The 69,646-nt window shown below is 43.6% G+C and overlaps 25 non-coding genes across 25 annotated transcripts; 11 read left to right on the top strand and 14 right to left on the bottom strand.

The window, feature by feature from the left end:
• Window positions 1–663: 663 nt before the first annotated feature.
• trnai-aau (transfer RNA isoleucine (anticodon AAU)) lies at window positions 664–737 on the bottom strand. The gene has a single exon. It is a non-coding gene; the product is annotated as a tRNA-Ile (tRNA).
• A 545-nt stretch (window positions 738–1,282) lies between these two features.
• On the bottom strand, window positions 1,283–1,424 carry LOC148633326 (U4 spliceosomal RNA). Its single transcript, XR_015934000.1, has one exon. It is a non-coding gene; the product is annotated as a U4 spliceosomal RNA (small nuclear RNA).
• A 2,988-nt stretch (window positions 1,425–4,412) lies between these two features.
• Window positions 4,413–4,494, bottom strand: trnas-gcu (transfer RNA serine (anticodon GCU)). The gene has a single exon. It is a non-coding gene; the product is annotated as a tRNA-Ser (tRNA).
• Window positions 4,495–4,873: 379 nt separating this feature from the next.
• Window positions 4,874–4,947, top strand: trnak-cuu (transfer RNA lysine (anticodon CUU)). The gene has a single exon. It is a non-coding gene; the product is annotated as a tRNA-Lys (tRNA).
• A 1,170-nt stretch (window positions 4,948–6,117) lies between these two features.
• On the top strand, window positions 6,118–6,190 carry trnar-acg (transfer RNA arginine (anticodon ACG)). The gene has a single exon. It is a non-coding gene; the product is annotated as a tRNA-Arg (tRNA).
• Window positions 6,191–7,210: 1,020 nt separating this feature from the next.
• Window positions 7,211–7,352, bottom strand: LOC148633322 (U4 spliceosomal RNA). The gene has a single exon (XR_015933953.1). It is a non-coding gene; the product is annotated as a U4 spliceosomal RNA (small nuclear RNA).
• A 1,327-nt stretch (window positions 7,353–8,679) lies between these two features.
• Window positions 8,680–8,821, bottom strand: LOC148633321 (U4 spliceosomal RNA). Its single transcript, XR_015933999.1, has one exon. It is a non-coding gene; the product is annotated as a U4 spliceosomal RNA (small nuclear RNA).
• A 230-nt stretch (window positions 8,822–9,051) lies between these two features.
• Window positions 9,052–9,168, bottom strand: LOC148633320 (U5 spliceosomal RNA). The gene has a single exon (XR_015933984.1). It is a non-coding gene; the product is annotated as a U5 spliceosomal RNA (small nuclear RNA).
• An 11,569-nt stretch (window positions 9,169–20,737) lies between these two features.
• trnat-agu (transfer RNA threonine (anticodon AGU)) lies at window positions 20,738–20,811 on the bottom strand. Its single transcript has one exon. It is a non-coding gene; the product is annotated as a tRNA-Thr (tRNA).
• Window positions 20,812–22,900: 2,089 nt separating this feature from the next.
• On the bottom strand, window positions 22,901–22,972 carry trnae-uuc (transfer RNA glutamic acid (anticodon UUC)). Its single transcript has one exon. It is a non-coding gene; the product is annotated as a tRNA-Glu (tRNA).
• A 2,356-nt stretch (window positions 22,973–25,328) lies between these two features.
• Window positions 25,329–25,401, top strand: trnak-cuu (transfer RNA lysine (anticodon CUU)). Its single transcript has one exon. It is a non-coding gene; the product is annotated as a tRNA-Lys (tRNA).
• A 5,811-nt stretch (window positions 25,402–31,212) lies between these two features.
• LOC148633316 (U4 spliceosomal RNA) lies at window positions 31,213–31,354 on the top strand. Its single transcript, XR_015933960.1, has one exon. It is a non-coding gene; the product is annotated as a U4 spliceosomal RNA (small nuclear RNA).
• A 7,037-nt stretch (window positions 31,355–38,391) lies between these two features.
• On the bottom strand, window positions 38,392–38,465 carry trnan-guu (transfer RNA asparagine (anticodon GUU)). The gene has a single exon. It is a non-coding gene; the product is annotated as a tRNA-Asn (tRNA).
• A 1,140-nt stretch (window positions 38,466–39,605) lies between these two features.
• Window positions 39,606–39,678, top strand: trnar-ucg (transfer RNA arginine (anticodon UCG)). Its single transcript has one exon. It is a non-coding gene; the product is annotated as a tRNA-Arg (tRNA).
• A 1,560-nt stretch (window positions 39,679–41,238) lies between these two features.
• Window positions 41,239–41,320, bottom strand: trnas-uga (transfer RNA serine (anticodon UGA)). The gene has a single exon. It is a non-coding gene; the product is annotated as a tRNA-Ser (tRNA).
• Window positions 41,321–42,855: 1,535 nt separating this feature from the next.
• trnan-guu (transfer RNA asparagine (anticodon GUU)) lies at window positions 42,856–42,929 on the bottom strand. The gene has a single exon. It is a non-coding gene; the product is annotated as a tRNA-Asn (tRNA).
• Window positions 42,930–45,753: 2,824 nt separating this feature from the next.
• Window positions 45,754–45,835, bottom strand: trnas-uga (transfer RNA serine (anticodon UGA)). Its single transcript has one exon. It is a non-coding gene; the product is annotated as a tRNA-Ser (tRNA).
• A 1,530-nt stretch (window positions 45,836–47,365) lies between these two features.
• Window positions 47,366–47,439, bottom strand: trnan-guu (transfer RNA asparagine (anticodon GUU)). The gene has a single exon. It is a non-coding gene; the product is annotated as a tRNA-Asn (tRNA).
• Window positions 47,440–48,319: 880 nt separating this feature from the next.
• Window positions 48,320–48,391, bottom strand: trnag-ucc (transfer RNA glycine (anticodon UCC)). Its single transcript has one exon. It is a non-coding gene; the product is annotated as a tRNA-Gly (tRNA).
• A 653-nt stretch (window positions 48,392–49,044) lies between these two features.
• LOC148633308 (U4 spliceosomal RNA) lies at window positions 49,045–49,186 on the top strand. The gene has a single exon (XR_015934015.1). It is a non-coding gene; the product is annotated as a U4 spliceosomal RNA (small nuclear RNA).
• Window positions 49,187–52,504: 3,318 nt separating this feature from the next.
• On the top strand, window positions 52,505–52,646 carry LOC148633307 (U4 spliceosomal RNA). The gene has a single exon (XR_015934012.1). It is a non-coding gene; the product is annotated as a U4 spliceosomal RNA (small nuclear RNA).
• Window positions 52,647–55,975: 3,329 nt separating this feature from the next.
• On the top strand, window positions 55,976–56,117 carry LOC148633306 (U4 spliceosomal RNA). Its single transcript, XR_015933997.1, has one exon. It is a non-coding gene; the product is annotated as a U4 spliceosomal RNA (small nuclear RNA).
• Window positions 56,118–59,435: 3,318 nt separating this feature from the next.
• On the top strand, window positions 59,436–59,577 carry LOC148633305 (U4 spliceosomal RNA). The gene has a single exon (XR_015934011.1). It is a non-coding gene; the product is annotated as a U4 spliceosomal RNA (small nuclear RNA).
• Window positions 59,578–62,906: 3,329 nt separating this feature from the next.
• LOC148633304 (U4 spliceosomal RNA) lies at window positions 62,907–63,048 on the top strand. The gene has a single exon (XR_015933996.1). It is a non-coding gene; the product is annotated as a U4 spliceosomal RNA (small nuclear RNA).
• A 3,320-nt stretch (window positions 63,049–66,368) lies between these two features.
• LOC148633303 (U4 spliceosomal RNA) lies at window positions 66,369–66,510 on the top strand. Its single transcript, XR_015933995.1, has one exon. It is a non-coding gene; the product is annotated as a U4 spliceosomal RNA (small nuclear RNA).
• Window positions 66,511–69,646: the final 3,136 nt, after the last annotated feature.

Here is a 69,646-nt window from a genome sequence, read left to right as displayed (position 1 = left end):
AAGGAAAATAATCAGATTAGACATTACTTTGACTCATCTTTTTACGCTCAGTGCTGGATTGCTCAAACTCCAGCTAGGGTTAGGGTTAGCATTCCCACGCTACTTAGACACTTTGTTTATGCTCAGTGCTTGATTTTGGGAACTTCAGGACGAGTGGGAATTTTCTTCTATCTGTCAATTCTGTTTTGTTTTGGAGACTCTTGGCTGCCTATGTTGTACAGTGCAGCGTGAAGGAAACATTTTCCAAAACTGTGTCAGCTCAAAAGTTGTAAGAAAACCTCTCCAGCTGCTTTAACTCTCTTGATTTTTGTCATTTAACGTGACACTCGATGTATAACTGGAGCCTCACATATGCAAATGGTGAGGCTCCAGTTCGACACCCAGTTCCACACCACTTTACAGTATATGACAAAAGCATAGCAGACTGTGCCGGACCGGCAGATAACTTCTGCTTATTTTTACCATATTAAACATTGGAAATCCTCCCACTTGCATTTGTGACACTTGATTTTGGCTCCACCTAAGACACTCTTAAATCATCAAACACTTTTCTCTTCTCCCGCAACACTCTTGTCTGTCGGCACTATGTGGCAGCGTTGCATGACAACCCATCTCACCACGGAAAGGAACCTAACAGCTTTGGTAAGAGGGGAGAAAAGGACCTGGCCCGTACGGGGCTCGAACCCACGACCTTGGCGTTATTAGCACCACACTCTAACCAACTGAGCTAACCAGCCTCACGACAATGGTCCTCTCTGTGCTGACACTGCTCATGATGTTTCCCGAGCCGAAACACAGTGCGTTTTTCCAAGCCATTTGACAAAGCCCGCCCACTGAAAACTGCAGCAGATCGTGTAAAGACGTTCAACTTTGTAATTACTGCACGCACAGGAAGCAGAATAAATTCCTCTTTTCAAACTGTCAAAGGTTTGCTTTGCGAACGCTGCAGGACATCGCACAATCTCTTTTGAACGGGGACAAACGATTTCTTATGGGGCGCAGTAAGTACAGAAGATTAAAAAGCTCCACTCATGCCGACGATGCAGCATGAAGAAGCGCAACCTAACGTTTGACAGACAAAGGCCGGGCGCCGCTACGAGCAATATGAAATCAAACTGACAGCACACAGCGTTTCGCGCTTACTCAAAAGTGATCTCGACAGACGCTGTTCTCTGCATAACGCTGAAAGAGCTAAAGAGCGTTTCTGTTGAGACGTAACAAGCTCGTTTCTTTTTACCATGATGTCACCATGACAAAATCTGTCTTTAAACACCTTGCTCAGTCTCTGACGAGACTGTCAAAAATTGCTTTCGCCGATTGTATTGCAAACCGGCGGAAGCGGGGTATTGGGAAAAGTTTTCAACTAGCAATAATCGCGCCTCGGCTAAACCTCACAGGCTACGATACTGCCACTGCGCAAAGCTGATGGTTGCCAGGCAACCGCGGGGATCCTATGGAAATCGTTATCGATCGTCTCATGGCATGTCGTTGCTGTAACGCTTCATATTTGTCCTCTTCTTCATCTAGCTTGAGGTTTTGAAGAATTTCATGACAGACAAGGGCTCCGTCGGGAACAAAGGGCGTTGTGAGAAAACCGTTGCTTATTTTCAGCAGCAGAAATACAACCCTTTAAATACAAGATGACAGAACAATGACGAAGGGCATGCCGGGAGGAACTCATGCACTACAGAGGAAAGGGGGCGGGCACGTACAGTTCACATTCAAGCCACAAGTACTCTTCTCGGATGTTGCACAAACAAATCCTAACGTCTTGAAAGCATTGCAGCATGTTTGTGTCCCACTTCCCGTGGCTGCAGGACGACTGACACGAACGGACAAACACAATCTGTGGCGTTTAGCGTGACATAGTCTTGCAGGCATCGTGCTGTCTCACTGCAATACTATACCGCTGGAGGAAACAGTCCATCTGGCCATGAAACTCATTTAAACGTCTAGCTACAGCAACTAACTATATCATGATTTATTCAGGATGTGTGGAATCAGCACGTCCCGGAGACAGCTTCCGAAATCGTGAGCATTCTCTGGTGGTAGGGGCGTTCAAGATGGCGCTCAGGTGGGAGGTAAAGTTTAGTGGTTGAGGAGTTTTTTTGAGTTTTTCATGACCTGAATGTTAATTTTTGCTTTTTTTGACTACAGAAAAATAAAGACTTAACACTACTTGTTTAAACTTCAGTTATAATTGAAAGAAAAAAAAAAGATTTTTTTTAGGTTTAAGAATTTCGATATGAGTAACACTGGGAAAAGAAAAGAGAGTGCTGGGTCCTCAAAGGAGAAATCTAAGATACCTCAATCGTATATGTATAGCACTACAAGAAAATCGATGGAACTACAGGGAAAAGTGAAGCAGCTGGAGGGGACGTGGAAAGAGTGCTGGAGATGCGCTCGTACGGTAGAGCCGGAGTCCCTGCCCAGCACCCCTGTGAAAACCCCGGCGGCCAAGAGAGGAAGGGGTGACCTGACGCTGGAGGAGCTCCAAACCAACATCTTTAACATGATGGGTGAGCTGAAGGAAATGATTCGATTTAATACAGTCGCAATCGAAAGTCTTAAAAAGTCCATGGACTGTGTGTTTAAAGAGGTTGAAGACTTAAAGAGTGAAGTAAAAGTTCTTAAACAAGTAAATACCGAACAAGAAAAGCATATTAAAGAACTTGAATTGAAAGTGAACGATGTAGATAGATACTGTCGACGATGGAATTTAAAATTATTTGGAGTTAAAGAGGAACGTGATAAGGACCTTGTTGCAACAGTGAAGGGTATCTGTAAAAGGACCCTGCCGGACCAGGAGGACGTAATATCGGCCATTGACTTTGTTCACAGGCTCGGGAGAGCGAACATGTCTGGGCAAGTGCGCCCCAGATCGATTATAATACAGTTCACCAAGAGGACGGCGAGGGACATGCTGTGGCGAGCGGCGAGGGGGAATGAGTATTTGAATGGGAACAAACTGAGGTTTGCAGAGGAACTGTCTGCCGCGGGCAGGAGCACCAGGAACCAGCTGTGGCCCCAGGTTGAAGCTGCCAGAAGAGAGGGGAGGAGAGCCTACTTTGTGGGAGCGAGGGCCTTTGTGGACGGGAAGGAGATTTGCTCTCAGTGACTGCTCAGTTAATGATTATGTTTGGTTTTATTTGTTATACCAGTATATACTAGTGTTTCTTTAGTGTTAGTTTGGAATGCTGTAGTTAAGTGTTAAGGACTGTTATAGTTCTGGTTCTTTGAAAAACTCAATAGTTTAGACAGTCTTAGAGTTAGTTATTTGCTTTTGTGTATGTCTTTTTCATGAATGCCAGAGGTACTCGAAATGTTGTTAAAAGAAAAACGTTTTTTTTGTTTTGTAAAAAACTGTGCTGAGTTTTATTTTTTTACAGGAAACGCATGCATGTTGAAACTAAAGTTTATAATTGAGAAATATTAAAGCAAGGAAAATATGATACATGTAAAATATACAATTTGATCACATAATTACTTAATTACCTCTGGTAGTTAAATGTTTTTTTTTTCTGCTGCGTTTTTTTTCTCTTGTACATGACTCTGATCCTCTTGTTGTATTTGTATTTGTAAATTCTACATGTTTAATAAAAATAAAAAAAAAGCATTATAATCAAGTGCAGGAGCTGAGGGCTTTTGTTTTGTTTCGTTTTCCATGGCGTTCGTAAGCACGCAAATCAAAGGCAATTCTTGCGTCTAACACGAATGTAAATGCTTTTGAAAGTGCAGTGCAGGGAATGCGCCCTGCCCTACAAATAAAACAGGTCTACGGATCTGAAACCTGCTCCACGGAAAACAGTTCTGTTGCGCTTTTGATCAAAGGGAGATTCTCTGTTCTTACTTTTTGATGACATAACACCCAAAGGGGCTTCTTTGGAGCTGGATTCCAACCAACATCCTAAAGTTTCTTGGCGGTATCCTTTACAGTCCTCTGTTCGGTCGACAAGGAACAGAAGGGGGCAGCTTTCCTCAACATACAGCGCAATGTACTGTAGTGTTCCCCTTCATTGAATTCGCAGTTCTGCATCAGACCTCTAACTCGTTTCCTTAGCTTGGATTTAAGCCACGAAGCAGGCTTCTACTGTATAAACGTCTAGAGGAATCACAAACTATTTGAGAGGCCATCATCCCAGGGGGAACTGACAAAGTCTATCCCTAAACACCTAGCGCAGTCTCTCGAGAGACTGTCAAAAATCGCTTTCTCCGTTTGTGCTGCAAGTAAGTGAAAATGCGGTCTCAACCCAGAGCCACTTGGCAGCAGCGGCACGTAAATACTGTTACTGCCACTGCTCGATACCGACGTTAGCTTACTATACCATGTTCAGCCACCGCTAGAAAATGTAAGGCTCTAGTACTGGAGCAAACAAAGGGAGGGCCAACGTCGAACGGGCACACGTAGAGAGCAACGAAGATGGGACTCAAACCCATGCGTGCAGAGCACAATGGATTAGCAGTCCATCGCCTTAACCACTCAGCCACCTCGTCGACAAAACTGAGCTGTCCAGACATGGGTTGGCGCGCTCCAGATGATCTTTTTCTTTTTTTTCCCTCGTACTCGAGGGTCCTTTTCCTGTTCCACATGCGATTTCAACATTTTCCTTGGGAGATGTCAAGCCAGCAAGCCACTGCTGTGGTTCAGTGGCCAGTGTGGAGTTCAGTGGCCCTGTTGTACACAGAAAGCACATTGAGCTCCTTGGACATGAAAAGTTCCAGATAAAAGCCATTTGTCATCCTTTCTCTTGGTGTCGATGTTGCTATTGTATGTAAAGGTGGCAACTTGCTCAGCGAGCAGGCGGAGCACACACCGAATGCAGATGTGTCTGAGTGGTGTGTCCAAGTGGCTGCAAAAGGACAAGACTCCCGGGGCACCGTGGCTTAGTTGGTTAAAGCGCTTGTCTCTTAAACAGGAGATCCTGGGTCTGAATCCCAGTGGTGCCTTCTTTGTTCTGTCTTCTCGAACAGAACTGGTCCTTACAGACAACCGCCTATGGCTAGACTTAATTAGATGCAAGTATTCATTTCCTGTCTTTAACGCGACTTGTTTTTCTTAAAATGGATGGAACTTGCAAAACATGAAATACAAACATTGCTAATCAGCGCTAGCGGCTGGCAAAAAAAAAGAAGTCAGCAATGTTTTTTTTCTTTAACCTTAACCCTGCTAATGGAGAAGAGTTAAACGACCGAGTCTATGCAGCTTAAACGGTGCTCACGTCGGGTTCTTAGCTGAAACGGTGGTAAATCACGCTCACCGCAGTCCTTAATCTTTTAAAAGGATACAAAATTGAACCTAGTCGCCACATCACATACATCCTGTTCAACGATAAAAAGGTGACATCTATCCTCGATCCAGAGTAAATCTCACGTTGAGGGCATATTTTTTTCCACTTTACCATGAGTCAGGCTCAGCTGCACAGAGGCGAGAGCAGAGCAATGAGGTCACGGGGACAGGGGAGTCACACGCTGGCGGTTTAAACACGCGGAAGAAAACTGAGGGATCCACAGTATGTGGACCCTCCGTGCGCCATCAGTCCGCACTCCGGACTCTGAATCCTGCCATCCAAGTTAAGATCTCGGCGGAACCTGAGGCGCAGTTCCTTCTTAAAACGTAATCTGGTGAGCATTTCTAGAATCGTACTTGTATAGATGCAGCCCTTAATGTGTTGCTAGGTTAAAATTGATGACTTCTTGAACTTCAGTAGGCAACTGCCCTCTTGATTTCGGATTTAATTTCTTTATTACAGGGGCGCTTTTATGAAGACAGAGTCATGTTCAGGTACTTTGCTTGATGGAGGAAGCATATTTCGGACTCTGTGATCTGCTCACCTGGAAAGGTCTGCTGTACTACTACAAGAGAGAAGTAGAGTCTGGAAGAATGGACAATTTTATGATGCTTTGGAAGATAATGTTTTTTTTTCTTTGAAATCGAAATGAATCAGAATATCAGTGCAAAAGACAAACTCTTGGTTTGGTTTAAAGAGATATGGTTTTAAAACAGACAAAATGTAGAAAACAGGTGTTTCTCACTTTTGGAAAAGAATGGACCGGGGGTAATATTTTACTAGTTGCAGTGCTGATCTCACTGGGTTACAGTCCTGCAGTGTCACACCAGGGCCAGTGGCGCAATGGATAACGCGTCTGACTACGGCTCAGGAGATTGCAGGTTCGACTCCTGCCTGGCTCGGGTCGTTTTTAAACGCATCGGGCTACTCCCTAAGTAGTCTGTGCTACTTACTGCATTGTAATCGAACCCAGTAAGAGATTTCCTTCATGTAAATGAACTGCACCTGACAGCTTTAGAAAAACACCTGGGCTCAGTACGGTGCTGAGAGCTCAGCGTTGCTGTTCTAATTAGCACGCACTGCATCGACTATGAGCCCGAACTTTTCAATTATTCCGATCAGTAAGTCAACACGTAGTCCACATGAACGGTAGAAATATTCTCTTGTCTGTCTCTTGTTTGTATAGAACTGAATGTCCCTGACAATGTACTGTTAGTTTTAATTGAAGAACGGCATTTGTGTTCAAATATACCAGACAAGTTTATGTAACTGCTCATGCGACACTCAGTTGTAATTAGTCAAGAAATAAAGTCGAACAACAGCTGCGAGTTTGATTGTGAACGTATGAGATTGCAGCGCTTTTTACTTCCATTGACAAATGATAGATATTCGAAGAGAGATCCTTCAGACCAGCAAGCAAACCCACGGCTATTTCGGTTTTCTATCTAGGCAACGTTGGTGTCTGCAATAGCATACATGAAAGCGTGATGCAGGGTGAGCGCCCCCCCACCGGCACCATTAACACCGCTTCCAGCTGGAAACTTTGTTTTTCCCTGTAGCTCACCCTCATCCGGGTACTGACCTGGCTAACAAATGCTTTGCTTCAGTGGGTTTTCAGTTGCGAGTTGCAAGGGGATGCAAGTGATGGAGCCGCTCGCTGCAAAAGCTACTGCTTTGGCTGGGAATCGAACCAGAGCCTCCCACATGGTAAGCGAGAATTCTACCACTGAACCACCAATGCTCAGTACCCAGGCCTTCAAAAAAGACGCTTTTTTGGTGCTCTGTTAAAAAAGCGTCGACATTACCTCTTTCAAAAGGCTTCACTTTCCTAGTCACATTACAAGGCTCATTGAACCCGGGCTGTTTCCTCCAGCGGTATAGTATTGCAGTTAGACAGCACGATGCCTGCAAGACTATGTCACGCTCTGACGAGACTGTCAAAAATTGCTTTCGCCGATTGTATTGCAAACCGGCGGAAGCGGGGTATTGGGAAAAGTTTTCAACTAGCAATAATCGCGCCTCGGCTAAACCTCACAGGCTACGATACTGCCAATGCGCAAAGCTGACGGTTGCCAGGCAACCGCGGGGATCCTATGGAAATCGTCATCAATCGTCTCATGGCATGTCGTTGCTGTAACGCTTCATATTTGTCGTCTTCTTCTAGCTTGAGGTTTTGAAGAATGTCATGACAGACAAGGGCTCCGTCGGGAACAAAGGGCGTTGTGAGAAAACCGTTGCTTATTTTCAGCAGCAGAAATACAACCCTTTAAATACAAGATGACAGAACAATGACGAAGGGCATGCCGGGAGGAACTCATGCACTACAGAGGAAAGGGGGTGGGCACGTACAGTTCACATTCAAGCCACAAGTACTCTTCTCGGATGTTGCACAAACAAATCCTAACGTCCTGAAAGCATTGCAGCATGTTTGTGTCCCACTTCCAGTGGCTGCAGGACGACTGACACGAAGGGACAAACACAATCTGTGGTGTTTAGCGTGACATAGTCTTGCAGGCATCGTGCTGTCTCACTGCAATACTATACCGCTGGAGGAAACAGCCCGGGTTCGATGAGCATTGGAATGTGACTAGGAAAGTGAAGCCTTTTGAAAGAGGTAAAGCACTGCACAACGGAACTGAGGGAGAATCTTACAGGGGATTCTGAGCGGTGTCTGCATACACGCAGTCCGATACGGGTGCTGAAAGCTTGAGCTACTCTCAATGTCATGCTGCCTTTCCTCGGAGTAAATCTGTTACATTGAAAGAATGCTTCTGGCAGGTTCAAAAAGGGACCTTTGTTAATTGGAGAAATCAATGATTTCGAATGAATTCTGTATGCGTTAAAAGACAGCTATACACAGAAAACATGCAGGACACTGCTCATGATGTTTCCCGAGCCGAAACACAGTGCGTTTTTCCAAGCCATCTGACAAAGCCCGCCCACTGAAAACTGCAGCAGATCGTGTAAAGACGTTCAACTTTGTAACTACTGCACGCACAGGAAGCAGAATAAATTCCTCTTTTCAAACTGTCAAAGGTTTGCTTTGCGAACGCTGCAGGACATCGCACAATCTCTTTTGAACGGGGACAAACAATTTCTTATGGGGCGCAGTAAGTACAGACGTTTAAAAAGCTCCACTCATGCCGACGATGCAGCATGAAGAAGCGCAACCTAACGTTTGACAGACAAAGGCCGGGCGCCGCTATGAGCAATATGAAATCAAACTGACAGCACACGGCGTTTCGCGCTGACTCAAAAGTGATCTCGACAGACGCTGTTCTCTGCATAACGCTGAAAGAGCTAAAGAGCGTTTCTGTTGAGACGTAACAAGCTTGTTTCTTTCTACCATGATGTTACCATGACAAAATCTGTCTTTAAACACCTTGCTCAGTCTCTGACGAGACTGTCAAAAATTGCTTTCGCCGATTGTATTGCAAACCGGCGGAAGCGGGGTATTGGGAAAAGTTTTCAACTAGCAATAATCGCGCCTCGGCTAAACCTCACAGGCTACGATACTGCCACTGCGCAAAGCTGACGGTTGCCAGGCAACCGCGGGGATCCTATGGAAATCGTTGTCAATCGTCTCATGGCATGTCGTTGCTGTAACGCTTCATATTTGCGGCCGGACACTTCCCGCCTCCCAAAGAAAAGAGCGCCAATCAGACAGGCGGAGACCGAGGACTCGCAGAGCAGACGGCCACAGTCGCCGTAATAAGAGCGATTGTGAGCGGTTTTGTTTTCTCTCTTTGACCAGCCCAGCTGCGCCCCACCCGAAGGCAGGGAAGCACAAAAATTGTATGGAACTCATTCATGCTCCTCTCCATGGAAATCTTTAGTAAAAGGCAAAAGATTTGTACGAGATGAAGAGAAACCAGAGTGCGTGGCTGGACAGCTGCAGGAGCCCAGGCCGCCTTCAAGGCCTCTGCCCTGCCGGTCGTGGTTGGTAATGCACCTGGCCTTACAAACGAGCCAGTGGGGCCCGTTCAGCTCCGGGCTCATCGCCTGTGGCTCTCGGCTTACCTGGCAGGGGAGATACCTTGATCAGCCTGTAGTTGGAGTAGTTGGATTGTTTTCTTGTTTTGTGGAAGCAGTGTTTGTTTTGCAGTTTGAGATGGCAACCTTTGGATCCCGCAAGAATGCTGTACGTTTTGAGCTTTTGGGTGACCTCTTCATAGATAGATAGATAGATAGATACTTTATTGATCCCGTGAGGGAAATTGCAGTGCAACAGCAGCTTAACACACACAACACAGCCACAGTGTAACGAATTATATACTAATAGTACAATACATACAATACAATACAAGAGTTACTCACAGTCCGGACACACAAGAGGAAACTAGAACAGAACAGTACACAGAAAATCGTATCACACGTATGAATATAAATATAGATGTAACCATAGATATAAATATAAATATAAATGTATTGCACAGGTCCCTGGCATATATTGCACAAAAGTGGTTGTAAACGGGAAAAAGAAAAAGAAAAAGAAAGAGAACAGATGTAGCAGTATATGTGTATATGCGTTTAGTCCAGAAACAGGTCACTGTCGCTGTTGCCTCTGCCAAGACGCAAGGTGGATGCGTTGTACAGTCTTATGGCAGACGGCAAGAATGACCTCCTGTAGCGCTCCCTGTCGCACCGTGGGTGAATCAGTCTATTGCTGAACATGCTCTTCATTCCTGCAAGCCTGTCATAGAGGGGATGGGAGAAGTTGTCCATGATGGCCTCCAGTTTGGACATCATTCTCCTCTCAGCCACTACCTCCAAGGGGTCCAGGTCAGACCCAATGACAGAGCTCGCTCTCCTGATGAGCTTGTTCAGCCTTTTGGAATCTACTGCTCTAATCCCAGAGCCCCAGCACACCACTGCGTAGAAAATGGCACTCGCTACCACCGACTGATAAAACATGTGTAGCATCTTACTACACACATTGAAGGACCTGAGCCTCCTCAAGAAGTAAAGTCGGCTCTGTCCGTTCTTATAGATGGCCTCGATGTTCTTAGACCATTCCAGTCTATCGTCGATGTGCACTCCCAGGTACTTGTACGAGTCCACCATCTCCACGCCACTCCCATGGATGTAGACAGGAGTAGGTTTGACCTTTTTCCTCCTGAAATCTACCACCAGTTCCTTTGTCTTTGTAACATTCAGTTCCAAGTGGTTCACCCCACACCACTCCACAAAGCTGCTGACCAGTCCTCTGTACTCCTCCTCCTGCTCACCCTTGATACACCCCACAATCGCAGAGTCATCTGAGAACTTTTGCAGGTGGCATGACTTTGAGTTGTACTTAAAGTCCGAAGTATAGAGGGTGAAGAGGAATGGAGAAAGAACTGTCCCTTGAGGTGCCCCTGTGTTACTCACTACCAGTTCAGACACGCAGTTCTGAAGTCTCACAGACTGTGGTCTGCCCGTCAGGTAGTCAGTGATCCACGAGGTCATGGAGGCATCGACTTGCATCTCCTCCAGCTTCCTCCTTAGAAGTAAGGGCTGGATGGTATTGAAGGCACTGGAGAAGTCGAAAAACATGATCCTTACAGTGTTGCCAGCCCTGTCCAGGTGTGAGTAGGCCCTTTGCAGCATGTAGATGATCGCATCCTCCACACCAACACTGGGCTGGTAGGCAAACTGTAGGGTGTCCAGTGATGAGCTGACCATGGGTCTCAGGTGGGATAAGACCAGTCTCTCCAGTGTCTTCATGATGTGAGAAGTCAGTGCAACTGGTCTGTAGTCGTTGAGGACAGAGGGGCGCCCTTTCTTTGGTACCGGGACCAGGCATGATGTCTTCCAGAGCACCGGGACTCTCTCCAAGCGCAGGCTCAGGTTGAACAGTCGCTGGAGCACTCCGCTCAGCTGATCAGCACAGGCCCTCAGAACTCTGGGACAGATGTTATCTGGTCCTGTGGCCTTACCCCCGTGCAGCCTCTTCAGCTCCTTCTTCACCTGGTCAGCTGTGATGGTCAGCCTGGCCCGGGGGATGATGCTCATAGTGCTTTCAGTGCCGGAGGTGTTAATGGCAGAGGTGTTGGAGAGTGGCAGCTGTGGGGGATGGGTGGGTGAGCAGCCGTCGGGGGTTGTAGCTGTAGGCGGCCATGTTTGTGGGGGGATGGAGGAGGTGTTGGGCAGTTGCAGCTGTGAAGGGTTAGGGAGCGTGTGGCTGTGGGGGGATGGGTGTTGCGCCACAGAGGACCCAGAATCAAACCTGTTAAAGAACTGGTTCAACTTGTTGGCCATCTCCAGGTTCCCTTCTGTTGCAACCCCAGCCTGTTTGAAGCCAGTGATCTCTCTCATGCTGCTCCATACATCTCTCACCCTATTCCTTTGCAGCTTGTCCTCTACCTTCCTCCTGTAGGCATCCTTGCTCTCTCTTAACTTCTGCTTTAGCTCCCTCTGTACACGCTTGACCTCTTCCTTATCTCCCCTCCTAAAGGCTCTCTTCTTGTCATTCAGAAGAGCCTTCAGGTCGCTGGTGATCCAGGGTTTGTTATTTGAAAAGCAGTGTACGTCTTTGGTGGGGATGGTGTTGTCTACGCAGAAGTTAATATAGTCAGTGACACAGTCCACCATGCTGTCTATGTCCTCCCCATGTGGTTCGCACAGCACATCCCAGTTGGTGGCCTCCAAAGCACCACGTAGATCCTCCATAGCCTCCTGAGACCATCTCCTCACGGTCCTCATGGTCACAGGTTGGCGCTGGACAATAGGCTTGTATAGTGGTGTAAGCAAGACAAGGTTGTGATCTGATCTGCCAAGGGGGGGAAGGGCTGTGGAACTATATGCATCCTTAGCATTGGCATATAATAAGTCCAGTGTTTTGTTTTCCCTGGTCGGGCACTTAACAAACTGGTGGAAAGTAGGCAGAGTGGTGGAAATAGATACGTGGTTAAAGTCTCCTGAAATAGCTATAAAAGCGCTTGGGTGCTTTGTTTGTAGCCTGGCTGTGACTGTGTTTATGACGTCACACGCTACCTCTGCATTTGCCGTAGGTGGAATGTAAACAACAACAAAGATGGCGCATGTAAACTCCCGCGGCAGATAGTACGGACGCAGTCCTACGGCTACCAGTTCAATGTCCGGGTTACAGACGCGCTCCTTAACATGAATATGTCCAGGATTACACCATCTGTTGTTTACAAGCACCGCGAGCCCCCCTCCTTTCCTCTTACCGCTTTCGGTATTTCTGTCCGCCCGCACCGTCTGAAAGCCGCCGATGGTAACGTTCGAGTCCGGAATAAGTTCCTGCAGCCACGTCTCGGTGAAACACATGATACTGCATTCACGATACTCCCTCTGGCTTCTCACCAATGCTCCCAGTTCGTCCATCTTGTTCGCTAAGGACCGCACATTTCCCATGATGATCGAAGGAAGGTAGGGTTTAAATCTCCTTCTCTTCGCCTTTCGCGTCGCACCAGCCCTACAGCCTCGGCTTCTCCTCCTCAGCTCCTCCGGCACCGATGGCTTCTCTCCAGTGAGTAGAGGCGGACGCGCTAGCGCGATCAGCTGGTCCCGCGTGTAGACAATGCCTCTGTGGCTATCGGCATTGCAACTCGATAGCCACAGAGGTCCGAGTATCAGAAAAAACAAGAAAAAGTTTCTCAGCTTCCTAGTATCCATCATGTTGTGATCGCAAATCTAGTTGCCGGCAAAGGTATGAAGAAAAAACACTAACACACTAGCATTTACTAACTGAAAGAAACAAAAAGACAACAAAAAGACACGGAGCTGCTGTAGCAGGCTGCCACTAACATGGCGCCATCTTGAATTACTGGCGTATGCAGTAATTGGATCGTATGCAGTTCAGCAGAAAAGTGTTACAGAAGGAACTTGGCTTTGAACCTCGGCACTTGGATTTCATCTTCGCTCTCCCAGGTCAGAAAGCATCTGAGGTTGTTTTTGCTACCTATTCTCTGTTTGAACAATGTGTGGATGTGTTTGAGGCAAAAAGAGGGAAAGTTCCTGCCCTTGAGAAGATCATCTTGCAGCCTCTGACACGGAGAGAGAGGAAAACGGTGCATGTTGTTGTGTTCTCGGAACTGGCAAAGACGGAGGACATTCACACCTGGCTTAACCAGTACTGCATCGTCCACCATGGAACTGAGGTTAGAGATGTTGACGGTATAAAAACAGGAGCAAGGAAATTCGAGGTTTGCTTGCTACCGGACAATGTAAATGGAGGCTTAAGGCACCTGCCCTCTACAATCCGGCTGGGCGCCTGCAATGGCTATGTTTTTTATGTGGGACAACCAAAGGTGTGTCGGCGCTGTGGTGCTGTGGGACACCTGGCATCGTCCTGCACTGTGAAATGCTGCAAGACCTGTGGCAAACAGGGACATTTAGCCTCTGACTGTTCAATGCTGCCAAAGTGCAATTTATGTGGCTCGGAAGGACACGTTTTTAAGAACTGCCCTCACGCCTACGCCAATAAACTCAAAATGAGAAAGGATGAGGCAGTGCTTGTTTCAGCCAAACCGGCCCGAAAAGCCAAAGCAAACAACAAGTCAAACAAAGAACCCTTGTTGGACAAAGAGTCTCAGGCTCCAGCCAGGATCAGTCCTGCTGTGGCGCTGGGGCCGGTGGAAGAGAAATCCACTACGCCCCCACAACCGCAGACTGCACCAGACAAGCACGAGGGTTTGAAAACCCCCGAGAACAGCGAGGACCCCTCCCCCATTCCTGCTCCTCAGAACGAGGGCCAGTGTGGGGCCCCCCGGTGGAGCGGGTCCAGCGAGGAGACCCAGGATTCAGCGGAGCTGCTTTTCTCAGACTCTGCAAGTGCTACAGATGCCCTCCTCTCCTCCATCCAGTCCATCACGGAGGATCTGCAGCAGCTGGTGGGTGAGGGGGAAGAGGAGACTGGTGCATTGGCTGCACCCCTTTCCCCTCAGTGCTCCCAGGAGCTGGACTTGAGGAAAAGGAAAAATGACTCTGTTTTCTCCCCGAGCGAGGAGGAAGGAGAGCATGGCGATGGGGACAGCTGGAACCCCTCCACCCCTCCCTCTACCCCCTTCCTTGAAATGGACTCCGTGAATGCTTTTACTGCTGCCACCCTGATGAAGGCTCATTCAGAGGATGGCTGGCAGGAAATTGGTAAGAAGAAAAAGAAAAAGAAGAAGGTAACTAGTGAGACAGAAAAGACTTTAAACTCTCAGACACATATAGATGTATATATCCCACAACAGCAGGATATACATGGTCAGGGAGGAATAGCAGCTCCAGAATTGACTATTGCTTTGTCTCAGAGAGAGTGAAAGTTGTTGGGGTCACTCTTCAGCCTGTCTTCTTCTCAGATCATCAGGCTTTAGGGTGTAGAGTGGAACTCCAGGGCGGGACTGTTTTTGGCCCAGGCCTCTGGAAACTCAACACAAAGCTGCTAGAGAACGAGGGGGTAGTATCCCGCTACAAGGAGAAACTATCACAGTGGCTGTCCTTGCAGTGTCTGTACGGGTCAGTAGGAGAGTGGTGGGAGGAGGTGAAGGTGAGGACAAAGGCCTTTTTCATGGCTGAGGGAAGGAAGGCTGCTGCCAGACGGAGAGGAGTGCTAGTCAGGAAACAGAGGCAGCTGCAGCGTCTCTACACGATGCTGCACAGTGGCTTCGATGTGCTCGAGGATATCGCCCTTTTAAAAAAGGACATCCGGAGCATAGCCGAAGAAAGTAGTCGAGGAGTGCTGTTAAGAAGCAGAGTGCAGTTCTTGGAAGAAAATGAGAAGTGTACTCGCTTCTTTTTCAGGAAAGTGGTAGGCTCCAAGTCTGTCATGGAAAGTGTAGTTGATGAGGAGGGACGAGAGAGAACAGAGCCGAGTGCTATTCTCTCCTGCACCGAGGCCTTCTACTCAAGACTGTACAGCTCTACAGAGGTAAAGGATGAAGAAATTCATTTTTTTACCTCAAAGCTAGAAAACGTTTTGAGTGAAGAAGATAGGGAAGTACTTGAGAGGGATTTGACAGTAGAAGAGCTGAGACAGGCTATGGAGAGCTTACAGCAGGGGAAAACTCCGGGTGCTGACGGGCTCCCTAAAGAATTTTATTGCACCTTTTGGGATCTGCTTCAGGATCCGCTACTGCTCCTATTCGTGGAAAGCTATAAGACAGAATTGCTGCCTGACTCCTTAAGAGAAGGCACTATCTCTCTCTTGTTTAAGAAAGGAGCAAAGAATAACATAAAGAACTGGAGACCCCTCAGCCTGTTAGGCGTGGACACTAAGATCCTCTCCAAAGCCCTTTTCCTGCGCCTACAAAATGTAGTGGCCTCACTGGTAGGGAAAGAACAGACTTGTGGGATAGCAGGACGCCTGATGAGCGACAACCTGGCCTTGTTGAGGGATGTCTGTCTGTACTCAGAGGATCGCTCCCTCCCTCTGTGCATTTTAAGTGTAGACCTAGAAAAGGCCTTTGACCGGTAGGCGGTGCGTGATTGGTTGACCGACAGGGGCACTCGTGGTCCATTGGTCTGTCGTAGAAAGACTTACTGTAAACGTCTTTACTGTGCCCGTTGTAGATATTGAATTTTGCCACTGAAGGGAAATCTTAGTACCTGAGCATAAAAAGAATAGGAGCATACTGTAACGCGTGTGAAGGCCATAAACGATATTAATTTTGGAACGTAAACATACAGTATATAGCTGGTCTTGGTACTTTAAAGAAAAAAATACACACCAGTATTCCATTTCTCCCTAACCATTGTAAGCTTCGAAGTCTTTAACTAACGTGATACCGGAGTCAACAAGCATACTTTTAGAATTTGATTAAAAGGGAATATAATATGGAATCACGTATCTCAAGAAATTAATAACGATATAATTATATTCATGTTGCAAAAGAACTGCAACGGACATAAAAACTCCCTTGCTTTTAACAGAGCGTTCCATAATTTCTAACTACGAAAATGCCAGGTGAAAGGATTTGTAAACATATTTTGTTAAAGCAAGTCAGTTTTTTCCGCAACACATAAAATACATTTTTCCAAGAAAGTTTAGCCTTTGTCACTAATGAAACCACTAAATAAAGACATAAATATAGAAATCTTAAGATTTGTTTTATTTAATGTTGGTAGCAGGATGAACTGTCAGAGTGTATATTTTGTCACAAAGTTGCTGCAAGATGTTAACAGTGAAAAAGGTATTTAGAAATGAGTTATTTCAAGATGAAAAAGAAAACATACACGAAACATGGTTTCATAACGACCAGAATCGGTCTTGAGATATTTTTAACTTGATTTACAGTATTTGAGAGGTATGTCTTAACACCGATACTACAGTGCTTAAGTACTGCTCACGTATATGTTTCTAGGTTTATATTATGCATTTCATACGGTCAAATTACTTTTGAGCAACTAATAAGAAGCGCGAAACGGTATGCGTTTTAGTTTCGTTTTGTGCTGGGACCCGTGGATTGATTAGAGATATCAAGTACATACAAGTCATTTTTTAAATGTTGTAGTTCGTCTTGAAAAAATGTTACGAGTACATCATCTATCAACAATTACACAGGTTCTGTTTCCATATTGCGGATTTTGGTTAGGTATTATCAAATCCAGTGGCGCTGTGTGTTAGTTTACTGAGTCCCATGTCACATGGTCTGTGATTGAAACCTGTAAAACCGGTTTAATTCGTCACAGCCAGCACTCTTCAGGTGTGAGGGTCTTCTGCTCAGAATGAAACGCTAAAATGTTTGTGTTTATTCTAATGGTAGTGGGGGCAGGGTGTGTGGGAACAGGTTTGGTTGAAATTGCATTGGACATCTATGTTCTTCACACCTGAAACATTTTCTCTGAAAGCATTTTCTTCGCAGTTTAACCGATCTTGTTACAGCATGTTACAGTTTACTATTATTAACCATATTAATTTTAAGTGCATTAAAGTGAATGTAAAATCTTGTAAAAATATATTTTCATTGTTCAAATATACATTAAGTCTGACTATCATATAATAAGTTAAATACAAAACTAAAGATAAAATAGGGTTAAATATAATTCAAAATATTTTGCTAACAATGTTAACTGTTTATGAATAATAAAATGTATTAACTAAGGAGTAGGATGGCACAGTTGTTAGTATGTTTTTTGTTTTGTTTCTTTTTCATAAATACAACAGTAGTACCTGATGTCTCAGTGGCTTTCAAAATTAAATTATGCATGCAAACCTGTGAACTTGAAAGATAACTAAGATATCCATCCATTATATTCCATAATATCCATGAAATATATGGCGCTGAAATATGTGTGACGCAGTGGTGGCCTGACACGGTGAGGTGCCCTGGCAGCTGTGTGATGCAGTGGTGGTCGGGTATGTAGAGGTGCACTGGCAGCTGTGTGTTGTGACGCAGTGGTGGCCTGGCACGGTGAGGTGCGCTGGCAGCTGTGTGATGCAGTGGTGGTCGGGTATGTAGAGGTGCACTGGCAGCTGTGTGTTGTGACGCAGTGGTGGCCTGGCACGGTGAGGTGCGCTGGCAGCTGTGTGATGCAGTGGTGGTCGGGTATGTAGAGGTGCACTGGCAGCTGTGTGTTGTGACGCAGTGGTGGCCTGGCACGGTGAGGTGCGCTGGAGCTGTGTGATGCAGTGGTGGTCGGGTATGTAGAGGTGCACTGGCAGCTGTGTGTTGTGACGCAGTGGTGGCCTGGCACGGTGAGGTGCGCTGGAGCTGTGTGATGCAGTGGTGGTCGGGTATGTAGAGGTGCACTGGCAGCTGTGTGTTGTGACGCAGTGGTGGCCTGGCACGGTGAGGTGCGCTGGAGCTGTGTGATGCAGTGGTGGTCGGGTATGTAGAGGTGCACTGGCAGCTGTGTGTTGTGACGCAGTGGTGGCCTGGCACGGTGAGGTGCGCTGGAGCTGTGTGATGCAGTGGTGGTCGGGTATGTAGAGGTGCACTGGCAGCTGTGTGTTGTGACGCAGTGGTGGCCTGGCACGGTGAGGTGCGCTGGCAGCTGTGTGATGCAGTGGTGGTCGGGTATGTAGAGGTGCACTGGCAGCTGTGTGTTGTGACGCAGTGGTGGCCTGGCACGGTGAGGTGCGCTGGCAGCTGTGTGATGCAGTGGTGGTCGGGTATGTAGAGGTGCACTGGCAGCTGTGTGTTGTGACACAGTGGTGGCCTGGCACGGTGAGGTGCGCTGGCAGCTGTGTGATGCAGTGGTGGTCGGGTATGTAGAGGTGCACTGGCAGCTGTGTGTTGTGACGCAGTGGTGGCCTGGCACGGTGAGGTGCGCTGGCAGCTGTGTGATGCAGTGGTGGTCGGGTATGTAGAGGTGCACTGGCAGCTGTGTGTTGTGACACAGTGGTGGCCTGGCACGGTGAGGTGCGCTGGCAGCTGTGTGATGCAGTGGTGGTCGGGTATGTAGAGGTGCACTGGCAGCTGTGTGTTGTGACGCAGTGGTGGCCTGGCACGGTGAGGTGCCCTGGCAGCTGTATGATGCAGTGGTGGCCTGGCACGGTGAGGTGCGCTTGCAGCTATATGACGCAGTGGTGGCCTGGTACGGTGAGGTGCGCTGGCAGCTGTGTGATGCACAGCTCAGTTGGTTTTGTCCAACTGAGCAATCTTGCTTTCATAAAATATACCAACATTTTAATGACTGATGATTAACATGCTGTAATACACAGTTCAAAATTAAAGGCTCAAATGCTGTACATGAGAGGTTAAGCTCCCCCTGGCGGTTTTACAAGGCGACGCCGGATAGTTAGTCACGTGACACACGTGAACCGCGTGATACCCCGGTGGGCGTGTCGCGGTATGCCGCGAAATACCTCACCCATTTTGAATGGCTGCATCTGTACGTTCAGAATCAAACCCGCAGCTGTTGTTTGACTTTATTTCTTGACTAATTACAACTGAGTGTCGCACGAGCAGTTACGTAAACTTGTCTGGTATATTTGAAAACAAATGCCGTTCTTCAATTAAAACTAACAGTACATTGTCAGGGACATTCAGTTCTATAAAAACAAGAGACAGACAAGAGAATATTTCTTCCTTTCATGTGGACTACGTGTTGACTTACTGGTCGGAATAATTGAAAAGTTCGGGTTCATAGCCGATGCAGTGCGTGCTAATTAGAACAGCAACGCTGAGTTCTCAGCACCTTACTGAGCCCAGGTGTTTTTCTAAAGCTGTCAGGTGCAGTTCATTTACATGAAGGAAATCTCTTACTGGGTGCAATTACAATGCAGTAAGTAGCACAGACTACTTAGGGAGCAGCCCGGTGCGTTTAAAAATGACCTGAGCCAGACAGGAGTCGAACCTACAATCTCCTGATTCGTAATCAGACGCGTTATCCATTGCACCACTGGACCTGGTGTGACACTGCAGGACTGTAACCCAGTGAGCTCAGCCCTGCAACTAGTAAAATATTACCCCCGGTCCATTCTTTTCCAAAAGTGAGAAACACCTGTTTTCTACATGTTGTCTGTTTTAAAACCATATCTCTTTAAACCAAACCAAGAGTTTGTCTTTTGCACTGCTATTCTGATTCATTTCGATTTCAAAGAAAAAAAAAACATTACCTTCCAAAGCATCATAAAATTGTCCCTTCTTCCAGACTCTACTTCTCTCTTGTAGTAGTACAGCAGACCTTTCCAGGTGAGCAGATCACAGAGTCCGAAATGAGCTTCCTCCATCAAGCAAAGTACCTGAACATGACTCTGTCATCATAAAAGCGCCCCTGTAATAAAGAAATTAAATCCGAAATCAAGAGGGCAGTTGCCTACTGAAATACAAGAAGTCATCAATTTTAACCTAGCAACACATTAAAGGCTGCATCTATACAAGTACGATTCTAGAAATGCTCACCAGATTACGTTTTAAGAAGGAACTGTGCCTCAGGTTCCGCCGAGATCTTAACTCGGATGGCAGGATTCAGAGTCCGGAGTGCGGACTGATGGCGCACGGAGGGTCCATATACTGTGGATCCCTCAGTGATCTTCCGCGTATTCAAACCGCCAGCGTGTGACTCCCCTGTCCCCGTGACCTCATTGCTCTGCTCTCTCCTCTGTGCAGCCGAGCCCGGCTCATGGTAAAGTGAAAAAAAATATGCCCTCAACGTGAGATTTAGTCTGGAGCGAGGATAGATGTTACCTTTTTATCATTGAACAGGATGTATGTGATGTGGCGATTAGGTTCAATTTTGTATCCTCTTTAAAAGATTAAGGACTGGGGTGAGCGTGATTTACCAGCTAAGAACCCGACGTGCGCACCGTTTAAGCTGCATAGACTCGGTCGTTTAACTCTTCTCCATTAGTAGGGTTAAGGTTAAAGAAAAAAACATTGCTGACTTATTTATTTTTTTGCCAGCCGCTAGCGCTGATTAGCAAGGTTTGTATTTCATGTTTTGCAAGTTGCATCCATTTTAAGAAAAACAAGTCGCGTTAAAGACAGGAAATGAATACTTGCATTTAATTAAGTCTAGCTGTAGGCGGTTGTCCATAATGACCAGTACTGTTCAAGAAGACAGAACAAGGAAGGCACCGCTGGGATTCGAACCCAGGATCTCCTGTTTACTAGACAGGCACTTTAACCAACTAAGCCACAGCACCCCAGGAGTGTTGTCCTTTTGCAGCCACTTGGACACACCTTTAGAAAAACATTTTGTTAACAGGCATTCTGCCTCAGCCTAAACACCTATAGCTTGCAAAGCGCATGCTATTAGACAGGCACCTCTGCAAGACCTTAAGAGTCTCTTAAACTAGTGATAGTAAGGTGTTCCCAATGGGTGATGTTCGGCTTTCAAATCATCTCTCCGTGGAAGCGCCGAGATGCAGCTGTTTAAGGCTTAGAAGCAGCTGACTGTTTCACTACCTAGCTGATCACTGTCAGTCAGGGAGCTTAGAGGTGAAAAGCCTGTCTGAGAGACAATTCGCCGTCGATCAGTTCAATATGTTCCGTACCAGCTCGGCGCACCCGAGATCATCTTGGTAGCCGTGTAGCTCAGATGAGTGAGAGCTTGTGTGTATTTACCACCGTGATTGGATGCCGGCCCTTCTCAGGTCACAGTAAACCTTCTGCTCAAAAAAAGTGAGGTAAAACCTCACTCTGCACAGTAAAACCTAAAAAAGTGAGGTTTTATTTAATCTCTGACCAAGGGAAACGTTTCATTTTTTCAAAGAAATGTTTGTTAAAAAATAAAGTCATAGTTCCATGGGATTCAATCATAGACCGTGTGACATGGAAGTCAGGAACCTAACCCACTAAAGCACTACAGAAACATTATCGACAGACAATGTACAGCGTGTACTATTCTTGTGTTGTGGTACATGAATATAATTATATCGTTATTAATTTCAAATTTATAACTTTATTAACTTTATAAATTTATTAACGTTATTAATTAATTTCACGACGCACAGACAGAGCGTGGGGAGCTGCCGCCTGCAAACACGGCTCCAGGCAGGACTCCGCTCTGCAGGAGCCGCAGAGCAGAGGAGATGGGGGCAGCTTAGCTCCTGTGCAGAGACCTGAGCTGTTGTTGCTGCGGACGCTGTCTTTTCTGCACTCGGGGTAGGAGTGAATGTTGAGTTGCCCTTAGAAATGAAGCAAAGCACTTCAACGGCACGGGTGTGTGTGTGTGCGCCCTGGTGATTCTGGGAGACAGATCGAACCTGGGCTAAAAGAGAGGGGGCTTAGCCCTCTTCCATTTGCTACTTCAAAGTTGTACAACCCATTTGTATCTGCTAGGCGGCGCAGTCGTCGTGCACAAAGAACGCTTTGAAAAGCGTCAAAGGCAAGTCATTCTGAGTTGGTCGTTTGTGTTTTCCGTTCAGACGCGAAATGCTGAAATGATCTCTCGGCTCCTCGGTTGTCATTTCTGCTCCGTAAAGGAATCACAGCACGCGTCGGCTTCCAGCACGGTGGGTCAGGACACGATGCCGGGGGGTCGGAGAGAGCGATGTCTTCCTCGTTAGTATAGGACCTGTCACCTGTCCCCACCTGTCACGCGGGAGCAAGGGGTACATCAGGACGCGCATTGAAGTGAAAGCAGGATGCGCTGCGACATGCACTGTGCAGATCCTGCCACACTAAGAGGTGAGTGGGTCTGTTCGATCACAGCGCTAGGCGAATCCCCAATCCCCTTTTGTGCGTGGCGACAAAAGAAATCTGTTTGTTTTTCGCCCGGTTTCGAACTGGGGACCTTTCGCGTGTGAGGCGAACGTGATAACCACTACACTACGGAAACTGTGGTAAGACATGCCCAGCGGCCCAGTGCTGAGCTTCGCCAATGCGATTCAGCTGCTTCCAGTGCCTTTATTGGAGTGCGCTGATGGACCGTGCTCTCTCTCCAGAGACCAGCACGCCTCTCATGGACGGAGCAGGAAAGGCGGCGTCACATTCTACAGCCCTCTCCACGCAATCGACGAAATCGGGCTACTGACGTGGAGAAAATCGCCTCTCCAGAAAGTGCAAATATCATCTTGGAGAGTATAAATCCTATTGCCGAAGGTCAGCCCTGTCTACCAGAGTAACCCTCCCACCTCCTGCAGCGATGGTCAGCTGGTCTCACACGCGAGAAGTTTCGGCTGGAAACAAGCGCCCCCTCTTCTCGCACGTTTTGCACGTTCGAGTAGTTTTAATGCGGCTCCTTCGTACACGGTGCTGATCTTTTGGAAAGCAGGAGGCAAAACTGACACGTTCCCATACCAGGAGTCGAACCAGGGCCGCCTGGGTGAAAACCAGGAATCCTAACCACTAGACCATATGGCAGCGAACAACCCTGCTGTTCCCGGCATCATGCAAGCAAACTACATAAATATGAGAAAACACGCAAGAGAGTTGTCACTCAGAGTGTCGAAGGGTCGATGTATACTGGGACTCAGTTGAAATGCAACGTCAGGACTTTTCCGTTTATGTCACACGAAGAGAGCACAGCCTTTTCCGCCCTGCCACGTGTGTATCGGTAACTCGACGTGATCGTATAGTGGTCAGTACTTTGCGTTGTGGCCGCAACAACCCTGGTTCAAATCTGGGTCACGGCAGAATAGGGGTGTTTGCTTTTACTACTTGCATGAATGAAGGCAAAAAAAAGCCAATCGATGTGAACGAACGGCGCTTTACAGAGGAGTACTGCCTGACTGGATCGTTGATGAACGACAGAGGCCACTCCGACCTCTTCTCGGGGTTTCTTCAATGACTTACTAAGGATCTTCTTCACATTCGCCCATGCAGGGGAAGCCAGTTACACCATAGCAAACGCAGGAAAGTGCATTTCATGCAGAGACCAGGAGGGACCTGTTTACACCAAGAGTGGTCGGAGTATGGAACAATGCGCCCAGCCCTGTTGCTGGAGTCGATTCTTGATTAGATCTTGGGCTCACTAAGAGGCCCCCGCTGGGTACTAATCTTTCTGTTGTTCTCGCAGGTGTTGCGCTGCTTTTGAGCCGACAGAGCTCGTCTTGGTCTGTCGGGACAGCCCAATTGCAAATGATCGGCTCCAGGTACAGAAAAAACGTGCGTTTGGTACAAGAGTGCATGAAGGCACCGGAAATACATTGGGAACAAATGACTGGTGGTTCAAGACCTCTGTGAAGTGCAGGAGCGTGCAAGAAGAGGCTGTTTGCACCCGGTCTCGAACCTGGGACCTTTCACATGTTAGGCAAACGTGATAACCACTACACTACGGAAACCTGTAGGGTTTGTTGCTGGTGTATCGCTTGCGTTTCGGGCTGAGAAAGGGACGCGTCATTTTAGGCAGGGGGCGCTGGAGAGAGGAACAAAGGGAGCGATGAAACAAAATGCCGAAACCCGGGATCGAGCCAAGGACCTTTAGAACATACTCTCACGAATCGTTAGAATATGTGCGTTTGATCATCAATTGCGTAACAACCACATTCGTTCGACTTGAGCCATCAAGCTCATAGTTTTCAAATCTTGAAAGCTGTCATTGAGCACATCATAGTCTGCAGTACGCCCCGTAACTTGCGTACTTCAACAGAAAGAAGAGCAGACAGCTCCATAAATATGCGAGGCGCAGAGAGTGCAAGGCGAGCCGCACACGTTTCGGTGGCTGAGAGAGGGCAGTTTTTGCTTCTGCATTTCCCAAGTAAGGACGCATGACAACAAGCGATCGCGGTGCTCATTTACGACATAGTGGTGATGAGTTTTCAGTACGTGTTCTTTTGAACGAGCAATGAGGTTGCTGCCTTGGACAGCTGACTGCACGCTCTCATTGTGCCACGTGATGAGTATTCACCAGGCTCGTTCAGTCATTAGTCACATTCCATTGTTTGCCATAAGCAGATGCTGCAAGGTGACGTGGATATCAGTTCCCAGTCTTGTGGACGAGGACAGAAAGAGCACACAAGGGCTCAGCCGGGAGTTGAACCCGGGACCTCCCACACCCTAAGCGAGAATCATACCCCTAAACCAATGAGCCACAGCAGCACTTTCTATTTTATCCTGTCAGCGAGCTTGAGGATGGGGGAGAGGCGTCATTCGCTCGTCCAGTCAGACCTTCATCAATAAGTCAAGAAAGCCGCAATTACACGACTGCCTTGCAGACGAAGGGCAGTGAACTGCACCCGGTAAGAGGGGAACAAGCGGCACTAGGCGACACTGAGGCATGAGCCCCAGCAAGGGGGGTTAGCTTGCATGGTACAGCGCTCGCTTTGCATGCGAGAGGTAGCGGGATCGTTTCCCACGTCCTCCAGGTGTGTGCTTAGAGCTTGATGTGCCGAAAGGTGTCCTTTAGCCTGTGGTCACACCTTGCATGGAGAGCGTCATGCAGCTGTCAATCATTTCGCAGCCACGCCCCCTCTTCATCTTCTCTCTGCCTTAAGCGTCTCCGCCACTCTCTCTTGACATTTCATGTCAGCATGTCAGAAGTCCGAGTGACGTTTTTAATGGCTGAGTGAGGTCACGATGCTGAAGCAGAGAGGCCACTTCAGCCAGAGAGACTTGTGCTAGGTGAGATCTGAAAAACGGACTCGCAACAGAAACAGACCAAAAAAGTATCGGTGAGATCAAAAGGCAAATGCAACATCCAGCAGAGGGCGTCTAAAGATTAGGGAACGGGCGACTGAAATCCATATGAGGCAAACTTTCCGGCTGTGCACTGCAGCTGGCCTCGTTGGCGTAGTTGGTAGCGTGTCAGTCTCTTCATCTGAAGGTCCTGAGTTTGATCCTCACACGGGGCAGGGCTGCTTCCTCTCTTGCTCTTTTCAAACACTTGCGGCAACTGTTCGCTCATAACCACGTCTGGAATGCGTGACCTTTACACGGGGGAGAAGCAACGCCGCATCCCTTTTCTAAAGAACATTCACATTCAGAAATAAGTCAAGAAATTTGCCATTACTTTTGCTGTCAGCCTGCCCATGTTGCCAAAGAAAGATTCACTCGGCGTCAACATGACAGAACAGCGATCACTTGAAAACACTGTTCCACACTCCGTAAGCAAGAACTTCAGTGTTTGCAGTCACCCGATATGCCGATAGTCAAAGGAGCACAAAACACGAAACGTCAAAAGACAAGATGAGTTGATGGAAAGAGCGTTGAATTGATGAGCACAAAAGTTCAGCTCGTACAATAGGCAACGAAGGTCCCGGCGTCATCATCGCACTTGAAAGGACTGCCTTGCAGACTAAGGGCAGTGGGAGGTTGCTGTTTTGAGGGAGGCATTGGGATGGTGGGCCGAGATCTATTCTTCTTAAGGAATTCTTCATCGTGAAAGATCGGTCCACAGATCATCCAAAGAACTTACAAATTTTTTTGACTCAGGGAATCACGTCTTGAAAATACGGCTTGGACGCGTAACGGCATTCTATCCAACTATCCAACTGCAGGACTTGAGGGTTTTTTGTGCTTTGTTCTGTTTTCGTTGACATCGCATTCGTAAGAGCGTCAAAAAAGGCAATTCCAGCATCTAACACGAATAAAAGGGCTATTGAAACTGCAGGGCTGCGCAGCTTCTAAAATCCTTGCACACAATTCTCCGTTATTGTTACTTCCTTCTTTCTGTCTAACAAAGTTCCCTTTTCCTGACCGGACGGGGAGACTATCATTCCAACTTGAAGCCAGCCTTAAGTTCTCCGAGGCGCATTTGTCTGCTAGCATGCATTTTGTGAAATTTTTTTTTGTTGTTGTTAAACCGAAAGCGACTTTGAAAAAGGGTTCCGCCGCCGCCCGGCACTCTATGTTAGACTGTATCAAGAAGGCAGCGCGTGCTGCAGCCGTGGCCGAGTGGTTAGGGCGATGGATTAGAAAGCCGTCGGGGTCTCCCCGCGAAGCTTCAAGTCCTGCCGCCTACGGTGTCGTCGTGTGTCTGCGCAACAAAGGAAAAGCACCCGTTTCGCTTTTCCCGCGACTTTTAAAACACGAATGATCTGGATTTCTAAATGAATGGCTCTTAAAATGTGATCTGATCTTCATCTGACGCATAATAATAAATAAAGACAGTCTTGTTTAACAAACAACACACAACATTTTACATTGTCAATTCAGTTCAAATCAATGTATTTCTATATAGCGCCTTTCACAACAAGGTTGTCCCAAGGCACTTAACAATGCAAGTTGTTAAGAGCCTTGTGTCTAATATGCCGCCTAGGTTACGTGCTGTCTCTTTGAGGCAAATGTTTAAATCCTCTGAGTTAAGTGCTGAAGTTATAGTAGTCCTATCAGTATTGTTGCCTCCGATCAACAGATCCTCAGTTTTCTCAGAGTTGAGTAACAAAAAGTTTTCACACATCCAAGTCTTTCCTTCATTAATGCATTTAACTAAAGTGATAATAGAAGAGTTGTCGTTTGGTGTAAACAAAATGTTTATTTGAGTGTCATCAGCATATGAATGGAAGTTCATATTATTTTTTCGTATTATCCTACCTAGCAGCAGCATGTAGAGAGAGAGAGCAATATTGGTCCCGGCACTGATCCGTCTGGTACCCCAAATTGAACTGGTGACGTTGATGAAGCAGTACAATTATTAGATATTTGAACATAATGAAAACGATGAGTAAAATGTGAAGTAAACCACTGAAGGACGGTTCCAGATAAGCCAACCTCAAACTCAAGCCTGTGTAACAAAACAGAGAGGTCAACCGTGTCAAAGGCAGCTCTAAGATCTAGAAGCACAAGCACTGTTGCATTCCCTGCATCAGTAGCTAAGAGAATATCATTTACGACTCTCGTTAATGCAGTTTCAGAAACCAGACTGAAATTTCTCAATTATATTATTTGAATCCAGATACGATTGACGTTGGGCAACAACTATTCTCTCAAGACTTTTAGATTGAAATGGGACCTTTGAGACAGGCCTGTAGTTGTTAAGAACTTGTGGATCCAAATTTGACTTCTTAAGGAGCGGTCTAACAACTGCTACCTTAAATTGATCAGGTACAACGCCTGACGCAAGCGATGCATTCATCATACTAATTATAGGTCCTGCCAGTCCTTCGAGGGAATCTTTGACTAGCTGAGTGGGGATGGGATCTAGCGAACAGGTGGTTGACTTTGTCTTACGTCTGTGTTCATGAGTCCACCATAAGAAGAAATCTGAACAGGAGTGGTGATCATCCGAGGTCACCACGGAGGAAACCACTGATCTCCCCAACAAAAAAACCACCACTGCCCCTCTCAAGTTTGCTAAAGACCACATGGATGTTCCACAGCAACTCCTGGAACAATGTTCTGTGGACAGACGTGACAAAAGTTGAACTTGTTGGTAAATGTGCACAGCGTTATGTTTGGAGATAACAAAACACTGCATACCAACTCCAAAACCTCATCCCACCTGGGAAGCATGGCGGAGGCTGTAGGGCTTGCAATCATCGAGGGACCGATGAATTCCAAGATGTATCAGGAAATTCTACAGCAGAATTTCAGGGTGTCTGCCTGTGATCTAAAACTCGAAAGACGCTGGGTCATGCAGCATGACAAAAACAAAGGAGTACATCAACAACAGAGTGGCTGAAACAGAAGAAATTCCGTATTTTGGGATGGCCAAGTAAGAGTCCTGACCCCAATCCCATTGAAGTGCTGTGGCATGATCTGAAGCAGGCCGTTCAGCGCAAGACATCCCAAAAATATACATGAACTGAAAGTTTTGCATAGAGGAATAGGCCAAAATACCTCCTAACCGCTGCTCAGGTCTGACCAGCCGCTACAGAAAGTGGGGGTTGAGGTTTTTGTCAATAAAGGAGGTTCCACTAGCTCCTTAATATAAGGGTTCACGTACTTTTTCCATCAATGACCTTGATTGTTTAAAACATTTGTTAAAACAGCAATGTCAAATGTTGGGCGTGTGTTGTTTGTTAAATCAGACTCTCTTTATTGATTATTATGACTAAGATAAAGATAAGATCACATGTTAGGAGCCATTCATGCAGAAATCCACATCATTCCGAAGGGCTGTTTACAAAAGTTTTTCTCCCAACTGTATGTGAGAGAAAAGCAGAGACGCTCACTGAGTAAGGTGGGGTTGCAGCTTCGCAAATTGCAAGGACATTTGTACTCTCAAAAGGGGACAGGAGCAACCCAGATGGGACTCGAACCCACAATCCCTGGCTTAGAGTGCCAGTGCCTTAGCCATTAGGCCACTGCGCCACACTGGGTGAGGTTGATCACGCTGATGAAGAGCCAGTTTTTTTTTCCTTTGCTTTTTCAAAGGGATCCCCAAAAATAAGGGAAGTTAGGCAGCAGAAGGTTTACTGTGACCTGAGAAGGACCGGCATCCAATCACGGTGGTACACACACACACGCTCTCGCTCATCTGAGCTACACGGCTACCAAGATGATCTCAGGTGCGCCGAGCTGGTACGGAACATATTGAACTGATCGACGGCGAATTGTCTCTCAGACAGGCTTTTCACCTCTGAGCTCCCTGACTGACAGTGATCAGCTAGGTAGTGAAACAGTCAGCTGCTTCTAAGCCTTAAACAGCTGCATCTCGGCGCTTCCAAGGAGAGATGATTTGAAAGCCGAACATCGCCCATTGGGAACACCTTACTATCACTAGTTTAAGAGACTCTTAAGGTCTTGCAGAGGTGCCTGTCTAATAGCATGCGCTTTTCAAGCTATAGGTGTTTAGGCTGAGGCAGAATGCCTGTTAACAAAATGTTTTTCTAAAGGGGCCTCGCACTCTTTTCCAAGCAATGGTCACCATCCCCACCGAGTGTCACAATGTAGTCATGTCCTAGGACGTCACCTGTTAGTCTCCATTTGTCTGCCACCAACACTTTCGGTTACGGGGTCACAACCGCACCCCGGAGAGCAGAGGAGCCGTTGGCGTTCTGGTGGCGCAGATTGGGCTGAAGGTGGGGCGCTTGAATCTCGCTGTTGGAGGCCGTCTGAAACTGACCCAAGCCTTTCCCTTGAATTAAATGTAAATAAGAAATGAACACCAGATGCACATGGAATCAATCACGTGTTTCCTTTGAGCCGTTTCAAAGACTGCTCCAGAGTTTACCTTGCACAGATGTGCAAAGATTAATGATGGGGGTGCATGCTTCCAGGCGCCTTACAACTGTAGGGACTGATTAGAGACAATTCGTAGCGTGTGTTCGTTTCCATATACGCCCCGTGTTGCAATGGTAGGATGAAGTCAAATACGGCTTGGACGTGTAACGGCATTCTATCCAACTGCAGGGCTTGAGGGTTTTTTTGTGCTTTGTTCTGTTTTCGTTGACATCGCATTCGTAAGAGCGTCAAAAATAGGCAATTCCAGCATCTAACACGAATAAAAGGGCTATTGAAACTGCAGGGCTGCGCAGCTTCTAAAATCCTTGCACACAATTCTCCGTTATTGTTACTTCCTTCTTTCTGTCTAACAAAGTTCCCTTTTCCTAACCGGACGGGGAGACTTTATCATTCCAACTTGAAGCCAGCCTTAAGTCCTCTGAGGCGCATTTGTCTGCTAGCATGATTTTGTGAAAGTTCAAATTCGGACAAACACAATCTGTGGCGTTTAGCGTGACATAGTCTTGCAGGCATCGTGCTGTCTCACTGCAATACTATACCGCTGGAGGAAACAGTCCATCTGGCCATGAAACTCATTTGAACGTCTAGCTACAGCAACTAACAATATCATGATTTATTCAGGATGTGTGGAATCAGAACGTCCCGGAGACAGCTTCCGAAATCGTGATCATTCTCTGGTGGTGTCCTGCTGGGATCCTGTGGGCGTGTGTTGGTGGTATAGTGGTGAGCATGCAAAAGCCACTGCATTGGCCAGGAATCGAACCCGAGCCTCTTACTTGGCAGGCAAGAATTCTTCCACTGAACCACCAATGCTCAATACCTGTACCTTCAAAAAAGACGCTTTTTTGGTGCTCTGTTCAAAAAGCGTCGACATCTGTTTCCAGCTGCAAAATGCCATCCGCGGACGCTGAAGAATTTATTTATTTAGACACTGCTCAGAATCCCCTGTAAGATTCTCCCTCAGTTCCTTTGAGCAGTGTTTTACCTCTTTCAAAAGGCTTCACTTTCCAAGTCACATTCCAAGGCTCATCGAACCCGGGCTGTTTCCTCCAGCGGTATAGTATTGCAGTGAGACAGCACGATGCCTGCAAGACTATGTCACTCTAAACGCCACAGATTGTGTTTGTCCGTTCGTGTCAGTCGTCGTGCAACCACGGGAAGTGGGACACAAACATGCTGCAATGCTTTCAGGACGTTAGGATTTGTTTATGCAACATCCGAGAAGAGTACTTGTGGCTTGAATGTGAACTGTACGTGCCCGCCCCCTTTCCTCTGTAGTGCATGAGTTCCTCCCGGCATGCCCTTCGTCATTGTTCTGTCATCTTGTATTTAAAGGGTTGTATTCCTGCTGCTGAAAATAAGCAACGGTTTTCTCACAACGGCCTTTGTTTCCGACGTTGCCCTTGTCTGTCATGAAATTCTTCAAAACCTCAAGCTAGAAGAAGAAGACGACAAATATGAAGCGTTACAGCAACGACATGCCATGAGACGATTGATAACGATTTCCGTAGGATCCCCGCGGTTTCCTGGCAACCGTCAGCTTTGCGCAGTGGCAGTATCGTAGCCTGTGAGGTTTAGCCGAGGCGCGATTATTACTAGTTGAAAACTTTTCCCAATACCCCCCTTCCGCCGGTTTGCAATACAATCGGCGAAAGCAATTTTTGACAGTCTCGTCAGAGACTGAGCAAGGTGTTTAAAGACAGATTTTGTCATGGTGACATCATGATAGAAAGAAACGAGCTTGTTACGTTTCAACAGAAACGCTCTTTAGCTCTTTCAGCGTTATGCAGAGAACAGCGTCTGTCGAGATCACTTTTGAGTCAGCGCGAAACGCCGTGTGCTGTCAGTTTGATTTCATATTGCTCGTAGCGGCCCCCGGCTTTTGTCTGTCAAACGTTAGGTTGCGCTTCTTCATGCTGCATCGTCGGCATGAGTGGAGCTTTATAAACGTCTGTACTTACTGCGCCCCATAAGAAATCGTTTGTCCCCGTTCAAAAGAGATTGTGCGATGTCCTGCAGCATACCTTTGACAGTTTGAAAAGAGGAATTTATTCTGCTTCCTGTGCGTGCAGTAGTTACAAAGTTGAACGCCTTTACACGATCTGCTGCAGTTTTCAGTGGGCGGGCTTTGTCAAATGGCTTGGAAAAACGCACTGTGTTTCGGCTCGGGAAACATCATGAGCAGTGTCCTGCATGTTTTCTGTGTATAGCTGTCTTTTAACGCATACAGAATTCATTCGAAATCATTGATTTCTCCAATTAACAAGGGTCCCTTAAAGGATGAGTCAAAGTAACGTCTAATCGGATTAGTTTCCTTAGAGCTGGTTCAGAGTTTGCTCAAGAGTTTACCTTTCACAGATGCGCAAAGAAGAATGTTGGGGGTGCACGCTTCAAAGCGCCTTACAGCTGTAGGGAGTGATTCGAGACGATTCATGGCGTGTGCTCGTTCCCATATACCGTACGCCCCGGGGTGCAGTGCTAGGATGACATACAATACCGCTTGGGCACGTAACGGCGTTATATGCAAGTGCGGGACGTGAGGGTTTTCGTTTGTTCGTTTTGTTTTGCTCTGCTTTGCTTTGTTTCGTGGTCAAGAGGCGTAAGGTAAGTCGTAATCCAGGGAGAACACTGGTGGCAAACAGTCCGAGGTGAGAGGCGAGGTCCAAAGTCGAAAAGGCAGAAGGGGAGTCCAATATCCAGAATAAACGAGGTAATGGAAAAACGCCAGGTAGAGCTCTCAAGGAGTAGACTCAATACCGAGCAGCGGGAAGCAGGTAAAGATGGTAAAAATAGCACTGCATACCGCACGGTGGAGTGTGTGCAGGTGGGTTAACTCGTGCGGCGGCGTTTGTTAATAATCACCCACTGCTGGTGCTGATTAGATCGCTTATGAGTTGGTCTTAACTGCCTGGCGGTCATGACAAGCTCCTCTTTAAGCTGTGGTTTAGTTTTGCATTCATGTGTTTCTAGAGCAGTTATTTATAGGGGTGGGTGGGTCTTTCACAGAGGCTCAGGACAAATCCCCCACATGAAATTTTACTGTGTGCGTTCAGACAGTCACAGGTCAAGAGCCAGGCAGGAGGACAGTGGACAGAAGAGCCAACGAACTAAAAATAAAAGAACGAATATGCAAAAGCCACCATCTTTTTCTTTTTGACATTTTCCGACTTTCATGCAAGCCAGGACAAAGTTGCTCGTACAGATGCAGCCATTCAAAGTAAGCGGTACAGACACGTACCGCAGGTAAGATGACACGCGATACCGGGGTGCGTGATTGGTTGACCGACAGGGGCACTCGTGGTCCGTTGGTCTGTCGTAGAAAGACTTACTGTAAACGTCTTTACTGTGCCCGTTGTAGATATTGAATTTTACCACTGAAGGGAAATCTTAGTAGCTGAGCATAAAAAGAATAGGAGCATACTGTAACGCGTGTGAAGGCCATAAACGATATTAATTTTGGAACGTAAACATACAGTATATAGCTGGTCTTGGTACTTTAAAGAAAAAAATACACACCAGTATTCCATTTCTCCCTAAACATTGTAAGCTTCGAAGTCTTTAACTAACGTGATACCGGAGTCAACAAGCATACTTTTAGAATTTGATTAAAAGGGAATATAATATGGAATCGCGTATCTAAAGAATTTAATAACGGTATGATTATATCCGTGTACTGCGGCAGAGCTATGTAGGGCTGTTTCGCCTGCCTGATCATGCGAGCTTTCTTGTAGCCTACTGGTCTAGGTGCGTGACTACCAACTGGCAGGTTGTGTGTTTGAATCCAGCTGCTGCTGGACTTTTCATTTTTATTTATTTATTTTTTAATCGCGTAACATAAACATATTACCGTATGCAAACTGTACTGTATACAGTATGTATATGTATATTTAATGTCTTAACTGTGCCCGTTTAATTGAATTAAAAAAAAAATTATTTAACACGAACATTAAGCTGTTTACATCTTCCGCCTGAGAACAGTCACCCGTTGCTACCCAACGCAGAATGGTGATTGGCTGACACCATCTGACACCCCTCTGATTGGAGAAAAAAGACGTGCTGGTGTGCTATACCAGGAAGAGGATTTCTTTCTATTCAAAACGTGTATTTTAAAAGTTTAAGAAGTAAAAACCTTACAGCGTACACAGATTTCTAAACTGATCAGGATCGTTATCTTTGTCTTATGCATAATAATGTTCACCGCTCTGTCCAGCAAATTAATAATAAACTTTATTTTATATAGCTTTTTAAACGAATAAGTAATTAGATTGCTCATAAACCTAATCACTTGCTTTTTCTTTTTATTTAGGCTCAGATTTCAACTATAGATCGTATTATTAATAACCATAATAACAACCAACCAACAAAAACAACCATATAAACATAATACCAACCAAAAACATAGATAACAACCACAATACAAAATCAAATAATCAAACCATTTTACACTCGCAAAGTCCTCCAATTATCATAATCCCGCCCCTTATGCAAAACCAAACCTTCCTCCCATCCCAGTTTATCCTGTTTATCATAAACAAAATCCACCTCAATTTTCAACATAAAGCATTACACAAAATCAATACCTCAACACTCCATACTCAACAACGATAATTCACAAACAGCCAGAACATGTAACTACACATTCCCAAACATACCTACTTTCCATAGCCCCGCCCCTTATGCAAAACCAACATCCCTCCCCTGTTCTCTCTTTCCCCTGGCGGTTGTAATTGTTTTTATTTTCAAATAAATTTTAGCAAAGTCATGTATTTTAAAAATCTTAAGATTTTTCTATTTATGTCTTTATTTAGTGGTTTCATTAGTGACAAAGGCTAAACTTTCTTGGAAAAATGTCTTTTATGTAAACCATGTTTGCTATTAATTCATTCAGGGCTAAAATATGTTCATTGTCTTCTAATGAAAGAAGGGTTCCTTTCGCCGTAGTCGGGAGCCTAGCCTTTAACTAGTAAGTACTGTATTTACTGGGTTTTTGAGGGGGTGTCTTTCGCTGGAAATCTCGCCTCCTACTTTGAAAATACCCGTGAAACCGGTTCAATTCGTCACAGCCAGCACTCCTGCAGAGAGTTGGGTTGTACAGTACTTGCAGTGTATACAGTACACGCGTTATGCTCTTCGTTAATGTCTGTGAAGTTTTATTTAATCTCTGAGCCATACTGATTCTTCTGGAAGCACACCAGTATTCCACTTTCTCCCTAAACATTTTTAGGATCAGAGTCTTACATGTGGTTATTTCGAAAACGTTTGTACGTGCTCCTTCTTACCATGTTACTGTTTACCGTTACTGACCATATTAAGTTTAAGTGCCTGTGGGCACTTTTCCTGTCCGTGGGGGGTGGACCGTCTTTCATTAGAAGGTTAGTCTGTTCTACTCTGAGAATGTAGAGGGGGTGGGAAGTGCCCGCGGTCATTTAATTAGTATTAAAATCTTAGTTATCTTTCTAGTTCACAGGTTTACATGCATAATTTAATTTTGAAAGCCACTGAGACATCAGGTACTACTGTTGTATTTCTGAAAAAGAAACAAAACAAAAAACATACTAACAACTGTGCCATCCTACTCCTTAGTTAATACATTTTATTATTCATAAACAGTTAACATTGTTAGCAAAATATTTTGAATTATATTTAACCCTATTTTTTTCTTTAGTTTTGTATTTAACTTATTATATGATAGTCAGACTTAATGTATATTAATGTATATTTGAACAATGAAAATATATTTTTACAAGATTTTACATTAAGCACTTAAAATTAATATGGTTAATAATAGTAAACTGTAACATGCTGTAACAAGATCGGTTAAACTTCGAAGAAAATCCTTTCAGAGAAAATGTTTCAGGTGTGAAGAACAAACCTGTTCCCCCACACCCTGCCCCTACTACCATTAGAATATACACAAACATTTTAGCGTTTCATTCTGAGCAGAAGACCCTCACACCTGAAGAGTGCTGGCTGTGACGAATTAAACCGGTTTTACAGGTTTCAATCACAGATTGTGACTCAGTAAAGTAACACACAGCGCCACTGGATTTGATAATACTGTACCTAACCAAAATCCGCAATATGGAAACAGAACCTGTGTAATTGTTGATAGATGATGTACTCGTAACATTTTTTCAAGACGAACTACAACATTTAAAAAATGACTTGTATGTACTTGATATCTCTAATCAATCCACGGGTTCCAGCACAAAACGAAACTAAAACGCATACCGTTTCGCGCTTCTTATTAGTTGCTCAAAAGTAATTTGACCGTATGAAATGCATAATATAAACCTAGAAACATATACGTGAGCAGTACTTAAGCACTGTAGTATCGGTGTTAAGACATACCTCTCAAATACTGTAAATCAAGTTAAAAATATCTCAAGACCGATTCTGGTCGTAATGAAACCATGTTTCGTGTATGTTTTCTTTTTCATCTTCAAATAACTCATTTCTAAATACCTTTTTCACTGTTAACATCTTGTAGCAACTTTGCGACAAAATATACACTCTGACAGTTCATCCTGCTACCAACATTAAATAAAACAAATCTTAAGATTTCTATATTTATGTCTTTATTTAGTGGTTTCATTCGAAGCTTTAGGGAGAAATGGAATACTGGTGTGTATTTTTTTCTTTAAAGTACCGAGACCAGCCATATACTGTATGTTTATGTTAAGATTTCCCTTCAGTGGTAAAATTAGATATGAATATTCAATACTTAAACGGGCACAGTTAAGACATTAAATAAACATATACATATTGTATACAGTACAGTTTGCATACGGTAATATGTTTATGTTACGCGATTAAAAAATAAATAAATAAAACTGGAAGGTCCAGCACCACCATTATGTTTATATGGTTGTTTTTGTTGGTTGGTTGTTATTATGGTTATTAATAATACGATCTATAGTTGAAATCTGAGCCTAAATAAAAAGAAAAAGCAAGTGATTAGGTTTATGAGCAATCTAATTACTTATTTGTTTAAAACGCTATATAAAATAAAGTTTATTATTAATTTGCTGGACAGAGCGGTGAACATTATTATGCATAAGACAAAGATAACGATCCTGATCAGTTTAGAAATCTGTGTACGCTGTAAGGTTTTTACTTCTTAAACTTTTAAAATACACGTTTTGAATAGAAAGAAATCCTCTTCCTGGTATAGCACACCAGCACGTCTTTTTTCTCCAATCAGAGGGGTGTCAGATAGTGTCAGCCAATCATCATTCTGCGTTGGGTAGCAACGGGTGACTGTTCTCAGGCGGAAGATGTAAACAGCTTAATGTTCGTGTTAAATATTTTTTTTTTTAATTCAATTAAACGGGCACAGTTAAGACATTAAATAAACATATACATATTGTATACAGTACAGTTTGCATACGGTAATATGTTTATGTTACGCGATTAAAAAATAAATAAATAAAAATGAAAAGTCCAGCAGCAGCTGGATTCGAACACACAACCTACCAGTTGGTAGTCATGCACCTAGACCAGTAGGCTACAAGACAGCTCGCATGATCAAGCAGGCGAAACAGCCCTACACAGTTCTGCCGCAGTACACGGATATAATCATACCGTTATTAAATTCTTGAGATACGCGATTCCATATTATATTCCCTTTTAATCAAATTCTAAAAGTATGCTTGTTGACGTATCCGGTATCACGTTAGTTAAAGACTTCGAAGCTTACAATGTTTAGGGAGAAATGGAATACCGGTGTGTATTTTTCCTTGTGATATTTTAAGCTCTAGTTGAATGATAGGTGTCGCATTTTAAATCATTCTCGTAGTAGAAATTATGAAACGCCCTGTTAAAAGCAAGGAAGTTTTTATGCCCCGTTGAAGTAAAACAAAATGCCTGACAAAGTATGGCTTGGACAGATTCCAAGTGCTTGTACAAATGTGCTAAAGAAATTATACTTTGAGTATACAGCTTGTCCAAAGTCATCCATTATTAATACTATTAGTAATATCTTCAGTAAAGGCTTTGATGCATAAATATTTCTGATAAAGGTAGGTTGTGTACTTTTGTCCAACTGAGCAATCTTGCTTTCATAAAATATACCAACATTTGAATGACTGATGATTAACATGCTGTGATACACAGTTCAAAATTAAAGGCTCGAATGCTGTACATGAGAGGTTAAGCTCCCCCTGGCGGTTTTACAAGGCGACGCCGGATAGCTAGTCACGTGACACACGTGATACCGCGTGATACCCCGGTGGGCGTGTCGCGGTTTGCCGTGAAATACCTCACCCATTTTGAATGGCTGCATCTGTAGCTACTTGTGGATTCAAATACTCTATCGAGTGCTTTGATGAGTTTTTGCAATTTGATTGTCGTCCTGTCAGCCTGTTTCTGTTTTTTTTTTCAATCTAGTGATGGAAAGTAAGAGGGAAATGATGGAGCAATCCATAACCGCTCCGTAAAAATGGCAGAAAGAAATGGCCCGTCACTAAGGACATTTGTGAAGCAGAGGAGTGACATCACCACAAAGTGAATTATTCTGCTGATCGTTTTGGTGAATAATGATTGAGGCGCGTTAAGAGAAAGGTAGCTGCGTCAGCATGCTTAGGCTGCAAAGGATCAAGCAAAGGTTTACTCCATGCTGAAAAGAGAAGAAAAGAAGCACAACGTTTCGACTGTGGAGCCTTCTGCGCCATCTTCTTTAGCGGTGATGATGTTTACATTGGAAAAACTGAGACATGCGTCCCTGGGTGGGCTTGAACCACCAACCTTTCGGTTAACAGCCGAACGCGCTAACCGATTGCGCCACAGAGACTGACAGCCGCTTGTGCTCCCTACATTTGCAGGTTTATGGTCAAAGAAAACAATCACTTGCGCTTCTTGCAGCCGGCAATCTTTTTCCACTGACAACCAAGAAATGGATTTCATCTTTCACAAGCTGTATGGATTTCTTCAAAAACAAGTTATTCCAGAAAGGAAATGAATTCTTGCATTAAACTGAACCAAGCTGTACATGTTTGTCTGAAATGATACATTCGGCACAACAAGACACGGAGAGAGGCACCGCTGGTAATCAGACCCAGGATCGCCTGCTTACTAGGCGGGCACTTTAAGCCACTAGGGAACAGCGCCAGCGGAGCACCGCGCTTTTACAGACACTTGGACACATCTGCGTTCGGTGTGCACTTAACCTGCTCTCTGAGCCCGTTGCCTCCGTCCCATTTAATAGCAGAACTGACGCCAAGAGAAATGATAAGAAATGGCATTTATCGGGCACTTTTCATGTCCAAGCTGTGCATTCTTTGGCGACACCATTTTTTCTTTTGTTTAATTTCTATACTTATTGATAGAATAAAAACGATATGTCATGTACTGTAAGGGAAATGTCTCTTTTTTTTAATGGGGAAAGCTAGCACCAGCAAATGTTGTGTTTAGAAGAAGTGATTTAACATGACACGTGACCTAATTTACCGGAGCAAAAGTTCACCCAGCAAGACCTGCTTTACTTCTACAGGAGAGAAGTACTGTAGAGTCTGCAAGATGTTCAGCTGGGTAGCTACGTCAGCATGCCTCGGCTGCAAAGGAACAAGCAATAGGTTTATTGCATGCTGAAAAGAGAAGAACGGAAACAGCGTTTCGACTGTGAGGTCTTCTCACACCTGTAAAAGGCTCCATGGTTTTCTTTCTTCTCTTTTCAACATGGAATACACCTATTGTCTGCAAGATGTGACAATTTCATGGTGTTTTGGAAGAAAACCTTTTTTCTTTGAATTCAAAATCAATCGGAATTTCAGCACGACACATCAACACTTTTTCTGTTTTAAGGAGATGATATTTTAAACCTGATAAAAATAGTAGGAAACACAAGTTTCTTGCTGTGAAAATTTAGATGGGGAAGTGTACTACTAGTAGCAGTGTAGAGCTCTCTGTGGTGGAGTGCAAGCGCATGTTCTATGGGCCAGTGGCGTAATGGATAACGCGTTTGACTTCGGATCAGAAGATTGTGGGTTCGAGTCCTGCCTGGCTCGTGAGGCTTTTAAACCTCTAAGGTTCCTCGGTAACAGGTTGCCGTCATGTATATGAACTATAGAAAAGCATTTGCCACAACCCGTAAATTAGCACGCAAGTGCGGGCTAGTGAACACAGAACTGTATGGAGATCATCTCCAGCTCCGAGCTCAATTGCAATGAAAAAACATGCAGAACAAAACTGGAGAGCAGCTGAATTTGTGCTCGGTAGGGTGGGGAGGACTCAGCATTGCTATTGTTCTAATTGGCATGAACTGCAGGGGATCTGAATCAGAACATGTCAGTTAGTTCGATCATTGCGTCAATATGTAGGCCACGTTAATACAGAATTATTACTTTGTCTGTCTCGTCTTTGTATATAGCTGAATGTCCCTGACAATTTCATGTTAGTTTTTAAGAACGACATTGATGCTAATATATACATATATAGCATATAAGGAACACGTAAAAGTTTAGTCCATGCTGAAAAGATAAGAAAACCGCCACAACGTTTCATCTTGGAATAAATCTTTACTTGTTGTTTTGCAGCCTACCCATTCTGACCTAACTCCTCCCTTGAAATTCCCTAACAGATAAGGGTACGTAACGGCTCATGCGATGCTGAGTTGCAATTTGTCCCAAAACAAACAAGAACAGCAGCTGAGGGTTTGAGTTTGAACATGCACTGTATTAAAGCAGCTTTTATTTCCATTGATAAATGCTAGATATTCCTACAGAGATTCTCCAGGTGAGTAAGCGATTCCTGTTTCTGTTTCTATTTCTGTTTCATATATAAATATATACAGTATATATATATAAGTTACATGTGTCTCTGCAATAGTATAAATGTGTTATACACTATCAGGGGCTGCTTTTTTGTGCACCTCATCTACATCAAGGGTTTTTTTTTCATTTGTTTGTGGACCTTCACCATTTGAGGAAGTGAGTTAGATAAGAAAGTTACAGGTATGGTGAGCAATGACTGACAAAGGCACGTACTGCGTATTCCTTACAGAAGTGTAAGCAATTTGTTCTAAAAAACACCGGCTAAAGTCCAACATCGTTAGCAATCTTATTACTTAAACAGAATTAACATCAATAAACTGTAAGGTGCTGGTACATGCGAGTAGATTTGATCTTCTATTAAACAAAAATGCAATTACAGCTCTAAAAAGGTCAACCTAGACTTCTGTAACAGATCTGTTCAGGTCATCGCTGTTCCTCTGACCTTGTGAGTCTTTGGAATTTTAAAAGTGTATTTTGCTTGCCTTTCATGTGGTCTGTGTACAAGTCACTGTGGCATATGCGGTCCTACACAGCCTTGCTATAGACGTGACGAGCCTCCGCTATGTTGCAATGGAGAACAGGTTCAGTACGGAGCTGCCGAGAAAATTCAGCTGGAAAGCTCGTTGCAGAAAAGCATCGGTATCTGTGTCCAGCGGCAAAGCGTCCTTCGTGGGTGCTGAAGAATCGATTTCACAGGCTGCGGGTCCAGGCGATTTAGAGTGTTAAAGGTCCCAGCGAAAACGAAACGGCGCTGGTCCTTTTACACGCACGCACGCAACCAAATGCAAAGGACACCGTAGTCGGCAGGATTTGAACCTGCGCGGGGAGACCCCAACGGATTTCAAGTCCGTAACCTTAACCACTCGGCCACGACTACGGCGAGCGCCGCGGCCGCTGCCTTCTTGCTACAATCGAACAGGGAGTGCGAGGCGGCGGCGGCAGCGGAGGCAACTTTTTTCAAGTTCGCTCTCCGTTTAAGAAACCTTTTACGCCATACGTGCAAGCACACACACACACACCTCAGAGGACTTAAGGGTGGCTTCAAGTTGGAATGATAAAGTCTTCCCGTTCGGACATGAAAACAGAACGTTCTTAGACAGAAAGCAATCAACAACGGAGACATGTGGACGACGATTTTAGTCACTGCACTTTGAATAGCATTTTTGCTCCAGTTACAGGAGATGCACCAATGGCCCTTGACCTACGCTCTTACCAATGCCTTGAACATTCAAACAAAACAGCCCTCAAGTCCTGCGGTTTAATATAACGCTGTTACGTGTCGAGGCAGTATTTGACTCTGTCCTACCGTTGAGACACGGGGCGTATATGGAAACGAACACATGCTACGGATCGTCTCTAATCGGTCCCTACAGTTGGAAGGCTCCTTGAAGCGTGCACCCCCATCATTCATCTTTGCGCATCTGTGAAAGGTAGACTCTTGAGCAATGTTTGAGCCAGCTCTAAGGCAACTAGTGCTATTGGACAGAGACCTCTGGAAGATCCTAAGAGTCTCTTAACACCACTTCCAGCAGCAAGCTTAATTGTTCGCTGGAGGTCTCCCACCCAGGTACTGACCAGGCAAAGAATCACCACTACATTGAATGAGGAAGTTAATCCTGAAATCCAATTACATATCTCAAGGTAAGACAAATCCATAAGAACATGTCTTAGTATTACTTCGTTTACATTAGTATGGCACTGAGTTGGAGCTCCTCTTTAAGCTGTTGTTTAGTTTTGCATTCATGTGTTTCTAGACCAGTTATTTATGGGGGTGGGTGGGTCTTTCACAGAGGCTCAGGACAAATCCCCCGCCTGAAAGTCTAATGTGTGCGTTCAGACAGTCACAGGTCAAGAGCCAGGCAGGAGGACAATGGACAGAAGAGCCAACGAACTAAAAATAAAAGAACAGATATGGAAAAGCCACCATCTTTTTCTTTTTGACATTTTCCGACTTTCATGCAAGCCAGGACAAAGTCTCTCGTAGCTACTTGTGGATTCAAATACTCTATCGAGTGCTTTGATGAGTTTTTGCAATTTGATTGTCGTCCTGTCAGCCTGTTTCTTTTTTTTTTTTCAATCTAGGGATGGAAAGTATGAGGGAAATGATGGAGCAATCAATAACCGCTCCGGAAAAATGGCAGAAAGAAATGGTCCGTCACTAAGGACATTTGTGAAGCAGAGGAGTGACATCACCACAAAGGCGACACATTCTGCTGATGGTTTTGGTGAATAATGATTGAGGCGCGTTAAGAGAAAGGTAGCTGTGTCAGCATGCGTAGGCTGCAAAGGATCAAGCAAAGGTTTACACCATGCTGAAAAGAGAAGAAAAGAAGCACAACGTTTCGACTGTGGAGCCTTCTGTGCCATCTTCTTTAGCGGTGATGATGTTTACTTTGGAAAAACTGAGACAGGCGTCCCTGGGTGGGCTTGAACCACCAACCTTTCGGTTAACAGCCGAACGCGCTAACCGATTGCGCCACAGAGACTGACAGCCGCTTGTGCTCCCTACATTTGCAGGTTTATGGTCAAAGAAAACAATCACTTGCGCTTCTTGCAGCCGGCAATCTTTTTCCACTGACAACCAAGAAATGGATTTCATCTTTCACAAGCTGTATGGATTTATTCAAAAACAAGTTATTCCAGAAAGGAAATGAATTATTGCATTAAACTGAACCAAGCTGTACATGTTTGTCTGAAATGAGACATTCGGCACAACAAGACACGGAGAGAGGCACCGCTGGTATTCAGACCCAGGATCGCCTGCTTACTAGGCAGGCACTTTAAGCCACTAGGGAACAGCGTCAGCGGAGCACCGCGCTTTTACAGACACTTGGACACATCTGCGTTCGGTGTGCACTCTGCTCTCTGAGCCCGTTGCCTCCGTCCCATTTAATAGCAGAACTGACGCCAAGAGAAATGATGAGAAATGGCATTTATCGGGCACTTTTCATGTCCAAGGAGCTCAATGCCCTTGACACCTCCCCAGGGCGACAGAGCTGTGCATTCTTTGGCGACACCATTTTTTCTTTTGTTTAATTTCTATACTTATTGATAGAATAAAAACGATATGTCATGTACTGTAAGGGAAATGTCTCTTTTCATGGGGAAAGCTAGCACCAGCAAATGTTGTGTTTAGAAGAAGTGATTTAACATGACACGTGACCTAATTTACCGGAGCAAAAGCTCACCCAGCAAGCCCTGCTTTACTTCTACAGGAGAGAAGTACTGTAGAGTCTGCAAGATGTTCAGCTGGGTAGCTACGTCAGCATGCCTCGGCTGCAAAGGAACAAGTAATAGGTTTATTGCATGCTGAAAAGAGAAGAACGGAAACACAGCGTTTCGACTGTGAGGTCTTCTCACACCTGAAGAAGCCTCACACCTGTAAAAGGCTCCATGGTTTTCTTTCTTCTCTTTTCAACATGGAATACACCTATTGTCTGCAAGATGTGACAATTTCATGGTGTTTTGGAAGAAAACCTTTTTTCTTTGAATTCAAAATCAATCGGAATTTCAGCACGACACATCAACACTTTTTCTGTTTTAAGGAGATGATATTTTAAACCTGATAAAAATAGTAGGAAACACAAGTTTCTTGCTGTGAAAATTTAGATGGGGAAGTGTACTACTAGTAGCAGTGTAGAGCTCTCTGTGGTGGAGTGCAAGCGCATGTTCTATGGGCCAGTGGCGTAATGTATAACGCGTCTGACTTCAGATCAGAAGGTTGTAGGTTCGAGTCCTGCCTGGCTCGTGAGGCTTTTAAACCTCTCAGGTTCCTCGGTAACAGGTTGCCGTCATGTATATGAACTATAGAAAAGCATTTGCCACAACCCGTAAATTAGCACGCAAGTGCGGGCTAGTGAACACAGAACTGTATGGAGATCATTTCCAGCTCCGAGCTCAATTGCAATGAAAAAACATGCAGAACAGAACTGGAGAGCAGCTGAATTTGTGCTCGGTAGGGTGGGGAGGACTCAGCATTGCTATTGTTCTAATTGGCATGAACTGCAGGGGATCTGAATCAGAACATGTCAGTTAGTTCGATCATTGCGTCAATATGTAGGCCACGTTAATACAGAATTATTACTTTGTCTGTCTCGTCTTTGTATATAGCTGAATGTCCCTGACAATTTCATGTTAGTTTTTAAGAACGACATTGATGCTAATATATACATATATAGCATATAAGGAACACGTAAAAGTTTAGTCCATGCTGAAAAGATAAGAAAACCGCCACAACGTTTCATCTTGGAATAAATCTTTACTTGTTGTTTTGCAGCCTACCCATTCTGACCTAACTCCTCCCTTGAAATTCCCTAACAGATAAGGGTACGTAACGGCTCATGCGATGCTCAGTTGCAATTTGTCCCAAAACAAACAAGAACAGCAGCTGAGGGTTTGAGTTTGAACATGCACTGTATTAAAGCAGCTTTTATTTCCATTGATAAATGCTAGATATTCCTACAGAGATTCTCCAGGTGAGTAAGCGATTCCTGTTTCTGTTTCTATTTCTGTTTCATATATAAATATATACAGTATATATATATATGTTACATGTGTCTCTGCAATAGTACAAATGTGTTATACACTATCAGGGGCTGCTTTTTTGTGCACCTCATCTACAACAAGGGTTTTTTTTTCATTTATGTTTGTGGACCTTCACCATTTGAGGAAGTGAGTTAGATAAGAAAGTTACAGGTATGGTGAGCAATGACTGACAAAGGCACGTACTGCGTATTCCTTACAGAAGTGTAAGCAATTTGTTCTAAAAAACACCGGCTAAAGTCCAACATCGTTAGCAATCTTATTACTTAAACAGAATTAACATCAATAAACTGTAAGGTGCTGGTACATGCGAGTAGATTTGATCTTCTATTAAACAAAAATGCAATTACAGCTCTAAAAAGGTCAACCTAGACTTCTGTAACAGATCTGTTCAGGTCATCGCTGTTCCTCTGACCTTGTGAGTCTTTGGAATTTTAAAAGTGTATTTTGCTTGCCTTTCATGTGGTCTGTGTACAAGTCACTGTGGCGTATGCGGTCCTACACAGCCTTGCTATAGACGTGACGAGCCTCCGCTATGTTGCAATGGAGAACAGGTTCAGTACGGAGCTGCCGAGAAAATTCAGCTGGAAAGCTCGTTGCAGAAAAGCATCGGTATCTGTGTCCAGCGGCAAAGCGTCCTTCGTGGGTGCTGAAGAATCGATTTCACAGGCTGCGGGTCCAGGCGATTTAGAGTGTTAAAGGTCCCAGCGAAAACGAAACGGCGCTGGTCCTTTTACACGCACGCACGCAACCAAATGCAAAGGACACCGTAGTCGGCAGGATTTGAACCTGCGCGGGGAGACCCCAACGGATTTCAAGTCCGTTACCTTAACCACTCGGCCACGACTACGGCGAGCGCCGCGGCCGCTGCCTTCTTGCTAAAATCGAACAGGGAGTGCGAGGCGGCGGCGGCAGCGGAGGCAACTTTTTTCAAGTTCGCTCTCCGTTTAAGAAACCTTTTACGCCATACGTGCAAGCACACACACACACACCTCAGAGGACTTAAGGGTGGCTTCAAGTTGGAATGATAAAGTCTCCCCGTTCGGACATGAAAACAGAACGTTCTTAGACAGAAAGCAATCAACAACGGAGACATGTGGACGACGATTTTAGTCACTGCACTTTGAATAGCATTTTTGCTCCAGTTACAGGAGATGCACCAATGGCCCTTGACCTACGCTCTTACCAATGCCTTGAACATTCAAACGAAACAGCCCTCAAGTCCTGCGGTTTAATATAACGCTGTTACGTGTCGAGGCAGTATTTGACTCTGTCCTACCGTTGAGACACGGGGCGTATATGGAAACGAACACATGCTACGGATCGTCTCTAATCGGTCCCTACAGTTGGAAGGCTCCTTGAAGCGTGCACCCCCATCATTCATCTTTGCGCATCTGTGAAAGGTAGACTCTTGAGCAATGTTTGAGCCAGCTCTAAGGCAACTAGTGCTATTGGACAGAGACCTCTGGAGGATCCTAAGAGTCTCTTAACACCACTTCCAGCAGCAAGCTTAATTGTTCGCTGGAGGTCTCCCACCCAGGTACTGACCAGGCAAAGAATCACCACTACATTGAATGAGGAAGTTAATCCTGAAATCCAATTACATATCTCAAGGTAAGACAAATCCATAAGAACATGTCTTAGTATTACTTCGTTTACATTAGTATGGCACTGAGATGGTGCTCCTCTTTAAGCTGTGGTTTAGTTTTGCATTCATCTAGACCAGTTATTTATGGGGGTGGGTGGGTCTTTCACAGAGGCTCAGGACAAATCCCCCGCCTGAAAGTCTAATGTGTGCGTTCAGACAGTCACAGGTCAAGAGCCAGGCAGGAGGACAATGGACAGAAGAGCCAACGAACTAAAAATGAAAGAACAAATATGAAAAAGCCACCATCTTTTTCTTTTTGACATTTTCCGACTTTCATGCAAGCCAGGACAAAGTTGCTCGTAGCTACTTGTGGATTCAAATACTCTATTGAGTGCTTTGATGAGTTTTTGCAATTTGATTGTCGTCCTGTCAGCCTGTTTCTGTTTTTTTTTTTCAATCTAGGGATGGAAAGTATGAGGGAAATGATGGAGCAATCAATAACCGCTCCGGAAAAATGGCAGAAAGAAATGGTCCGTCACTAAGGACATTTGTGAAGCAGAGGAGTGACATCACCACAAAGGCGACACATTCTGCAGATGGTTTTGGTGAATAATGATTGAGGCGCGTTAAGAGAAAGGTAGCTGTGTCAGCATGCGTAGGCTGCAAAGGATCAAGCAAAGGTTTACTCCATGCTGAAAAGAGAAGAAAAGAAGCACAACGTTTCGACTGTGGAGCCTTCTGCGCCATCTTCTTTAGCGGTGATGATGTTTACATTGGAAAAACTGAGACACGCGTCCCTGGGTGGGCTTGAACCACCAACCTTTCGGTTAACAGCCGAACGCGCTAACCGATTGCGCCACAGAGACTGACAGCCGCTTGTGCTCCCTACATTTGCAGGTTTATGGTCAAAGAAAACAATCACTTGCGCTTCTTGCAGCCGGCAATCTTTTTCCACTGACAACCAAGAAATGGATTTCATCTTTCACAAGCTGTATGGATTTCTTCAAAAACAAGTTATTCCAGAAAGGAAATGAATTCTTGCATTAAAATGAACCAAGCTGTACATGTTTGTCTGAAATGAGACATTCGGCACAACAAGACACGGAGAGAGGCACCGCTGGTATTCAGACCCAGGAATGCCTGCTTACTAGGCAGGCACTTTAAGCCACTAGGGAACAGCGCCAGCAGAGCACCGCGCTTTTACAGACACTTGGACACATCTGCGTTCGGTGTGCACTTAACCTGCTCTCTGAGCCCGTTGCCTCCGTCCCATTTAACAGCAAAACTGACGCCAAGAGAAATGATGAGAAATGGAATTTATCGGGCACTTTTCATGTCCAACTGCTGCAGTTTTCAGTGGGCGGGCTTTGTCAGATGGCTTGGAAAAAACGCACTGTGTTTCGGCTCGGGAAACATCATGAGCAGTGTCCTGCATGTTTTCTGTGTATAGCTGTCTTTTAATACAGAATTCATTCAAAATCATTGATTTCTCCAATTAACAAGGGTCCCTTTTTGAACCTGCCAGAAGCATTCTTTCAATGTAACAGATTCACTCCGGGGAAAGGCAGCATGACATTAAGAGTAGCTTTCAGCACCCGTATCGGACTGCGTGTATGCAGACACCGCTCAGAATCCCCTGTAAGATTCTCCTTCAATTCCGTTTTGCAGTGCTTTAGCTCTTTCAAAAGGCTTCGCTTTGCTAGTCACAATCCAAGGCTCATGACAGCATTTGGAACCAATCGCCACTGCGTTGGCTGGGAATCGAACCCAGGTCAACTGCTTGGAAGGCAGCTATGCTCACCACTATACCACCAACGCACACCCACAGGAGGCCTGCAGGACACCACCAGAGAATGCTCACGATTTCGGAAGCTGTCTCCGGGACGTGCTGATTCCACACATCCTGAATAAATCATGATATTCTTAGTTGCTGTAGCTAGACGTTCAAATGAGTTTCATGGCCAGATGGACTGTTTCCTCCAGCGGTATAGTATTGCAGTGAGACAGCACGATGCCTGCAAGACTATGTCACGCTAAACGCCACAGATTGTGTTTGTCCGTTCGTGTCAGTCGTCCTGCAGCCACGGGAAGTGGGACACAAACATGCTGCAATGCTTTCAGGACGTTAGGATTTGTTTGTGCAACATCCGAGAAGAGTACTTGTGGCTTGAATGTGAACTGTACGTGCCCACCCCCTTTCCTCTGTAGTGCATGAGTTCCTCCCGGCATGCCCTTCGTCATTGTTCTGTCATCTTGTATTTAAAGGGTTGTATTTCTGCTGCTAAAAAGAAGCAACGGTTTTCTCACAACGCCCTTTGTTCCCAACGGAGCCCTTGTCTGTCATGACATTCTTCAAAACCTCAAGCTAGAAGAAGAAGAAGACGACAAATATGAAGCGTTACCGCAACGACATGCCATGAGACGATCGATAACGATTTCCATAGGATCCCCGCGGTTGCCTGGCAACCGTCAGCTCTGCGCAGTGGCAGTATCGTAGCCTGTGAGGTTTAGCCGAGGCGCGATTATTGCTAGTTGAAAACTTTTCCCAATACCCCGCTTCCGCCGGTTTGCAATACAATCGGCGAAAGCAATTTTTGACAGTCTCGTCAGAGACTGAGCAAGGTGTTTAAAGACAGATTTGGTCATGGTGACATCATGGTAGAAAGAAACGAGCTTGTTACGTCTCAACAGAAACGCTTTTTAGCTCTTTCAGCGTTATGCAGAGAACAGCGTCTGTCGAGATCACTTTTGAGTCAGCGCGAAACGCCGTGTGCTGTCAGTTTGATTTCATATTGCTCGTCGCGGCGCCCGGCTTTTGTTTGTCAAACGTTAGGTTGCGCTTCTTCATGCTGCATCGTCGGCATGAGTGGAGCTTTTTAAACGTCTGTACTTACTGTATATGGTTTATATACAGTATATGGCTGGTCTCGGTACTTTAAAGAAAACATACACGAAAGATGGTTTCATTATGACCAGTATCGGTCTTGAGATATTTTTAACTTGATTTACAGAAGCGCGAAACGGTATGCCCAGGGCGTTTTAGTTTTCGTTTTGTTTTAATGCAGTGCAGTGGATTGATTAGAGATATCAAGTACATACAAGTCATTTTTTAAATGTTGTAGTTCGTCTTGTAAAAATGTTACAAGTACATAATCTGTCAACAATTACACAGGTTCTGTTTCCATATTGCGAATTTTGGTTACGTAATATTATTTTCTAATTTCACGTTGTGAATATATGATTTGGGCAAACAGAGCCGCAAAGAAGTACATTATGGGTTGTTGTTTTTTTTTTGCAGTTTTATCTAGAACAAGCGATGCTTAAACCTTTGTCTGATTCTTGTGAAACTATCCACACGACAGTTACCTAGGAGTTGACTTCAGTGATGTCACTGATGGGATGTTTCTAAAAATCCATCCACTGTAAAACGTCTTCTCCACTTGTCCTGCATATGTATTCGCTAATGAAGCTGTGTGTTCTGAGCCTGGATCTCTACATTTCTGTATGAACCAGCTTAGAGGGCTAAAGACAGCTTGTGTTTAAATTTAGTGTAAGGTAATTTATGCTTCTAAACTCATGGTCAGCATTTATTATTGTACTGTGCTGTAAACTTCTTCTGTGCCTAATTACATTATTTTATAGCTTTATCAAATTTGTACATTGTCGATAATGTTTCTGTAGTTTTCAGCCCTCAGCATGCGACTGGTGGTGCTGTGGGTTAGGTTCCTGACTTCCATGTCACATGGTCTGTGATTGAATCCCATGGAACTATGACTTTATTTTTTAACAAACATTTCTTTGAAAAAATTAAACGTTTCCCTGGGTCAGAGATTAAATAAAACCTCACTCGCACCAAACAAATTTATATTTCTAAATATCACAACATGATCGAATTTAAGTCTTTTTAATAACAATGAATAGTCACCTATGCGTTACAAAATAAACATTTATATTGATTTGAATCGCGTTTTGATTTAAATCGTAAACGCGTGTTTAAATATATGTGTTTAAAGGCGATATACTGTTTAAAAGCGCTGACTCTTATGGAATGTGTTCCGCCAGGGATTCAAAAATGTTTATTTTTTTTAATCGCGTATCTAAGGAAAATTGCAGTATAACTTTGTTCATGCACATCATTATACAGTATCTCATTTTGTATTTCTATAGAAAAAAATCGTTTGCCCAGCCACTATTGTTGTTATTGTTTTTATCCTGTAAAGCGCTTTGAGGAGCACAGCTTTCTCACCACTTAGATTACTTTTTGACACCATCCTTACACAAAGCAGAAACTGATTGTATTTTCCGATGACATACAAGTGAAAAGATTAATCGTCTTTTTTCTGAACCAGGGAAAATCTGATCATGTTTCTCTATAACAATAATAAAAAACTTTATTTTACATATCACCTTTAAAAGTGGCATCTCAAAACAATACAGTAGATGTAAACCACAGATTACAAAGTAAATACCCAGACAAACGCAAACGCGTTTTTAATAAAATGCTTTCATTCATTCAACAGAGAGAGAGCGTAAAACCTGGGTGTAACAGCTGTTCCTTTTTCTGATCACTCGCTCTCTGGATAAATGTCTCGCCTGTCCAGTTCTTTGTTTTCCTAATTTGCCAATTATGCCTGCTGTGATCCACTCCTACCCTCACACCTAAAGAAGACTATTTTAAATTTCTTTGCGCATAAATTTTATTGCACATAAAGGTGATATGTAAAATAATGTTTTTTTTTATTGTTGTTATAGAGAAACATGATCAGATTTTCCCTGGTTCTTCCTGTGCGTGCAGTAGTTACAAAGTTGAACGTCTTTACACGATCTGCTGCAGTTTTCAGTGGGCGGGCTTTGTCAGATGGCTTGGAAAAACGCACTGTGTTTCGGCTCGGGAAACATCATGAGCAGTGTCCTGCATGTTTTCTGTGTATAGCTGTCTTTTAACGCATACAGAATTCATTCGAAATCATTGATTTCTCCAATTAACAAGGGTCCCTTTTTGAACCTGCCAGAAGCATTCTTTCAATGTAACAGATTTACTCCGGGGAAAGGCAGCATGACATTGAGAGTAGCTCAAGCTTTCAGCACCCGTATCGGACTGCATGTTTGCAGACACCGCTCAGAATCCCCTGTAAGATTCTCTTTCAATTCCGTTTTGCAGTGCTTTAGCTCTTTCAAAAGGCTTCGCTTTGCTAGTCACAATCCAAGGCTCATGACAGCATTTGAAAACATTTTTCTGCTTGGAAGGCAGCTATGCTCACCACTATACCACCAACGCACGCCCACAGGAGGCCTGCAGGACACCACCAGAGAATGCTCACGATTTCGGAAGCTGTCTCCGGGACGTGCTGATTCCACACATCCTGAATAAATCATGATATTCTTAGTTGCTGTAGCTAGACGTTCAAATGAGTTTCATGGCCAGATGGACTGTTTCCTCCAGCGGTATAGTATTGCAGTGAGACAGCACGATGCCTGCAAGACTATGTCACGCTACACGCCACAGATTGTGTTTGTCCGTTCGTGTCAGTCGTCCTGCAGCCACGGGAAGTGGGACACAAACATGCTGCAATGCTTTCAGGACGTTAGGATTTGTTTGTGCAACATCCAAGAAGAGTACTTGTGGCTTGAATGTGAACTGTACGTGCCCGCCCCCTTTCCTCTGTAGTGCATGAGTTCCTCCCGGCATGCCCTTCGTCATTGTTCTGTCATCTTGTATTTAAAGGGTTGTATTTCTGCTGCTAAAAAGAAGCAACGGTTTTCTCACAACGCCCTTTGTTCCCAACGGAGCCCTTGTCTGTCATGAAATTCTTCAAAACCTCAAGCTAGAAGAAGAAGAACACGACAAATATGAAGCGTTACCGCAACGACATGCCATGGGACGATCGATAACGATTTCCATAGGATCCCCGCGGTTGCCTGGCAACCGTCAGCTTTGCGCAGTGGCAGTATCGTAGCCTGTGAGGTTTAGCCGAGGCGTGATTATTGCTAGTTGAAAACTTTTCCCAATACCCCGCTTCCGCCGGTTTGCAATACAATCGGCGAAAGCAATTTTTGACAGTCTCGTCAGAGACTGAGCAAGGTGTTTAAAGACAGATTTGGTCATGGTGACATCATGGTAGAAAGAAACGAGCTTGTTACGTCTCAACAGAAACGCTCTTTAGCTCTTTCAGCGTTATGCAGAGAACAGCGTCTGTCGAGATCACTTTTGAGTCAGCGCGAAACGCCGTGTGCTGTCAGTTTGATTTCATATTGCTCGTCGCGGCGCCCGGCTTTTGTCTGTCAAACGTTAGGTTGCGCTTCTTCATGCTGCATCGTCGGCATGAGTGGAGCTTTTTAAACGTCTGTACTTACTGTATATGGTTTATATACAGTATATGGCTGGTCTCGGTACTTTAAAGAAAACATACACGAAAGATGGTTTCATTATGACCAGTATCGGTCTTGAGATATTTTTAACTTGATTTACAGAAGCGCGAAACGGTATGCCCAGGGCGTTTTAGTTTTCGTTTTGTTTTAATGCAGTGCAGTGGATTGATTAGAGATATCAAGTACATACAAGTCATTTTTTAAATGTTGTAGTTCGTCTTGTAAAAATGTTACAAGTACATAATCTGTCAACAATTACACAGGTTCTGTTTCCATATTGCGAATTTTGGTTACGTAATATTATTTTCTAATTTCACGTTGTGAATATATGATTTGGGCAAACAGAGCCGCAAAGAAGTACATTATGGGTTGTTGTTTTTTTTTTGCAGTTTTATCTAGAACAAGCGATGCTTAAACCTTTGTCTGATTCTTGTGAAACTATCCACACGACAGTTACCTAGGAGTTGACTTCAGTGATGTCACTGATGGGATGTTTCTAAAAATCCATCCACTGTAAAACGTCTTCTCCACTTGTCCTGCATATGTATTCGCTAATGAAGCTGTGTGTTCTGAGCCTGGATCTCTACATTTCTGTATGAACCAGCTTAGAGGGCTAAAGACAGCTTGTGTTTAAATTTAGTGTAAGGTAATTTATGCTTCTAAACTCATGGTCAGCATTTATTATTGTACTGTGCTGTAAACTTCTTCTGTGCCTAATTACATTATTTTATAGCTTTATCAAATTTGTACATTGTCGATAATGTTTCTGTAGTTTTCAGCCCTCAGCATGCGACTGGTGGTGCTGTGGGTTAGGTTCCTGACTTCCATGTCACATGGTCTGTGATTGAATCCCATGGAACTATGACTTTATTTTTTAACAAACATTTCTTTGAAAAAATTAAACGTTTCCCTGGGTCAGAGATTAAATAAAACCTCACTCACACCAAACAAATTTATATTTCTAAATATCACAACATGATCGAATTTAAGTCTTTTTAATAACAATGAATAGTCACCTATGCGTTACAAAATAAACATTTATATTGATTTGAATCACGTTTTGATTTAAATCGTAAACGCGTGTTTAAATATATGTGTTTAAAGGCGACATACTGTATAAAAGCGCTGATTCTTATGGAATGTGTTCCGCCAGGGATTCACATTTTTTTATTTTTTTTAATCGCGTATCTAAGGAAAATTGCAGTATAACTTTGTTCATGCACATCATTATACAGTATCTCATTTTGTATTTCTATAAAAAAAAATCGTTTGCCCAGCCACTATTGTTGTTATTGTTTTTATCCTGTAAAGCGCTTTGAGGAGCACAGCTTTCTCACCACTTAGATTACTTTTTGACACCATCCTTACACAAAGCAGAAACTGATTGTATTTTCCGATGACATACAAGTGAAAAGATTACAGATTTTAATCGTCTTTTTTCTGAACCAGGGAAAATCTGATCATGTTTCTCTATAACAATAATAAAAAACTTTATTTTACATATCACCTTTAAAAGTGGCATCTCAAAACAATACAGTAGATGTAAACCACAGATTACAAAGTAAATACCCAGACAAACGCAAACGCGTTTTTAATAAAATGCTTTCATTCATTCAACAGAGAGAGAGAGCGTAAAACCTGGGTGTAACAGCTGTTCCTTTTTCTGATCACTCGCTCTCTGGATAAATGTCTCGCCTGTCCAGTTCTTTGTTTTCCTAATTTGCCAATTATGCCTGCTGTGATCCACTCCTACCCTCACACCTAAAGAAGACTATTTTAAATTTCTTTGCGCATAAATTTTATTGCACATAAAGGTGATATGTAAAATAATGTTTTTTTTTATTGTTGTTATAGAGAAACATGATCAGATTTTCCCTGGTTCTTCCTGTGCGTGCAGTAGTTACAAAGTTGAACGTCTTTACACGATCTGCTGCAGTTTTCAGTGGGCGGGCTTTGTCAGATGGCTTGGAAAAACGCACTGTGTTTCGGCTCGGGAAACATCATGAGCAGTGTCCTGCATGTTTTCTGTGTATAGCTGTCTTTTAACGCATACAGAATTCATTCGAAATCATTGATTTCTCCAATTAACAAGGGTCCCTTTTTGAACCTGCCAGAAGCATTCTTTCAATGTAACAGATTTACTCCGGGGAAAGGCAGCATGACATTGAGAGTAGCTCAAGCTTTCAGCACCCGTATCGGACTGCATGTTTGCAGACACCGCTCAGAATCCCCTGTAAGATTCTCTTTCAATTCCGTTTTGCAGTGCTTTAGCTCTTTCAAAAGGCTTCGCTTTGCTAGTCACAATCCAAGGCTCATGACAGCATTTGAAAACATTTTTCTGCTTGGAAGGCAGCTATGCTCACCACTATACCACCAACGCACGCCCACAGGAGGCCTGCAGGACACCACCAGAGAATGCTCACGATTTCGGAAGCTGTCTCCGGGACGTGCTGATTCCACACATCCTGAATAAATCATGATATTGTTATTTGCTGTAGCTAGACGTTCAAATGAGTTTCATGGCCAGATGGACTGTTTCCTCCAGCGGTATAGTATTGCAGTGAGACAGCACGATGCCTGCAAGACTATGTCACGCTACACGCCACAGATTGTGTTTGTCCGTTCGTGTCAGTCGTCCTGCAGCCACGAGAAGTGGGACACAAACATGCTGCAATGCTTTCAGGACGTTAGGATTTGTTTGTGCAACATCCAAGAAGAGTACTTGTGGCTTGAATGTGAACTGTACGTGCCCGCCCCCTTTCCTCTGTAGTGCATGAGTTCCTCCCGGCATGCCCTTCGTCATTGTTCTGTCATCTTGTATTTAAAGGGTTGTATTTCTGCTGCTTAAAAGAAGCAACGGTTTTCTCACAACGCCCTTTGTTCCCAACGGAGCCCTTGTCTGTCATGAAATTCTTCAAAACCTCAAGCTAGAAGAAGAAGAACACGACAAATATGAAGCGTTACCGCAACGACATGCCATGGGACGATCGATAACGATTTCCATAGGATCCCCGCGGTTGCCTGGCAACCGTCAGCTTTGCGCAGTGGCAGTATCGTAGCCTGTGAGGTTTAGCCGAGGCGCGATTATTGCTAGTTGAAAACTTTTCCCAATACCCCGCTTCCGCCGGTTTGCAATACAATCGGCGAAAGCAATTTTTGACAGTCTCGTCAGAGACTGAGCAAGGTGTTTAAAGACAGATTTGGTCATGGTGACATCATGGTAGAAAGAAACGAGCTTGTTACGTCTCAACAGAAACGCTCTTTAGCTCTTTCAGCGTTATGCAGAGAACAGCGTCTGTCGAGATCACTTTTGAGTCAGCGCGAAACGCCGTGTGCTGTCAGTTTGATTTCATATTGCTCGTCGCGGCGCCCGGCTTTTGTCTGTCAAACGTTAGGTTGCGCTTCTTCATGCTGCATCGTCGGCATGAGTGGAGCTTTTTAAACGTCTGTACTTACTGTATATGGTATATATACAGTATATGGCTGGTCTCGGTACTTTAAAGAAAACATACACGAAAGATGGTTTCATTATGACCAGTATCGGTCTTGAGATATTTTTAACTTGATTTACAGAAGCGCGAAACGGTATGCCCAGGGCGTTTTAGTTTTCGTTTTGTTTTAATGCAGTGCAGTGGATTGATTAGAGATATCAAGTACATACAAGTCATTTTTTAAATGTTGTAGTTCGTCTTGTAAAAATGTTACAAGTACATAATCTGTCAACAATTACACAGGTTCTGTTTCCATATTGCGAATTTTGGTTACGTAATATTATTTTCTAATTTCACGTTGTGAATATATGATTTGGGCAAACAGAGCCGCAAAGAAGTACATTATGGGTTGTTGTTTTTTTTTTGCAGTTTTATCTAGAACAAGCGATGCTTAAACCTTTGTCTGATTCTTGTGAAACTATCCACACGACAGTTACCTAGGAGTTGACTTCAGTGATGTCACTGATGGGATGTTTCTAAAAATCCATCCACTGTAAAACGTCTTCTCCACTTGTCCTGCATATGTATTCGCTAATGAAGCTGTGTGTTCTGAGCCTGGATCTCTACATTTCTGTATGAACCAGCTTAGAGGGCTAAAGACAGCTTGTGTTTAAATTTAGTGTAAGGTAATTTATGCTTCTAAACTCATGGTCAGCATTTATTATTGTACTGTGCTGTAAACTTCTTCTGTGCCTAATTACATTATTTTATAGCTTTATCAAATTTGTACATTGTCGATAATGTTTCTGTAGTTTTCAGCCCTCAGCATGCGACTGGTGGTGCTGTGGGTTAGGTTCCTGACTTCCATGTCACATGGTCTGTGATTGAATCCCATGGAACTATGACTTTATTTTTTAACAAACATTTCTTTGAAAAAATTAAACGTTTCCCTGGGTCAGAGATTAAATAAAACCTCACTCGCACCAAACAAATTTATATTTCTAAATATCACAACATGATCGAATTTAAGTCTTTTTAATAACAATGAATAGTCACCTATGCGTTACAAAATAAACATTTATATTGATTTGAATCGCGTTTTGATTTAAATCGTAAACGCGTGTTTAAATATATGTGTTTAAAGGCGATATACTGTTTAAAAGCGCTGACTCTTATGGAATGTGTTCCGCCAGGGATTCAAAAATGTTTATTTTTTTTAATCGCGTATCTAAGGAAAATTGCAGTATAACTTTGTTCATGCACATCATTATACAGTATCTCATTTTGTATTTCTATAGAAAAAAATCGTTTGCCCAGCCACTATTGTTGTTATTGTTTTTATCCTGTAAAGCGCTTTGAGGAGCACAGCTTTCTCACCACTTAGATTACTTTTTGACACCATCCTTACACAAAGCAGAAACTGATTGTATTTTCCGATGACATACAAGTGAAAAGATTAATCGTCTTTTTTCTGAACCAGGGAAAATCTGATCATGTTTCTCTATAACAATAATAAAAAACTTTATTTTACATATCACCTTTAAAAGTGGCATCTCAAAACAATACAGTAGATGTAAACCACAGATTACAAAGTAAATACCCAGACAAACGCAAACGCGTTTTTAATAAAATGCTTTCATTCATTCAACAGAGAGAGAGCGTAAAACCTGGGTGTAACAGCTGTTCCTTTTTCTGATCACTCGCTCTCTGGATAAATGTCTCGCCTGTCCAGTTCTTTGTTTTCCTAATTTGCCAATTATGCCTGCTGTGATCCACTCCTACCCTCACACCTAAAGAAGACTATTTTAAATTTCTTTGCGCATAAATTTTATTGCACATAAAGGTGATATGTAAAATAATGTTTTTTTTTATTGTTGTTATAGAGAAACATGATCAGATTTTCCCTGGTTCTTCCTGTGCGTGCAGTAGTTACAAAGTTGAACGTCTTTACACGATCTGCTGCAGTTTTCAGTGGGCGGGCTTTGTCAGATGGCTTGGAAAAACGCACTGTGTTTCGGCTCGGGAAACATCATGAGCAGTGTCCTGCATGTTTTCTGTGTATAGCTGTCTTTTAACGCATACAGAATTCATTCGAAATCATTGATTTCTCCAATTAACAAGGGTCCCTTTTTGAACCTGCCAGAAGCATTCTTTCAATGTAACAGATTTACTCCGGGGAAAGGCAGCATGACATTGAGAGTAGCTCAAGCTTTCAGCACCCGTATCGGACTGCATGTTTGCAGACACCGCTCAGAATCCCCTGTAAGATTCTCTTTCAATTCCGTTTTGCAGTGCTTTAGCTCTTTCAAAAGGCTTCGCTTTGCTAGTCACAATCCAAGGCTCATGACAGCATTTGAAAACATTTTTCTGCTTGGAAGGCAGCTATGCTCACCACTATACCACCAACGCACGCCCACAGGAGGCCTGCAGGACACCACCAGAGAATGCTCACGATTTCGGAAGCTGTCTCCGGGACGTGCTGATTCCACACATCCTGAATAAATCATGATATTCTTAGTTGCTGTAGCTAGACGTTCAAATGAGTTTCATGGCCAGATGGACTGTTTCCTCCAGCGGTATAGTATTGCAGTGAGACAGCACGATGCCTGCAAGACTATGTCACGCTACACGCCACAGATTGTGTTTGTCCGTTCGTGTCAGTCGTCCTGCAGCCACGGGAAGTGGGACACAAACATGCTGCAATGCTTTCAGGACGTTAGGATTTGTTTGTGCAACATCCAAGAAGAGTACTTGTGGCTTGAATGTGAACTGTACGTGCCCGCCCCCTTTCCTCTGTAGTGCATGAGTTCCTCCCGGCATGCCCTTCGTCATTGTTCTGTCATCTTGTATTTAAAGGGTTGTATTTCTGCTGCTAAAAAGAAGCAACGGTTTTCTCACAACGCCCTTTGTTCCCAACGGAGCCCTTGTCTGTCATGAAATTCTTCAAAACCTCAAGCTAGAAGAAGAAGAACACGACAAATATGAAGCGTTACCGCAACGACATGCCATGGGACGATCGATAACGATTTCCATAGGATCCCCGCGGTTGCCTGGCAACCGTCAGCTTTGCGCAGTGGCAGTATCGTAGCCTGTGAGGTTTAGCCGAGGCGTGATTATTGCTAGTTGAAAACTTTTCCCAATACCCCGCTTCCGCCGGTTTGCAATACAATCGGCGAAAGCAATTTTTGACAGTCTCGTCAGAGACTGAGCAAGGTGTTTAAAGACAGATTTGGTCATGGTGACATCATGGTAGAAAGAAACGAGCTTGTTACGTCTCAACAGAAACGCTCTTTAGCTCTTTCAGCGTTATGCAGAGAACAGCGTCTGTCGAGATCACTTTTGAGTCAGCGCGAAACGCCGTGTGCTGTCAGTTTGATTTCATATTGCTCGTCGCGGCGCCCGGCTTTTGTCTGTCAAACGTTAGGTTGCGCTTCTTCATGCTGCATCGTCGGCATGAGTGGAGCTTTTTAAACGTCTGTACTTACTGTATATGGTTTATATACAGTATATGGCTGGTCTCGGTACTTTAAAGAAAACATACACGAAAGATGGTTTCATTATGACCAGTATCGGTCTTGAGATATTTTTAACTTGATTTACAGAAGCGCGAAACGGTATGCCCAGGGCGTTTTAGTTTTCGTTTTGTTTTAATGCAGTGCAGTGGATTGATTAGAGATATCAAGTACATACAAGTCATTTTTTAAATGTTGTAGTTCGTCTTGTAAAAATGTTACAAGTACATAATCTGTCAACAATTACACAGGTTCTGTTTCCATATTGCGAATTTTGGTTACGTAATATTATTTTCTAATTTCACGTTGTGAATATATGATTTGGGCAAACAGAGCCGCAAAGAAGTACATTATGGGTTGTTGTTTTTTTTTTGCAGTTTTATCTAGAACAAGCGATGCTTAAACCTTTGTCTGATTCTTGTGAAACTATCCACACGACAGTTACCTAGGAGTTGACTTCAGTGATGTCACTGATGGGATGTTTCTAAAAATCCATCCACTGTAAAACGTCTTCTCCACTTGTCCTGCATATGTATTCGCTAATGAAGCTGTGTGTTCTGAGCCTGGATCTCTACATTTCTGTATGAACCAGCTTAGAGGGCTAAAGACAGCTTGTGTTTAAATTTAGTGTAAGGTAATTTATGCTTCTAAACTCATGGTCAGCATTTATTATTGTACTGTGCTGTAAACTTCTTCTGTGCCTAATTACATTATTTTATAGCTTTATCAAATTTGTACATTGTCGATAATGTTTCTGTAGTTTTCAGCCCTCAGCATGCGACTGGTGGTGCTGTGGGTTAGGTTCCTGACTTCCATGTCACATGGTCTGTGATTGAATCCCATGGAACTATGACTTTATTTTTTAACAAACATTTCTTTGAAAAAATTAAACGTTTCCCTGGGTCAGAGATTAAATAAAACCTCACTCACACCAAACAAATTTATATTTCTAAATATCACAACATGATCGAATTTAAGTCTTTTTAATAACAATGAATAGTCACCTATGCGTTACAAAATAAACATTTATATTGATTTGAATCACGTTTTGATTTAAATCGTAAACGCGTGTTTAAATATATGTGTTTAAAGGCGACATACTGTATAAAAGCGCTGATTCTTATGGAATGTGTTCCGCCAGGGATTCACATTTTTTTATTTTTTTTAATCGCGTATCTAAGGAAAATTGCAGTATAACTTTGTTCATGCACATCATTATACAGTATCTCATTTTGTATTTCTATAAAAAAAAATCGTTTGCCCAGCCACTATTGTTGTTATTGTTTTTATCCTGTAAAGCGCTTTGAGGAGCACAGCTTTCTCACCACTTAGATTACTTTTTGACACCATCCTTACACAAAGCAGAAACTGATTGTATTTTCCGATGACATACAAGTGAAAAGATTACAGATTTTAATCGTCTTTTTTCTGAACCAGGGAAAATCTGATCATGTTTCTCTATAACAATAATAAAAAACTTTATTTTACATATCACCTTTAAAAGTGGCATCTCAAAACAATACAGTAGATGTAAACCACAGATTACAAAGTAAATACCCAGACAAACGCAAACGCGTTTTTAATAAAATGCTTTCATTCATTCAACAGAGAGAGAGAGCGTAAAACCTGGGTGTAACAGCTGTTCCTTTTTCTGATCACTCGCTCTCTGGATAAATGTCTCGCCTGTCCAGTTCTTTGTTTTCCTAATTTGCCAATTATGCCTGCTGTGATCCACTCCTACCCTCACACCTAAAGAAGACTATTTTAAATTTCTTTGCGCATAAATTTTATTGCACATAAAGGTGATATGTAAAATAATGTTTTTTTTTATTGTTGTTATAGAGAAACATGATCAGATTTTCCCTGGTTCTTCCTGTGCGTGCAGTAGTTACAAAGTTGAACGTCTTTACACGATCTGCTGCAGTTTTCAGTGGGCGGGCTTTGTCAGATGGCTTGGAAAAACGCACTGTGTTTCGGCTCGGGAAACATCATGAGCAGTGTCCTGCATGTTTTCTGTGTATAGCTGTCTTTTAACGCATACAGAATTCATTCGAAATCATTGATTTCTCCAATTAACAAGGGTCCCTTTTTGAACCTGCCAGAAGCATTCTTTCAATGTAACAGATTTACTCCGGGGAAAGGCAGCATGACATTGAGAGTAGCTCAAGCTTTCAGCACCCGTATCGGACTGCATGTTTGCAGACACCGCTCAGAATCCCCTGTAAGATTCTCTTTCAATTCCGTTTTGCAGTGCTTTAGCTCTTTCAAAAGGCTTCGCTTTGCTAGTCACAATCCAAGGCTCATGACAGCATTTGAAAACATTTTTCTGCTTGGAAGGCAGCTATGCTCACCACTATACCACCAACGCACGCCCACAGGAGGCCTGCAGGACACCACCAGAGAATGCTCACGATTTCGGAAGCTGTCTCCGGGACGTGCTGATTCCACACATCCTGAATAAATCATGATATTGTTATTTGCTGTAGCTAGACGTTCAAATGAGTTTCATGGCCAGATGGACTGTTTCCTCCAGCGGTATAGTATTGCAGTGAGACAGCACGATGCCTGCAAGACTATGTCACGCTACACGCCACAGATTGTGTTTGTCCGTTCGTGTCAGTCGTCCTGCAGCCACGAGAAGTGGGACACAAACATGCTGCAATGCTTTCAGGACGTTAGGATTTGTTTGTGCAACATCCAAGAAGAGTACTTGTGGCTTGAATGTGAACTGTACGTGCCCGCCCCCTTTCCTCTGTAGTGCATGAGTTCCTCCCGGCATGCCCTTCGTCATTGTTCTGTCATCTTGTATTTAAAGGGTTGTATTTCTGCTGCTTAAAAGAAGCAACGGTTTTCTCACAACGCCCTTTGTTCCCAACGGAGCCCTTGTCTGTCATGAAATTCTTCAAAACCTCAAGCTAGAAGAAGAAGAACACGACAAATATGAAGCGTTACCGCAACGACATGCCATGGGACGATCGATAACGATTTCCATAGGATCCCCGCGGTTGCCTGGCAACCGTCAGCTTTGCGCAGTGGCAGTATCGTAGCCTGTGAGGTTTAGCCGAGGCGCGATTATTGCTAGTTGAAAACTTTTCCCAATACCCCGCTTCCGCCGGTTTGCAATACAATCGGCGAAAGCAATTTTTGACAGTCTCGTCAGAGACTGAGCAAGGTGTTTAAAGACAGATTTGGTCATGGTGACATCATGGTAGAAAGAAACGAGCTTGTTACGTCTCAACAGAAACGCTCTTTAGCTCTTTCAGCGTTATGCAGAGAACAGCGTCTGTCGAGATCACTTTTGAGTCAGCGCGAAACGCCGTGTGCTGTCAGTTTGATTTCATATTGCTCGTCGCGGCGCCCGGCTTTTGTCTGTCAAACGTTAGGTTGCGCTTCTTCATGCTGCATCGTCGGCATGAGTGGAGCTTTTTAAACGTCTGTACTTACTGTATATGGTATATATACAGTATATGGCTGGTCTCGGTACTTTAAAGAAAACATACACGAAAGATGGTTTCATTATGACCAGTATCGGTCTTGAGATATTTTTAACTTGATTTACAGAAGCGCGAAACGGTATGCCCAGGGCGTTTTAGTTTTCGTTTTGTTTTAATGCAGTGCAGTGGATTGATTAGAGATATCAAGTACATACAAGTCATTTTTTAAATGTTGTAGTTCGTCTTGTAAAAATGTTACAAGTACATAATCTGTCAACAATTACACAGGTTCTGTTTCCATATTGCGAATTTTGGTTACTTAATATTATTTTCTAATTTCACGTTGTGAATATATGATTTGGGCAAACAGAGCCGCAAAGAAGTACATTATGGGTTGTTGTTTTTTTTTTGCAGTTTTATCTAGAACAAGCGATGCTTAAACCTTTGTCTGATTCTTGTGAAACTATCCACACGACAGTTACCTAGGAGTTGACTTCAGTGATGTCACTGATGGGATGTTTCTAAAAATCCATCCACTGTAAAACGTCTTCTCCACTTGTCCTGCATATGTATTCGCTAATGAAGCTGTGTGTTCTGAGCCTGGATCTCTACATTTCTGTATGAACCAGCTTAGAGGGCTAAAGACAGCTTGTGTTTAAATTTAGTGTAAGGTAATTTATGCTTCTAAACTCATGGTCAGCATTTATTATTGTACTGTGCTGTAAACTTCTTCTGTGCCTAATTACATTATTTTATAGCTTTATCAAATTTGTACATTGTCGATAATGTTTCTGTAGTTTTCAGCCCTCAGCATGCGACTGGTGGTGCTGTGGGTTAGGTTCCTGACTTCCATGTCACATGGTCTGTGATTGAATCCCATGGAACTATGACTTTATTTTTTAACAAACATTTCTTTGAAAAAATTAAACGTTTCCCTGGGTCAGAGATTAAATAAAACCTCACTCGCACCAAACAAATTTATATTTCTAAATATCACAACATGATCGAATTTAAGTCTTTTTAATAACAATGAATAGTCACCTATGCGTTACAAAATAAACATTTATATTGATTTGAATCGCGTTTTGATTTAAATCGTAAACGCGTGTTTAAATATATGTGTTTAAAGGCGATATACTGTATAAAAGCGCTGACTCTTATGGAATGTGTTCCGCCAGGGATTCAAAAATGTTTATTTTTTTTAATCGCGTATCTAAGGAAAATTGCAGTATAACTTTGTTCATGCACATCATTATACAGTATCTCATTTTGTATTTCTATAGAAAAAAATCGTTTGCCCAGCCACTATTGTTGTTATTGTTTTTATCCTGTAAAGCGCTTTGAGGAGCACAGCTTTCTCACCACTTAGATTACTTTTTGACACCATCCTTACACAAAGCAGAAACTGATTGTATTTTCCGATGACATACAAGTGAAAAGATTAATCGTCTTTTTTCTGAACCAGGGAAAATCTGATCATGTTTCTCTATAACAATAATAAAAAACTTTATTTTACATATCACCTTTAAAAGTGGCATCTCAAAACAATACAGTAGATGTAAACCACAGATTACAAAGTAAATACCCAGACAAACGCAAACGCGTTTTTAATAAAATGCTTTCATTCATTCAACAGAGAGAGAGAGCGTAAAACCTGGGTGTAACAGCTGTTCCTTTTTCTGATCACTCGCTCTCTGGATAAATGTCTCGCCTGTCCAGTTCTTTGTTTTCCTAATTTGCCAATTATGCCTGCTGTGATCCACTCCTACCCTCACACCTAAAGAAGACTATTTTAAATTTCTTTGCGCATAAATTTTATTGCACATAAAGGTGATATGTAAAATAATGTTTTTTTTTATTGTTGTTATAGAGAAACATGATCAGATTTTCCCTGGTTCTTCCTGTGCGTGCAGTAGTTACAAAGTTGAACGTCTTTACACGATCTGCTGCAGTTTTCAGTGGGCGGGCTTTGTCAGATGGCTTGGAAAAACGCACTGTGTTTCGGCTCGGGAAACATCATGAGCAGTGTCCTGCATGTTTTCTGTGTATAGCTGTCTTTTAACGCATACAGAATTCATTCGAAATCATTGATTTCTCCAATTAACAAGGGTCCCTTTTTGAACCTGCCAGAAGCATTCTTTCAATGTAACAGATTTACTCCGGGGAAAGGCAGCATGACATTGAGAGTAGCTCAAGCTTTCAGCACCCGTATCGGACTGCATGTTTGCAGACACCGCTCAGAATCCCCTGTAAGATTCTCTTTCAATTCCGTTTTGCAGTGCTTTAGCTCTTTCAAAAGGCTTCGCTTTGCTAGTCACAATCCAAGGCTCATGACAGCATTTGAAAACATTTTTCTGCTTGGAAGGCAGCTATGCTCACCACTATACCACCAACGCACGCCCACAGGAGGCCTGCAGGACACCACCAGAGAATGCTCACGATTTCGGAAGCTGTCTCCGGGACGTGCTGATTCCACACATCCTGAATAAATCATGATATTGTTATTTGCTGTAGCTAGACGTTCAAATGAGTTTCATGGCCAGATGGACTGTTTCCTCCAGCGGTATAGTATTGCAGTGAGACAGCACGATGCCTGCAAGACTATGTCACGCTACACGCCACAGATTGTGTTTGTCCGTTCGTGTCAGTCGTCCTGCAGCCACGAGAAGTGGGACACAAACATGCTGCAATGCTTTCAGGACGTTAGGATTTGTTTGTGCAACATCCGAGAAGAGTACTTGTGGCTTGAATGTGAACTGTACGTGCCCGCCCCCTTTCCTCTGTAGTGCATGAGTTCCTCCCGGCATGCCCTTCGTCATTGTTCTGTCATCTTGTATTTAAAGGGTTGTATTTCTGCTGCTAAAAAGAAGCAACGGTTTTCTCACAACGCCCTTTGTTCCCAACGGAGCCCTTGTCTGTCATGAAATTCTTCAAAACCTCAAGCTAGAAGAAGAAGAACACGACAAATATGAAGCGTTACCGCAACGACATGCCATGGGACGATCGATAACGATTTCCATAGGATCCCCGCGGTTGCCTGGCAACCGTCAGCTTTGCGCAGTGGCAGTATCGTAGCCTGTGAGGTTTAGCCGAGGCGCGATTATTGCTAGTTGAAAACTTTTCCCAATACCCCGCTTCCGCCGGTTTGCAATACAATCGGCGAAAGCAATTTTTGACAGTCTCGTCAGAGACTGAGCAAGGTGTTTAAAGACAGATTTGGTCATGGTGACATCATGGTAGAAAGAAACGAGCTTGTTACGTCTCAACAGAAACGCTCTTTAGCTCTTTCAGCGTTATGCAGAGAACAGCGTCTGTCGAGATCACTTTTGAGTCAGCGCGAAACGCCGTGTGCTGTCAGTTTGATTTCATATTGCTCGTCGCGGCGCCCGGCTTTTGTCTGTCAAACGTTAGGTTGCGCTTCTTCATGCTGCATCGTCGGCATGAGTGGAGCTTTTTAAACGTCTGTACTTACTGTATATGGTATATATACAGTATATGGCTGGTCTCGGTACTTTAAAGAAAACATACACGAAAGATGGTTTCATTATGACCAGTATCGGTCTTGAGATATTTTTAACTTGATTTACAGAAGCGCGAAACGGTATGCCCAGGGCGTTTTAGTTTTCGTTTTGTTTTAATGCAGTGCAGTGGATTGATTAGAGATATCAAGTACATACAAGTCATTTTTTAAATGTTGTAGTTCGTCTTGTAAAAATGTTACAAGTACATAATCTGTCAACAATTACACAGGTTCTGTTTCCATATTGCGAATTTTGGTTACGTAATATTATTTTCTAATTTCACGTTGTGAATATATGATTTGGGCAAACAGAGCCGCAAAGAAGTACATTATGGGTTGTTGTTTTTTTTTTGCAGTTTTATCTAGAACAAACGATGCTTAAACCTTTGTCTGATTCTTGTGAAACTATCCACACGACAGTTACCTAGGAGTTGACTTCAGTGATGTCACTGATGGGATGTTTCTAAAAATCCATCCACTGTAAAACGTCTTCTCCACTTGTCCTGCATATGTATTCGCTAATGAAGCTGTGTGTTCTGAGCCTGGATCTCTACATTTCTGTATGAACCAGCTTAGAGGGCTAAAGACAGCTTGTGTTTAAATTGAGTGTAAGGTAATTTATGCTTCTAAACTCATGGTCAGCATTTATTATTGTACTGTGCTGTAAACTTCTTCTGTGCCTAATTACATTATTTTATAGCTTTATCAAATTTGTACATTGTCGATAATGTTTCTGTAGTTTTCAGCCCTCAGCATGCGACTGGTGGTGCTGTGGGTTAGGTTCCTGACTTCCATGTCACATGGTCTGTGATTGAATCCCATGGAACTATGACTTTATTTTTTAACAAACATTTCTTTGAAAAAATTAAACGTTTCCCTGGGTCAGAGATTAAATAAAACCTCACTCGCACCAAACAAATTTATATTTCTAAATATCACAACATGATCGAATTTAAGTCTTTTTAATAACAATGAATAGTCACCTATGCGTTACAAAATAAACATTTATATTGATTTGAATCACGTTTTGATTTAAATCGTAAACGCGTGTTTAAATATATGTGTTTAAAGGCGACATACTGTATAAAAGCGCTGATTCTTATGGAATGTGTTCCGCCAGGGATTCACATTTTTTTATTTTTTTTAATCGCGTATCTAAGGAAAATTGCAGTATAACTTTGTTCATGCACATCATTATACAGTATCTCATTTTGTATTTCTATAAAAAAAAATCGTTTGCCCAGCCACTATTGTTGTTATTGTTTTTATCCTGTAAAGCGCTTTGAGGAGCACAGCTTTCTCACCACTTAGATTACTTTTTGACACCATCCTTACACAAAGCAGAAACTGATTGTATTTTCCGATGACATACAAGTGAAAAGATTACAGATTTTAATCGTCTTTTTTCTGAACCAGGGAAAATCTGATCATGTTTCTCTATAACAATATTAAAAAACTTTATTTTACATATCACCTTTAAAAGTGGCATCTCAAAACAATACAGTAGATGTAAACCACAGATTACAAAGTAAATACCCAGACAAACGCAAACGCGTTTTTAATAAAATGCTTTCATTCATTCAACAGAGAGAGAGCGTAAAACCTGGGTGTAACAGCTGTTCCTTTTTCTGATCACTCGCTCTCTGGATAAATGTCTCGCCTGTCCAGTTCTTTGTTTTCCTAATTTGCCAATTATGCCTGCTGTGATCCACTCCTACCCTCACACCTAAAGAAGACTATTTTAAATTTCTTTGCGCATAAATTTTATTGCACATAAAGGTGATATGTAAAATAATGTTTTTTTTTTATTGTTGTTGTAGAGAAACATGATCAGATTTTCCCTGGTTCTTCCTGTGCGTGCAGTAGTTACAAAGTTGAACGTCTTTACACGATCTGCTGCAGTTTTCAGTGGGCGGGCTTTGTCAGATGGCTTGGAAAAACGCACTGTGTTTCGGCTCGGGAAACATCATGAGCAGTGTCCTGCATGTTTTCTGTGTATAGCTGTCTTTTAACGCATACAGAATGCATTCGAAATCATTGATTTCTCCAATTAACAAGGGTCCCTTTTTGAACCTGCCAGAAGCATTCTTTCAATGAAACAGATTTACTCCGGGGAAAGGCAGCATGACATTGAGAGTAGCTCAAGCTTTCAGCACCCGTATCGGACTGCATGTTTGCAGACACCGCTCAGAATCCCCTGTAAGATTCTCTTTCAATTCCGTTTTGCAGTGCTTTAGCTCTTTCAAAAGGCTTCGCTTTGCTAGTCACAATCCAAGGCTCATGACAGCATTTGAAAACATTTTTCTGCTTGGAAGGCAGCTATGCTCACCACTATACCACCAACGTACGCCCACAGGCGCCCTGCAGGACACCACCAGAGAATGCTCACGATTTCGGAAGCTGTCTCCGGGACGTGCTGATTCCACACATCCTGAATAAATCATGATATTGTTAGTTGCTGTAGCTAGACGTTCAAATGAGTTTCATGGCCAGATGGACTGTTTCCTCCAGCGGTATAGTATTGCAGTGAGACAGCACGATGCCTGCAAGACTATGTCACGCTAAACGCCACAGATTGTGTTTGTCCGTTCGTGTCAGTCGTCCTGCAGCCACGGGAAGTGGGACACAAACATGCTGCAATGCTTTCAAGACGTTAGGATTTGTTTGTGTAACATCCGAGAAGAGTACTTGTGGCTTGAATGTGAACTGTACGTGCCCACCCCCTTTCCTCTGTAGTGCATGAGTTCCTCCCGGCACGCCCTTCGTCATTGTTCTGTCATCTTGTATTTAAAGGGTTGTATTTCTGC

This window comes from Lepisosteus platostomus, unplaced genomic scaffold (assembly GCF_059453375.1).
Source record: "Lepisosteus platostomus isolate fLepPlt1 unplaced genomic scaffold, fLepPlt1.hap1 Scaffold_47_H1, whole genome shotgun sequence".
In the NCBI taxonomy this organism is placed as follows: Eukaryota; Metazoa; Chordata; class Actinopteri; order Semionotiformes; family Lepisosteidae; genus Lepisosteus; species Lepisosteus platostomus.
Note: the sequence above shows the minus strand (reverse complement) of the source record. Positions and strands in the feature narration are given on the sequence as shown.